Source organism: Homalodisca vitripennis, chromosome 5 (assembly GCF_021130785.1).
Source record: "Homalodisca vitripennis isolate AUS2020 chromosome 5, UT_GWSS_2.1, whole genome shotgun sequence".
Taxonomy (NCBI): domain Eukaryota; kingdom Metazoa; phylum Arthropoda; class Insecta; order Hemiptera; family Cicadellidae; genus Homalodisca; species Homalodisca vitripennis.
Window position 1 is genome coordinate 18,636,038 of NC_060211.1, and position 72,089 is coordinate 18,708,126.

Genomic DNA, 72,089 nt, shown 5'->3' on the forward strand with positions numbered 1-72,089 from the left:
TTATATAACTTAAAACATACTGACTGCCACATAAGGTCCTACGGTTCGTCGTAGTAACAGATTGGTATTTCACTCTGTATAGAGTCACTATGAAGGTGTTAAACAGATTCTATCCCGCTGATCTATAGATCACTAATTAAGATCAATGTGTTGTCTTAGGAGAGTGGTATTGTCAATTATAAAAAGAATCGGTCTATCCAACATTATAGAATTTATCAGTTTTGGAGAAAAATTGAGTGGTAATTTGTTGTTATAAAGGCGAAAGTTTTATATTTTATAAAAAGGTAGGATTAAAACAATTTTGAAATAGATTTTTGTACTAATATATTTGAACAATGAAATAAGCTAGTTTCCATGAAAAGAGTACTTAATTTTTTTAAATATTAAATAAATTATTTAATGCAATACAGTGGTTCCCCAATTGTATTATATTGAAGAGAAGACGCCGCTTTGCGTTACTACATGCTGCAAGCCCAGGCTGTACTTCACACAACAACCCAGCACCGGACTTGCGTGACAGGCTCATTTTGGTTAGACATATTTCAATACGTAAAAAGAGAATATACGGGTATAATTAATTTGTTTCTAGTATATCATTTACAGTACATGCCGTCTGTAAGAAGTACTGAGTGGGAATGTGTAACTTGGGAAAAGTAGGACTTGTAATCCTTTGGGCTATAAATAATAATACGATACGTTAAACAGAAAACGTTACGTTATGGATGTGTGTTATGTATAAATATATCCAAGATATTAACTTATACTTGTGGTTGGTTGTCGATCTTTTTTACCAGTATTTTTTGATAATTTTTTAATAATTAGCACTTCTTTTATTAAGTTTTGCTTTAGAGATAATTTGCATACAGTAGTAACAAAACATACTTGTTGTGATTCCTTACAAATGCGTGTTATAGTGCTCCGGTAAGAATTTAAATTTTTGCCTACATTGCAGCTGTTTGCATGGTTAGTAATTATCCACCTGAGAAATAGACATGAATGAAGATCACGAAACGTAGAACTACTGATTTCTTTCTCACTGCATAATGTGCAAAAAAATCCTATTACCTTCACAATCAATCTATTCTAAAAAAAATAAATTTAAATAAAGAATGATCTATAGCGATAGAACCTTCACTGACGAGCTATTTCTAGTTACGTTTAATACTCTTATACATGCAATTGAAAAATGTGTTCTCCAGTAGTACTTACTTCAACAGTATACCTTTCACTTTCAATTTCAAATCACTGCATTTTCCGATCAACATTCGCTACATACATTTATTTTTGTAATTTGTAACACATACGGACACTAGTACATAGAATGTTTGTCCTACATACTCTAGTCGTATAGTTTTTAGTTAGTTTTCTTTAGGCGGTTTACTGTAATGATTTGTTATCAAGAGTCCCAACTACATATTTTTCAAATACACCGCCCACTCTCACTAATCAGCTCCATCAATTTATAAATACACTTTTGTACTGCTCTTAAATAATCCTGAGATAATAAATAGTTATTACCATATTCACAGTATTTTGTACTAATGACAGAACTGAAGTTCATATCTGGTTTATTTTAAGGATGAGGACAAACTACCAAAACAATGATATATATATATATATATATATATATATATATATATATATATATACATTTAATATCTGCAGTTACGTACAATCTCAAACTGCCAAATTATAAATGTTATCATGATTATTTATTAGGACAATTATATTACTTACTACTATTTTCAAAATGTTCAAGTTGCACAACCAACAGAACTAACATTTGAGTCTTTAAAGTAAAAACGATCCAATAACACTTTTTATAAAGGAACAAAGACAAAAATGTTAGATAAATCTGCACGACACAAAAATGAATGAATAAAATTAATACAATTTAATATTTTCAGATCTTTTTACTGCAAATATATTAATTACGTAGAATATAACATTTATGCTATTTGATGTTCATTTCATACTATAATTGACATTTTTTTACTATTCTAGACTTTTACAGGAAAAATATTGATTACCTTAAATTAATTATTTTATGCTCTTTATTGTTCAATTAATACGGTACTTAAACTTGTTAATATGATTTATAATTACAAGTTTATACTGCTTCTTATAAGTGTTTTGATCGATTTCTGCTTGCTCCCCACAGAAGCGACAAACGCTGGAAAAGTAAGGATTATTTCTAGTTACGTTGTGATGCTTGTGTATCTTCCGTCTAGGTTTTGCTCATAAATAACAATTTTAAACTCGGTTTAGATGTAGCATTTCTTAAATTATTATTCATTTCAAATTCATCTAATTTAAAATCTTCCAGTTTCTCTTTGTTTAAATGTTCTAGATAACTGTCTCTCAATGCCTTTCCTTTGATCTTTAAGCACTTGAAATTTAATTTTGCTTCAGTCGCGTATCAAAATAAAACGCTGAAACGGGCACAGTTTACGACAAAAAGTATCGAAAGGAAGGTGGATCTCTTTTAGACTGGACGCACACTAAAGGAGCAAACCAGTAGCAATACCTTGTTGGTGTTTAATACCTTGCGAAAAAGAAATATTTTGTAAAGACAGTTCAAAAAATTACTAGTTATCTGTTAAACCTTCATCGTAAATGAACAAGAGGACTGTAATGTTACGGCAGTTTGTCTAAAAGTTGGATATGTTTCATTATGGTTGAGATGATCTCTTCTAGAGATGTCGTATAGCAACAGATTTTCATTTACCAGTACTTGTGAATTTCTTTCTTTACACAATAGATGTTTTAGAAACACGAATCGCAAAACAATAAAAACATACGGTGTAAGCGACTAAAGTAAGTTTTAGTTAATTTGCCGTTAGGTGTGCCTGGATGGACCTTTTATTTCCGACGGTTTTTGTGACAAATAACGTTTAAGTTAGGCATCCTACACTGCTTTAAGTAACACAAGACGTCCTGTCAGGCGATCACGTGGTATCCATACAACCCCACCTTAAACAGCCTAGCTTAAACATAAGTACGTGTGATATCCCTGCTCGCTTTGAGTGGAGAGGCTGGTGCATAGCTGGTATCCCCATATCTCGTGATATTAATGGGCTATAGAGCTCGCTATCCCTCCTCATGGTTCTCGACAGGAAGCGGGTTCTACTCTTACTCGTAAGCAAGGGCGACGTTTCTTCTTAGACTAAGTGCTTTTGGAGGTTTCTCAACTTCTTGTCCTAAGAGATAAATAAAACAATCAAATACGTGTTTTGTCAAATTTTTAATATGTTAGATATAATATTTAATTTCAAACATTTCAAGAATCATGTAGAATTAAATACAAACTACTAGCTGTATCCCGCTGCTTCGCACGCTTTTCGTAAGCTTTGCCCGTGTATGTGCACTTCTGGTTCAAGTGAATTATATTTCCAGTGCCGATGTCGAGTATAGCCATCATACACTTACATATAATTTATTATAAAGTGATCTAACACTTAAAATTTAAGTTCAATTAGAAATTTTTCTTCAAGACAAATATACATCATAACTTCAATATAGTGTTTGGTTATTTAATATACATAACTGACTCGTAATTGCAGTTTTTAGTGTGCAGGCGCTTTGAAAACTTGTATCTTTTGCAGCACTGCCTGGTGGCGAATTGCATCAATTAACATAGTATATAAACCTTCTCGTTGGAAAAATACATATACATAAGAATTTTTATAATGGTCGGTTAAATATTTTGCGATTCCATAAAGGACAAACACACAAACATTCATTTATATAAATATATATGGATTTTAAATACCTTATGTTTTTACTATCATGTTTATAAATTTTAAATAGTTATTTTGAAACAATTACATGTTGATATTTTACAATTACAGTTACTAGCATCACTTTTTGGCTATGAATATGAAAACAGGAGACACGATAAAGAAACAATGTTGAAATTACAAAGATATTATTTATTGCTTTACTTTTAATGCCCAGGGCGGTGTTGCCTCGTTAGTCTGGTGTTGTCCGATTAAACGAACAGGCACTGGCAGCGATAAGTTAACAAAACCTTGTTCAGTTAAATTTGTATTTAAAATTACTCGTTTTTAATAGCAGTTTAGAAACTTAAACACCTAAGTTGATGGTTTTAAGAACTGCATCGAACGTGATCAACGCAAACTTTTTAACTGTCTGTTTAAGAATAAAGTTATGACGGAAATGTTATTACAGCTTTTTTCATATAAAGTAATTATAAAATTAGATAATTTATAACGTTATATTTTTTTAATCCTATAAAATTTGGCAAAAATCGGATCTCAAGTTTCAGATTTATAAGTTCTCAAAGTTGCAGTTTGGTTAAATTTATAATTTACTTTTTATGTGTAAAAACAACGTTTTTATCACAAGTCTGGTGATGGCTATGATAAAATATCTTGAACCGTTATTTATTTTTACTTCATATAGTAGATATTTTCGCAACACAGTTACTTGTTACTGGTTAGTATAAGTTACATCCTATGTTCTTGGAACTGAATTCTTGGCGGATTAATAACCTAATTGGCACGCGTATTAATTTTTTCTCTCGGGAACTTTGTAGCTGCCGAACCTCGCTACAAAAGGAACACCTCGGTTTTCCGCTTTTTTCCACGAGTTGCAGTTCGCTCTTCGAGCTCACTTCTTGAGTTCAAACCCAATTACTTCATGTTTTATACTTCCAGTCTACTAATCTTCCCCCTTTCCGACTACAGCTGCATCGTCGAGCCATGAATGCTGACGCCCGCGGTTGTGAGTCGAGTTCATCGTAAAGAGAAATTATGTTTAAAGTTTTTGTAATTATTAATTTCAAAGGTACAATCCATCATATAACATTGGAATATTTAGGCCTACCCCATGGTATCATATTTTAGTTCATTCATACTCTATTTGGCAGCAACGTGGTAATACGTTTTTTTATTTTACCAACTAAAAGTGATGCTTTTATGTTTATTTGCCAATATTAAGCATATAAGTAAACTTATAATTTCGAGTATTCATTACTACGACCTCAGCGGTATGCAAACCCATGTGTATTGGCCATTCGGTACAATCTCAATAGATATTTTGAGAATGTTGTTAAAAAGCTCATAATTACTAGGATTTACAAAGAAAACTGATCTGAAAGCGAGCTGGCTATCCACATATCGGCCACATCTGTGATATAGGGGTCAACTTCAACTGTGAAGGATTGCCACTGACAAGACATTTCGGATATCCAAAATTTGAAAAAGTGGTTTTAAATAATAAATAATACACAACTCGCTTGGTCTTAGTTATAAATCTTATGTTTTATGTATGACAAGGGCCGCATACGTCTGAGAACTAAGAAAACCGGTTTTTATAACAGAATTACATAGCTTGTTTAAATTTCACTTATATACAAATACACAATAGCAGATACTCAAGTCTCTGCATTTCATTTCCTGTTGAAAAACAGGGACAACCTGGTGATGTAATTAGTTGTGCTCTAGATGATTTCGCAAAGGAAGTAGGCTTATTTTAGGTACATATTATTTCAGCTTTCATGGTTCAAAGTATTAGATGTAAAGCGAAATTACGAATAAGAGCTACAATATTTTTTTACTTCAGGTTGGATGGCGCCAAGAACCTACTTCTAGTATTCTGACAGAGGATCCTTTGCTGCAAACTCAATTACATCTGCAAATCCCATTCTCCAAACACATTTCCTTCGACTGTGGTTATCATTATGTATTTACTCATTCATATTAAAACTTTTCCATACGAAGTGGTCATCCATCATCCATATGATTTCAATCAGGCCGTTTATATCATACCAGAGCCCCTTTACCAAAGTAATTGGTAGTTTTTATTTTTTCACTCCACGTAGTATTGTTATACTTAAACTGAAACCTATCCCGTCATCTTCTCTTTTTGCCATTAATCTCAATTATACAGTCATCAGTATTTGATTAAAAAGTTTTAATTCTGTAACTTCTCGCATTGAACAGAGATAATACAGATCCATGTGTTTTAAATTGTTTTTGTTTTTAAATACACTTTTAAAAATATATCTCCTAAATTTCTTAATTTTATTATATAATCCTCACCACACTTATATTAAAAATTGCATCTATATGTCATCTTAGCTTCCTTTCATCTCCAAAAAAATCTATCTAATTTTATTATTAACCTTATTTTCAACCGACAATCAGATTTCTTATAACTAGTGACTTGTGAGCTTATTTTGGATTACTACCCATGTTTTTTCTAGTAAAACATCTTAAACTAATTCTTTCAACAACCCTAAGATTACTTTCTTGGTTCTGCTCTGTAACGCAATCTTTCAATTATCCATGAAATCAAAAGCTCTCTTGTATCAATCCTCTAACATGTTCAATTGTCTATTTTTAGTGTGTTTTATGATAACTTTACAAAAATAACTTCGCAACATCTATTAGACTTCAGTTTGTTTATGTTTAACAGTTTTTACATTTTCCTGCAAATTTCACATGAATACTTTTTCTGGTTTGTTTCAACCATTCCCTTTACAATCTTATCCGACTAAATGCTATCCGTATCCATCGATATATCACGCTGTGTAATCGGTAGTACTCGTACCACTTTATAAAACTTCCCCTTTCCAAGGTACATATTAATGTGTTATTAGGCCTGTTTCAGACCACACCCTTTCACTGTGTATAACTGACATTTCCATCTTCTTTTATACCTTCCGTGTCCGCGCCATAGAACTCTTATCTCTTAAGTCCCAATCTTAACACATTTTAATGGTCCTTCACGAGATAGAAGATATATAGAATATTAAACACTTCAATTTAATATTCTATTTATCCATACATTCTCAGTAATTAGTTTTTTTCTTTATAACTGCTTTTTAAGAGTGACAGTTTATCATCTTGCTCAGTAATATCTTTCCAAAATTAAAAATATCCTTTCAGCAGGATATTGACGTGACAACGTCTTAAATTAGGTTGCGGCTCGGAGTCACTCATGAAAAAGTGTAACGCCCGGTAACGTTACGATGCCCGTCCAGTGGGTCCGCCGCAAGGAATCCGCACGGGATAAAGCAGATAACTGTTGGTCCGCCGCACGGGATAAAGCAGATAACTATGTTTATTCGTGAAAATGTGGAGTGCTTAGATTCGTCATTTACAACAACTACAACAATAAAGGTAAATAATTGTACACTGATATTTCATTATCGTAAACTATGATTGATTGATTAATTGTTAGATTGACACAAAAGTTGAGAAACTGAGTTTATAGGTTATGTCATACTATTGACAAATGTTGATAGTGTTAAGTAAATTATTAGTTTAAATCACTCTGCAATCAATCGTAATTCAGTCGATTGAGAAGAAACAGCGCGTATTGCTAGTCAAACATTTAAAATAACAAATTATAACCTCTAACCTGTCATAACAGTGCGACCAAACAAACGAACTAAACCGACCAATCACCACGCGCGGAGTTTGTGTTTAGCAAGAATTTCAAATTCCAATTTTAGTAAATGTTTTATTCAACTTTACCATTTACAATAACAAATTTTAATTAATTTCAAATTATGTACAATGTTTTAGTAAACAAAATATATTTCTATAGTTAAAATTTGTGCAATTCTTATTTTCATTCAATTCCTTGTTCCTATTGTGCAATGTAATAATATTCATATCAATAAAATTTAATATTTAATATTCTACCGAGAAAAAGACGTTGTCACGTAAAATCTTCGCCCGTAAAACCGACTTTACAGGCAACCATCCATTTTTTTATTTTCTAGTTTTTTTGCGATAATCATTTCAGACCACTCTCTAACCTTTGTGTTTGTACAATGTTTTTGCCTGATTTCCAATCACCGTACATATTTCATAGTTGTTTTAACTTTTTTTATCCATTCATAAAATATGGCATTTATTCAACTTTACATTTTATTAGGCCTATTTCTTTTCATAAAATATTTTACAGTATTCTTACCACCGATTGAAACTTTACTTTTCTAAACAATCAGTTACGTTTTCTAATTATTTTTTCTATGTTGAATTATTTTTTCATTTTGTTGTATGTCTGAACCTAATAATTCCTTCCAGTGTTTGCATAATTTATTTTGCTTCTATATATTTCAATGTAGTATTTCTTTCTTTATAGAAAAATTACTAAAACATATATTTGGATTATCCTTTACGATATTAACAGTTTACACTAACGTCAAAAAACTTCGTCTTTCACCATTTCACAATTCTCATTATATTTATATATTTTTACAAAGATATGTCTCTCTACACGCTTTATTTCATTATGTGAAACTCCATCTCGTAAAAATGTCTTCACAGCCTTCTCCCAGTCCATATTCCGCATTTCCTGGTTATATTCCACGTCACTTACACTATTTATTTCATGCAAAATTTTCTCTCAAATCTGTTTCTATATTTTTAGAAACAATTTTCAGAATCACATCACTTTTTATAAGATATTTCCTGGTTCATTCCATCTACGTTTAATCTGGCTCGAAATATATCTTCCAACATATCGCTTTCTTTGAAATCTCTGTATTCCAGCTACAAGAAGTTGAAGAAGTTTGTGCAGGTAATTATTCGTATAACAGTTATTTTAGATTAATGTATTTTAATACTTATTTAATTTAACTATATATATATATATATTATGGAAACTCTGCATCCTTTTCGTAAGTTTTTAAATTAAATATTGTGTTTTTATTTATATGTATGTATAATTTTGTAAAGATTTGTATAGTAATTCATTTTTTCTCGGAGAGCTTTGTGTGATGCTAAAGAAGATTGGAATTATTTGCAAATCTTGTGTTGTATCCCTTTTCCACTGACAGAAGAGCAACTTCATACACAAATAATTATACTGCCATTAGCATTTTCTCCTCCGGGAAAAAAACTTTTCTACAAATTTCTCTTGCTTCCAATCCGGCTACGATTCTCGGAGCCCTTTTCTGAAGAATCATCACTCTTTCGAGATTGTTTATTGAAGAGCCACTCCACAACCAATTCCATATCTAAAACTGCTTTCTAATACTTCATGCCAAGCAATAAACACAGGCAATGGCATACCAATAGGTACACTCTTCCTGACGGCGAAAATATCGCTTGTAAGCCTGTTGCAGAGGGAACGTACATGTTCTTGCTAAGTGAGGCCATTATCAATCACTATAAGTCAAGTCAAGATGTAAGGTTGAACTGTATATCTGTAGATTAGACAACCCTTCAATATCATCTTTACGTCATCCGAGCATTAGCTGCTTAGTTTTATCCTCATTGAATTGAACACGGGGTTGTTATTGTTGCAATACTCAAGAGCATTATTAAGTGCTGTAAAAAATATCGACTTCTAAACTCTCCTCCAGGTATAGCTGAAAAGACAACCGTGTCGTCAGCGTCCATGAAAGAGCTCCCGTAAGGACTGATGTGGGAAGGAAGATCGTTTGTGAAAATTATGAACATCACAGGGCCAATAACTGAGCCTTGGGGAACGTCTCTTCACATTGAACGCTGGCTGGATCATATGTATGTTACTTAAATTTTGACTACGTCCTGTATTTTAACGATCCTAAACCATCATCTATCCTTATCTACCATTATCTATACCTTCAAATAACTGACGAACCACTGTAAATCAGTTTCCTTTATTCCCAAAGACGAGAGCTTCAAAAGAACGAGATCATGGTCCAAGCAATCAAAAGCTTTACTTAGATCTAAAAAGAACCTAGTTACGTTGCTGCCGTCTTAAATCGTGTACGTCAGATGTTTAATCAAGTCAACTAGAGAAGTGCCAGGCTGACAGAATATGTAAATAAGTTATAGACCTCCTCAACATACGTCTTCCCAGGATTTACCGGATAAAACTTGTTTTAATGGGAGAAGATTATTGGACTTTAAGAGTCGCCTGGTTGAGTTAGTCGAAGTAGCGCAGGACACGGACAGCATCAATCTGCACAACTGTGCGGTGTGATCAGAAATCTCAGTGTTTATATTATGGACGTCTGTTTCGTCAGGGCTGAGGTTTGTACACAGCGCACTTAGTTGTAGTTGTTCTTCCCGCTGGGGATGAAGAGCTCGTAGACTGATTTCTTATGGCGACAGCTATCATAGTCGCAGGTAGATGTACCCTCCTGATGTCAAATGGAGATAGTAGTTCATCAAACATAGTCTTGTTTGTTGATGGCTCTAAATCTAATATCTCTCGTTAAAATAATACATGTAGAGGCGCCGCCGGCAGCAGTTGAGCTATGTTTCTTCTTATTGTACAGTGAGTGCTTGTCTGGTAGTAGTTATAAAACTGAAGTTGGGCGATATACTCCAACAAAGTTAAAACTTCTTTTGTTAATTAAAAGTATCCTGACAGAAGCCACCACACGGATAAGGGGAATATCGATTTGATTACTTCCAAGCTTACAGAATTACATTTTGTAGACTTTATGTTTTGAAGGTTGCTACACCATCCTTGATGTTACATTTTCTTCCATAAGCAGCAACCAGTGTGTAATACATGAAACTTGTATTTTTTATGTCTTCTAGTAATTGTCCATGCTCCGTTGTTACAACTATATCAGGTTTTATAGATTGCATAGTAGATCGTTTCAATTGTATTCTTAATCCGATCAATGTTTTTATGAAGAACTGTTATACTTCTGGGTTTCACCGTGACCTGTTTACGAATATTTTTTGGTGCAGTGGTTTTATTTGTGCTTTTTCGTTCGATTCATTGCTAAAAATGTATAAGATACCTCAGGAACAATCAGGGTTTATGGGGATGAAGTTAAAGACGGATATAATTTGAGTTGAGGTTTAACCAAGATTTTACCATCAGCGCGTCATCTACACTTGTAGCAGAGCTGACTTTCTTCATTCAGTTGTCCTTATTTTCAAAAGAAGTTTGTGCTTCCATAATATTCACATAAAAATTAATGTCATTGTTGAAAAAATTCCAATAGTTTCTTCAGGTTTACGTAGTAACTCACAAACTGGAAAACCTCCATCTTGTTGAAGAGCAAACGAAGGGGTAACACAATTAGATAAGGGTTCATAGTCCAAGAGTTCTGTCTGTAGTACTCTGAACCACACTCTAAAAATTTGATCAGTCAATGTTTTTTTTTCTTATGTTATTTTTTGTAGAAAGATATATACTTTCCAGTACTTTCAGTTATTGTAAAACAATAATTACTTCTGAGATCGTCAAGGCTGCAATTACTTTGTATGTTTATTCATATGATGATTTTCTATAATATTCCTGGGAATATTCATCATGTTTGGTGCCATTTTTTAATTTTTAAGAGAAGATATCTCTTTTTCTAAAATTATTATTTTAAGCCCAGACGTGTTTATTTATCTCAATTGTTCTTGGTTATTGTTCTCAGAAGACTTCTGTAACTTCTGTCTTAACAGCACTTCTCTCTATATTTGTTTTTCTAAACCATTGAACTTAGTATTTTGTTCTTGTTTTTCTGGTACAATTATTTACTGTAGATAGAAGGTTTGCTATATTTCCTCTTCTTTACTAAGTAATTTAAAGCCCAAATTAGCTACTTTTATTTTTAATTCTTCATTCTGATTCAGAAGTTTCCCAATCTCTGTTGAAATTTGTAAAAGGTCATCCTGAATCGTGCTGTTAGCGCCATTGTTGTGTAAAACAGTCACTTTGGGTCCTCAAGATAGTTATGTAGTTAGTTATCTATAACCAGAGAAAGATCATTGTCATTATTATGCGTATACATTATTTTTATTTTCGTTATTGTGAACCGATTTGTTATTTTCTTTCTTAATTTTAGTCTAGTTTCCACAATGCCGTATTGGATAATATAGTGCACTTTCCCAATTCCCTGATTCTGCAGGCAGTGGATAAAGGGAATTGTCGTTCGGGAACGTTGGAACCTACGTGTGTCAGCTGGTTGTCAGTTTCAGTTAGTAACTGTCTTCCGTTGTGATTAAAGAAAAGAAGACTTTTTATAGAATAGCATTGTTGATTGGTGGTAATAAATTATGTAAATTAAACAGTTAATAACTTGAATACTATGCTCTAATTGTTTAAACTAATGCATGAATGAATTTATGAAAATCATTTCTTATTGAATATTGTCGAACTCACATAGCAGCCTGAGTCTAGTTCTTGACTATATCTATGAAGTAAAGTCAAACAAACGCATTAACGCAGAGCAGTTTAGTTACGCACAGCTGTTGAAAACGTCATATTGTCGGTCAGTGTCTTACCTACAGTTACAACCGAAATAAAGAAAAGCAATACAATATAATCAGCGTTTATAAATCTAAATTGTCAGATACAATTATCCATCAACATTCAACGTCAATCCAGAATTTGTAACCTACTTTTGTAATGAGAAGGGATGAAGTGTAAAAGCTAAGTTGGAGTTATGGGTATGTATATTTTAAAAAGTATATATTTAAAATACAGGACAATTTTTTTTATACAGCAAGGAATGGTATTATTTAATGGCTTATGCTAGGAATATCTAAAAACATTATTTATGTGTGAATTCAAATTGAAGGAGTGGTAATAAAACCAAAACAAATTTCTTTACACTCAAGAAAGCAGTTTTTAAATAATAATCTTACGTTTTTGCTAAATGTTTAAATTGCAAAGACCTTTAAACTGATGTACTACATGACCTATGTTTGGATTTGAAAGATTTAACATGAGAACTCGGGATCCTCTGTTTTTCCAATTTATTTAAACCAATTATTTAGCTGTCGAATTAGCGGTATATCGGTTTAAAATAAGTCACATGTTTATACTTCACTGCTATAAAATTGAACCGGATGTTCTGTAAAGACCTGTAGTTAAAATTAAGCTTTAAATATATATAATATTTGCTATTGCTAGAGCAATTTACAATTTAAAATACGTATACATCATTTAATAATTACCAATAAAAAATTATGTACAAATTTGCTGGATTTTATTGACTGAAAATCTAAATCCAATGGCATATATTATAAATTACGACAAATTATTTAGCTTTAAAGTATTAAAATATAGAGGAAATGAAAGGAAATTCAAAGTTTTACTTAATTTTGCTTACCAAAGGGTTTCCTCACCTAAAGGAACAAAACTTCTCAAATAGCGATTGAGTCCAAGCTCTCTATAACAAACTTAAGGTAGATTTACTGCTCCGTGTTTGTCAGATTGTTAACTGATGGCATTTGGGTCAAACTCGTCAACACTGGGGCTGCTTGTGAACTAATAGAATTGGAATTTCTTCTAAGAGCTGCTAGGAAGAACTTTTCGTACTAACAAAGTTCCTTAAAATTCCTGAAAGATCATCTATCTCTGAAATAAAAATTTAAGTTATAACTAAATTTGGAATACTTATGGTAGGTTTTAAGCTAAAAATTCCAACTGTTATAAAATAACTAATTAAAAATTACCTAAAACCAAATATATTTTCTTAAACTCTAAGTTAGTATATTCATATATCAACGGTAATTAATAAATGAAATATATTTCAATTTTAAAATTTTTACAGGTACCGTAGGTCATTTAAAAGTAAGAAATTCCTGTATTTTAGCCATATTATCAAAATAATCCTTAATATATTAATAAGTGTTATATCTTGCTTTGCTAATATTTTTAATTTGATTTCAAAAGTTACTCGTGAGATCAATGAAAATGATTATTGCTTTTTGGAGGAATATTCAATTACGGTTCCTTCAACATACCTTTTAAGGAACAAAAGTTATTAAAATCTTTATTTAGAGAAAATGCATATATACAAACTAATTTATAACCCTGCTGATTCCATGATGAGGCATTGTGAACTTTAGCAAAGCCTATAACTCAGGATGCTATAATCTCAAGAACGAACTGAGCTACAAATTTGAAATTGTGTATGTTTTGCCAGTTATCACTAAGGTTTTTGGAAAAATTCTCCTTCCTGTATATCTGTATCTCTATATGTCTTTGTGATTTTTTTCACTTGATACCCCAAGAAGAAACATTTTGCAATGCTCCTCTATGGAATTTGTCTGAGACATTACATAGCCTTACTATGCACAGGTTACTTCTAGAACTACTTCTTTTTAGAATTTAGATTTTTTTTATGCAAATTCTGTTCCCATATATAAGAACAATGTCTCGATGAAGGTGCATGTGTATCCATAAGATTTTAATAAGAGTGTTTTGAAGTCTATAATTCAGAATGCAAGGCAGATTATATTTCTGTCTGTATAAGGGCTTTCATATATACAAATATTTTATATCCGAATGTTTTTCCGCAGGATATCCAGAGAATTAAATCCAGAGATGTTCACTTGAAACTGTGCATTGTACTTTAACAAAGCATGTTACGCTGCACTTCGTTTGGCGTATTGCTACGTTGTCATTATTTGAACCTAAGTTTTAGCCGTTGTAACATGCCTTGATATACATATTTATCCAATGATGAAGGAGGTGGACCTTAATTTTCTCAACAGGATACTTCTTGTACGTTGATCACTTGGTAAAAAAATCATTAGAAAGTTAATAACCAAAAATGCTGAATCGATAAGTGGAATTGTTCTCAGGATTAGTTACTTTTACAAAACTTGTAGTTATTTTTTATATTGGAAAATGAATCGATTGATGTTAAGAGTAGTGTAAATTATTTTGAGGCAATAGTACAACTAATTGATCATTATTAAAAATATTTAAACTACTTCAAACACTTAGAGACAATGTTGTAGGTTCCTAAAATTTCATACATTTAATAAGTGTATGTAGAAACAAATAAATTCCAGGCTTTGTCTTATCTTAATATACATAATGATTTGAAAAAGTTTAATATTTAGAAGATAAGGGTCATACAAAGATGTTTATACTATACTGTTTTTAAAAGTAATTCTAGCCAACCATAGAACAGATTGTGGCACCATTTACCGTAGAACTTAATGGGAAGTCTACATTTCAGATAAAACTTTAATATTCACCACATGATCAAACTAACACCTCCCGCATAATAATGTTATCGCGTGAGTTCAGAACCTACCGAAAAACGTCGTACTATTGAACTTCGCAGCTTATTCTGTTTGTTAATACTTTTTTTAGTTTTCTTTTTAACTATAAGCCCTAGTTGTGATAAAGAGAAAATATATTTTTTATTATTAGCTAAAAAGAGGAGTTTCCCGAGATAATCATCATTACAATTTATTTCAGAGCCATGGCAACAATTAATTCTGAAATAATAGACACATTGAATATATTGCATATAAAGTTATATTTTGCAGAAGGAGATCATGTCGGTTGACAGATTCACCTATTCTAATTCATATTGTCAAATTATCAAGGTTAGCCAAACTATTACAGTACTACACAAAAAGGTAATAAGAGTACGTTACAAAGTATCTGCTTCCTTAAGAATATTTAAGACTTTCAGTTTAAAAAAATTGCATTTTGTTTCCATTCAGTTTATGCGGGATATGCCAATATTTATTAAATATACATTACATTTCCTGCCAGATTATGCACTTTAATTTATTAGTAATGCAATTTAAACGTTACTGTATTATTACCTGAAACTTGCATTCTCGTAAATCGTAATTTTACACTAAACGATAACAATTCAAATAAACATTCCTATAGTTTGTATAAAAAAATTTTTTAGTAGACAAACTCACAAAGATATAATGTTATGTTTTACTTAGTGTCTGATTGGTCGCCCTGTTTGTAGTCAACACGAGTATGTTTGTAATATCTAACGTCAAAGCACTGTTATAACCCAGGCACTTGAATAATATTAGACTTAGATTGATGATATTGGATATGAGAAGACATTGTTTGCATTGACAACATTAAGGGGTTAGTACCTTCCACTCACGCCATGCCTTTGATGTACCTTTTCTCAGAAACTGCTTTAAATTAAAAGATATATTTATGCTTCCATTTTAGCAAGAACTCTCATTACCCACAGCTTTTTCCCCTCCAAAAAGATTTGTTCCATTGAAAATGCTATTTTAAATATCTTAGTAATCTCTTCTTCCTGTTACCATAACTAATAACAGATATAAAATAACTCTAGGTGAGCTTAGTTACTTAATCACTAATAAAAATCCCAAGCTTGAAAAATTCCCGAGTAAAGGTTCTTTATTTATTAATACAATACACTTTCGGACTGTAAGAATTTTTTTTTTTTAAGTAACTATTATAAATTTTTCTATTATAAATAATTTTTTTCTATAAAAACCGTTTTGTGTTTGAGGCACATATCGCACTAAAATAATAATTTTAAATTTACAAAAATAAATGAAATATTGAAACCAATAAACGTATTCCATATGTAAGTAAGAAGTCATATTGGAATTATATTTATTTGAAGTAGTAAAAATTATGGGACAAAAATAATTTTTAATTGATTGCAGAATGCTGTATGTCAAATTTAAAATAAAATATATTTGCAATTGTTTTTTTATTGTAGAGTATAACTATAATAAGAGATAAATAGTCCCGAAAAATAAACTTAAGTATTATTTTGATTTTACTTCTCCTTCTCAATTACTGATATTTTGAACTATATTTGCAGTGATTTTGTACTGTATAACTAGAATAAGAGTTAAGTAATCCCGAAACTTAGTTTTGGGTTTTAATTTTATTTCACTGCCAATTTTCGATCACAAATTTGAAATAATTTTCAACAAATGTTCTCCATATGCTCGCTGACCTCTGTGTTCAAATTCTTCTGTTCTATGCGATTAAAAATTTCACCCACGTGATACCATTTTATACCCAATAAGTAACTACGTTGTGCACTATGTTCAAGTGGTGTAATTGGAACTAAAAAAGAAAATCTGGCCAGTAAGTCAGTAGTAAGCGCTTATATAGGCGCATGATAACATTTAGAATGAAATTGAAGATATTGATGCCGAAATCACAAGCTATCAAAATGCTTGCGTAACTTACCACACATAACGTGTAACTTAGATGGTTTGTGTCAAACGTGTAGAGGTCACATAACTTTCATGTTACGTCGACGTGCATTAGCACCTTTTATTGTAAGAGTTTCTAAAGAGTCATGTCTACTTTAACAAACCTTTAATGTTGGGGGAACGAAAAGAAACAATTTGCAAAGTTGTAGGCCAGCTAGTCTCCGAAAAGATTTTTAAAAACAAAAGTAGAGAACCACCTTGAAAAATTAACTGCTGTAGTGGTCCCAGATGTGGCCATTACCTTATTAATATTTACTTATAAATGAAAAATGTCAATTGTTTGATTAATAAAATAAATTTGAATTAAATGCTTATAGTATTGTTTTCTTTAATGGAAAATGAAAATAAATCACTCTTTACTAAGATTCATTCCGTAACTGCCAAAATACGGAAATTAAATTTTAAAGAGTGTTAAAATAAAACGAATTTTTGACTACAGGCTATTGCAGTTTAAGCCAAAAATAATAGTAGTAATTAAAACTATTTTCATGGACTGACTTTTCAGAATTTCTAGATACTATCCTTTCAACGATCACTTTCAGATAACAAGTTGTCGTTGTAAGAACTTCTATTTATCACTCCAACTCCTCCTCGAGCGTATTTTAATGGTCTTCCTTACTCTAATGGGTAGATATCCTTTATACTGTTGGAGTCCTTACACAAAGCTCAAAGCTTATTCAGAAGTTCTTTGTTGTAGTGTTATTACCACACCATAAATAATTAATAGAAGACTTCATAATTAGCTAATAACCTAGTTTTAATATTATTACGTCTGACCACATAATAAGGGAACAAAATACTGTGTAGTGTTAACCTCACCAGGACACATAATGAGAATATTTATTTACACATTAAATAGTTTTATATTACGCAAAGGAATAAATAAATTCGACATTTTAGTTTTTGTTTCCACAATATAGACCTCCAAATTAATTAAGCATTTATTTCCTCACCAAATTTCAAGTATTCCTACACTTTACATATTTTACAAACCCAAGATATTTGTAAGCACTATCTTTTCAAAAAGCAGCATCTTAATTTACTAAATAACAACTATTCCTGGGATCTTGATAGCTGTAAATTTCCTTATAATCAATGAATAACTTAACTTCAGTAAACAACCAGTATTGAAAACATATGCGGTAATAGTCCTATACCAGATATAGCTGTATACAAGGAAATAGTGCAAGGTGCAGTGCTACCAACGAAATTGCCTCCCCTTAATGTCTATCTTATTATACCATCAGTTTTTGTTTGTCTTTCGTTGCTAACTTATGCCTACACATATTTGTTCATATTCTCTGTTTATTGTATACCATAGTTTATCTTATCACTTTTGTTATTTTTACTGTTTGCTGTTTTGAAACATTGTTATGAATATCCCTGTTATATTATTTTATAGTTTATTATGTTATTTCTGTTATTATGTTATTTCTATTGTTATAGTTTATTTATTGTTGCGTTCTTTCATTATGGTATTGTTACAGTTTTAAAACATTTATATACGTATTTATTCTAGCATATATCATGCCTTGCAATATGTAATATTCTTTTTTCAGTCTTTCACATGTTTTGTTGTGGAGTTTTTTGTTTAGGTTAAGTTATAATAATTTAGTATACTGATCTTGAATGTAAAAATGGAGAGTATGTCCGTTGGAAATAAATAAATAAATAATAGCTGTAAATAGTAATAACCCACAGTTTGACGATTGTTATTTACGGACCAGTTATTGTTCCCAGTAGTGACCGTGGTGTGTTGCAAGTAATTAGTAATGGTACTGTTTAACTGTTCAACTGCAATTAGTTAGTAGATAACATTCCTATGTCCAAAGGTTATATTTATTATTTAATCAAGTGATTGAAATGAGGGCTAAGCAGTGAATATTGGCGGTTAGTATGCACATTTTATTTTAGTGGGTAATGAACATGCATAAGCCATTGTGTTAGCAGTAATACCTGTATATGTTATGAATTCAAATGATTTCTACAAGAAGCGATCAGGGACTCATTGTTTTTACAAATTGTGCAATGTTAGTTTGTAAGTAAACACCACCCATAGGCAAACGAATAACCATTTAAATTTATTTAATCAAGTGATTGCAAAGTTACGATAATCAGGCAGTATTGGCGAAAGTAGAATGTGGAATGTAATTTGGGAGATTATAATACAAAAATAAGCCAATTAGTTACCAATTATACTTCTCATTAACTGAATTGATTGTAAAGCTAATAAATTATATTAATCAATTCAATCAATAATATTGCTAAATTATTATACTGTCGTGTGTAAAGTTCGCAGTTGAGTAGGAACATTTTCTATAGGATATTGACTTAGAACTTTTATTTTGAGAAAAAAGATTACAAGGTCAGGAAATCAGTTAGGATTAGTGAAGTTAGAGAATACAGTATACATATCTTTAGTGAGTTGACTACACGCATAAGGCTATAAGTAAGATATTTATTTAATCAAGTATTTAAATAAATAGCTTGTCACAATAAATTTAATTGTAACATTAGGTAATCAGTTAATTATGGCGTATATAAGTGGCCAACTATAGTCAGTAAGAAGAGAACATACATAGGCCAACGTGTAATATTTATTGTTTATGTTAAATAAAGTGGTTGCAGCACGGTGCAATAAGGTACAATTGGAACAATGTAAGAATTCAGTTAGAGGTAGTAATCCAATAAAAATCGCATGTTTGTGAATGATCGTGAACAGATTTTGAACTATAACTTTTTTAATTTTACTAAGGTCCAAAACATTCTGAGTTCTACTTTTCCAAAACTGAAACTTTGGCTGAAACATCAAAGAAAGGTAATAACAGCTGTTTAGTGTCAGTAAAATCTGAATTACAAAATATACATATTATTGTTCCAAATTGTGCAGTATTCCAAGAAAACCGTCCCGATAATTTTCGTCATTTACATAAATCTTCCTTGCGATTTAGTGAAGTACATTGGTTTTTTATTACTAACTAAAGGCATGTATCAACACAATTAAACACTAATTATTACTATAATCTTCAAACTATTGCGTAATTCAGAAATTCGCCTTCTAATAATGGATACTTCACTAATCATTCTTATATTATAAATAATATTTGAATAAAACTATTGCAAATTGATTATTATGGCAAATTGGTCGAGGTTCACTGCAAGTCATCTACAGAGTTATCTAACTGTAACGTGGCGACTTAGCCAAGACCGGCCTCTGTTCCAGGATTGCAAGGCGCCCGCCTAGAGAGATAAATTAGTTATTATAGATTTGGCTCGCATAGTTTAAGGACCTTTGCACTGAATCTGCATTCGCTTGTAATAATAGAGTTCAAGGAAACTGATTTGTCTGGTTTAGGAACTATTGTATTAATTAAAATATAATTTTGACATTTAAGTGTTAAATTTCAAAATCGGGCAGATGTAATTCTGAAATATTATTTAAAAATACATCCCATTTATGAACATTAATAATAATATTCAATATTTGTATGATTTCAATAAACAAAAATGACTCAATTGAAACCTTTTATACATGTTTTGATACGTAAAACATTATTTTCTAAAGACGTTGAGATGAGTTTTAAAACTTTTTGAGGTTTAGCTTGAGATGAAAATATTTTATGGGTTTATTTATCTGCCTATACCATAGAGAAAAATTTCTTTGAATTTTGTGCAATATTCTATTTAGTCTTCTAAGCTCGGAAATAAATACACTGCAGGCATGCAGTGTTTTTTTATTTCATCAAAACGTGAAATAAAATATTTGCACGAGATTCAGTAAGTTACTTCAGAGTTTTTTATAGCGTTGTATACATTTTTACTGGAAAGATTTTTGTATATATAAATTATATTTACTGCCATAAATAATCAAACTTTGCATATTAAAACCCTATGAAGATAATATACATCCTAACTTCGACTGTGATATACAAAACATATTGAAAAATTTTGATTTGCTCCGTTTAGAATGATTATTATTGCTTTTGAGCTATTACGGAAATAATTAATATCGTTTATTTGAAATTAATACTAAATTTTTATATTTATTAAAACTGTCTAAAAATTAGACATCGTCTTATAAATATATTTGTACTAGACGTATAGCTATAGAATGCAAATTTAATCTATTCAATTTATTACTTTTCTCATGTTTAGGTTTAATACTTGAACATTATAGACTTAAAAATTTACTATTCAAAATAATTCGACAAGGGATCAATTGTTCCTTATAACTAAAAAGCTCTAAAACATGTCTTAATCTGGCTGGAAGTTAGTGGTTTTAAATGATATTTATAGAGTACACTCATTCTGAAGTTTCCAACAGCTTTTTTCTTCAGGTTTTAAGAATTATTGAAAAAAAATAATTGCTTTGTTTAAGTATGAAATATATATTTAAGGGATTGATTAGGCCTTAGATAAGAGAAAAATAAATATAATCAATTTTATGAATAGCTCACCTGTTTTATCTATAGCACTTGAGGAAAACTGTACACAAACTGTGTATTTCAAGAAATGCACAACGTAATCAAATTTAGAATTCTCTAAGAAGTAGAGTAAATCTCTAATCAAATGTATTGTTTTAACATTTTCTTTATATCTTAAAGGTTTTATAAACTCAGTTGTTAAAAAGTATAGTTATACAAAAGACATAGTTATTATTATCCGGAAATTTCCATATAAAATCTATTGGCAGCTGTTTTTAAGACGAGTAGTCTAAGACGTCGGATTTTGGATCTGAATTTAATTAGCGCAGGTTTCAATCCTGTCTGTGAGCAAACCTTGTATTTTATTGACTCAATCCCTTATTTCTTTTTATAATATCCTTGCAGAGGCCAGTGGTAAATGAGGACGAAAAGAATAATGCTTAAAAGAGGATCTAAATTCCTTAAGAAATTTATAAAATTAAAATGAAAACGTTTTGTACTGATTTTTATATGTCATAAATATCAATATGACGGGGGAAACATGTTTGAAAATTATGGTATAGTACGATATAGAATTACTAAATATGTAACGTCTTTGAATGTTGGATACTTTGTTTTTAATTTTAACTTTTAAAACAACTTGAAACTTTGTGCTATTATAAAAGTAATACTTCGGGTGTTAATCATATTTCAAGATACATTATTTTTAATTTTACTTTTTGCAATATCTTGTAACTTTGTGCTAGTATAAAGTAATACTTCGGGTGTTAATCATATTTCAAGATATATTATTTTTAATTTTACTTTTTGCTATATCTTGTAACTTTGTGCTATCATAAAGTAATGCTTCGGGTGTTACTGAGATTTCGAGATGGAGATTTACAATTGTCTTTATATAATGTCAGTCATAAAAAGGTATCATACTATTATCATATTTCAAATTTACAGCCACCTATGATATCAGTTTTTATCTTTTAAATGCACTAGTAAGGATATTTTAAAAGTAATTGTAATAAAACCTATGCATTTTTAGGTAATAATACATACAGGAAAGTAAAAATGAGATAAGTATAGTTCGAAATATTTAGTATACATTAGCCAAATTATAGTATGTAATTATAACTTTTTTGCAAGCGGTATTTGTTTTACTACAGACCAGAAAATAACTTTAAACAACCACATCCATTCAAAATATCGTACAAACTATTGCCAATTAATCAACTTTCAAGTATATAAGTTGGGCGTACAGCACTCCACGTGTCGCATAACAATTCTCAGTAAGTTCATATGAAAAAGTTTCAAGTCTATAGCTACATATTGCACTTTAAAATTGTAATATACTACTTAATAATATTGTACTTAGTTTGTTTAAACATTTCTCTTTTTTCTGGGTTTTCTCTTTGCCATCATGGCATAAAAATATTGTACAAGATTTCACTAACACTCAACCTGATCCAATGCAGTGACATGCACAATCATCGAACTAGTTGTAATTTACATCAAAAAAGAGCTTCATACAAAGTTTCAAGTCATTTCTGAGATGTTATGAAGACAGGCAACACACAATATGCGTAAATACCATTTTTCCAACCCTTTGAGTGCTAACTCTCAGCTAATTGAAACCTAATGTATTATTATAATACACGATTATATAGAAAAGATAGAACCAAAATGTACAAATATAACACTCAGTCTGATCCAACGCAGTGACATGCACAATCCAGCCCTTCGAGTGCTAACTCTCAGCCAATTGAAACCTAATGTATTATTATGATACACGAGTATATAGAAGAAATAGAACCAAAATGTACAAATATAGTAAAAGTTTTGTGCCAATAAACCATAAATAGTAACTGTTTGTATATAACCATGCAACAAACATACCAATATAATTATGATATACATTGATTTGATACAGTTCTAATCCGATACAGTGCAATGAAATATTTTATTAGAAAATAACATTTAAAATAGGCTAAAACATGTTATAACTCATGCATAAAACGAAGGTGAAACCCACCCGCGAGTAATTCCGTCGTTGGAAAATTGAATCCATATCTCTCAGGTTTATCTTGGAAGTGAAACTCGGCTCTGAGGCCATATCCTTCTTTGACAGTTAACAAGTTTTCCAGTGTTCAAATGCAAATATAATGTCTCATATTGGCTATTTTTAGTAATTCAAATCATTGCTCTATATGTATAATGTTTATAGTTATAATTAATTGGGTAAATGTTATTAAAGTTAAAGCTCATTGAAAATGGCAATGTTACGATACTTACTAAACCTAATTATGAAATAACTGGGCAATATTATTTAAGACTAATAATTTCATCAAGTTATAAAGAATTCCTTAGGGTGACACTTAAATTATAACGAAATAAATATCTACACATCGTAGGTCAGCTCTCATTGAATATTGATTATTTATCAGACTTAATGTAAAAATAAATACAACATTTTAAGTTGTAATATATACTTAAAAATTTTGAAATTTATTATATACACAGACCGTAATAAGATAATTAGAATATGTACGTCTCTTGCTGTCACTCCAAAGTATGAACATATTCTTCTTTTGTATGTTTTATAACAAGAAAGCGTCGAGTCAGAAATGGGGGGGGGGGGGAATTTTTCCAACTTTTGAGGAAGTTGGATAACTGTTTCAAAAACACCCAACTAATAGCTACAGTATCTATTGCTACTGACTCCAAATTGAGTGACAAGTGCAGTTGGTTTATGTATAAATGAATTATAAGTGATTATATCTTTACAGACAGTCCACCAACATTAGCGTGGTTGGGATCTGGTGTTGAAATCGACAAAACCAGTTTTCTTACAAAATGGGACGCAGATCAGAAACAAGATAAAGTGACTGGGCTCGTGTAATTACAATAATAATTTTTATTTTGTGGAGGTAATTTACAATAGAGAACATGATGAACAGGAATTTTAATCCTAGCAGTTCACCATGAACTTATCGACTGAATTTTTAACACAAAGATATGTTTCAGAAGAGCTTTGATTTTTTTTATAATTTATTATTGATCATCACGAAATTCTCTCTCCCAAAAATCGTGGTTTAATAAGGAAGAACAAGTCGACAATCGATGTTAACTCAGCTACTTCCAGAAGAACGCAGTCTACCATTACAGCGGCTGGAAGTTCTTGCTCTTGTAGCTGTTAAAGGCAAAACTTTATGACTTTTGATTTCAAACTGCGTCAAATTGATTCTAGAGAAAAGCTCAACGAACATGAGCATGAGTTTAACTGAATTATTGACTTCACTTTTAGATCGTGTTTTTTGGATATCGTGCATAGAGTCATATTGTCAGCATATTGAATAATTTTAGAATTAGTATTGCCCAATTCAACCCGGTGAATAAAATTAGAAAAAGACTGGCCCTATTATTGATCCTTGAAGGACAACGTAAGGTAATCCTCCTGAAGATATAGCACCTGCAGTATGAACACACTGTTCTGTCTTTCAAATAGTGTATTGAATTGTGCTCACCATGCAAAAACGATGTATCACCTGTGGGGGAGTGGTATTCATGGTCATTCGCATGAATTGATCACACATAGACAAAGTTATAGAGAGATAAAGGAAATTATTTAGTATATGTTCTCGTCCCTCCAGGCAATTGAAAAGATTATGAGTTTGATCCGTTACAACATCGATTATCTAATTTTCGTTAACCTGAATTTTTTAAAGTTTAAATTCGTGATGTTCCAGATATTTGTAAAATTTTTTAAACAAAGAGTGACGAAAATTTAGTTTAAATTGGGAGGATGAAAATCACGCAAAAATTGTCTTTTTAGAAAACTTGAATTAGTTAGTAAATCTTGAATTCCGACGGAAAAATGCCGTGTGCATAGGAGAAAATAATCAATCTCGTGATTCGTATCAAAATATGCTTCAACCACACAAACTTAGTTTTGATGTAACTAGTTTTTTTAAGTCTTAGGTTCTATAAGGTACGTGCCACCTAAAACTCAATCACAGGAAATATTACCATGGACGAGACAAGTCTACTTAATAGCTTTTTGCGTGGCAAGTACAATTTTCTATTTCATCCAGATTCAAAAATCTCGTTTGAATTCACTCGCCAATTTAAAAAGGTACCGTGCCTTCTATGAGAGTTATAAAAATATAAGAAAAAAGATGTCCTAATAATATTATAAATGTGAATGTGAATTTATTTATTTATATTATTTATTTATTGTTACTGTTTTTATGCGTATACTGTTTAACCGATTGTACGAAATTTTACATGGATATACTTATGGCCCTGGTATTAATATGGGTCTATTAATATTTTTAAATCCCCTTTAGGGCTAAGCTCTAGTGGTCTCAAGAATGATAAAAACTCCTATCTCTTTCTATGATTAAAAAAATAAAAAACAGAATAAATTCAGAATATAAAAATAAATTTGATGAAGGTAATTATTTTAACTAAATCTAGAAACTTTTCTTTGTCTAAATACGTGCGATTCGTAGATTGGTTTTTTAATAAGGAAAGGATGCTCGAGTAGACAGGGAGATCTGTATAAGCTTGCAACTATAACAATTCTAAATTTAATTTCCTATTATTAAACTCCATTCTAAGCTAAAGGGAAATATCCTATGTCAGGCTGTTGTTTCAGGTCACAGGTGGCCTTAGCACCACCTAATGAATAAATAAATATTCAATTCAAATCACGTTTATTACTTTATTTAAGTCACACGATAAAGAAGGTTTAAAGAATTATCTACTTTACTTCTGTTATGTTAGTTTTTATAATTCAGTCATGAATCAACGTTATTAAAGGCAAATAATAGTATGATTCGGAAAAAACCAGCACTGCTTTTATCATAAAAATTCCAAATAAGTAATTACAAGTTATTTAAATTTTTTTCGTAATTACTTATTTATTACTAATATTTTATTTTAAAATCTAAAAGATTAGCCCCATTTACCTTTTTAAATTAAAAATTAACTACACAACAGTACTATATCACAGAAATTGCCAATCACCTTTTACTTTAGCTTACTTTAACTATTAAGTAATAAACATTACTGTAACGTAAAAAAATGACATAACCTACTAAATTAAATGAGTTTTGTTTTAGAATATCACCTTCTACAATTTTTTTTTTTACTGTTTAGTAAAAACTCCCTACTAAATAGAATTAGAATGCCTAAGTACAATTTCGTTATGTTATAAAATTTCTGGGTTATAATATTTAAAAGTAAAAGTACACAAACTTAGATATGTCAGATCGCAGTACCAACCGTATAACAATTGACCACTCGCTATTGGCAATTTTTATAGCAGAAATATTATTGCAGCAAATTAGGAAAGAACGATGCTATATTATTGTTAAACTCATCTGAGTTTCTTACGTTCATGTGAGGTTACTTTACAAAGAAATAAATAGAATAATTTATTTGGAGGGAGATGTGAAGATTAATACTATCAATGGAACAAAATGTGATTCAGTTTAGTTTCTCCTTGAGTAGAAAAAAAAGTATTTTTTTATGGTATCCTGGTATCCATGTCCATGTCATGTAATTTGCCAATTCAAATTTCACCAAGACGATACTTGAGGTAAATATTTTATTCCTCACGCTACAAAGTAAAACCAGTAGTCTTCTGTAGTAGTTTAATATTCTCCAATACAACCAACGCGATCCATATCATTCTTACCAAACTACTAATTCAATGTCGACTGCAACTGCAGCTTATTTATATTCTTACCTAATTCGTGACGAAGAATGTAAATGCAAAATCGGTTACTAACTTCACTAACGAGACCATTATAATCCGTGGGAATGTACTCAAATCTGTCCTTCATTATGGTAACTGAGCTGTTACTGTGGATTAGGCACTTTTTAAAATATTTGTCTCACTACACCATTTTAGACCTCAGGACAAATTTTGCCTTGTCAAATCACATATTTGCTCCTAAAGAAATTACATTTGTTTCAACCCGCCTCTTCTCTTTAGTCAAGGCTACCTTTGGAATAGACCTGGAAAGAAAATCAAAACTTATATTGATAACATAATTGGAGAAACCATTATATGACCCTGGTGTTGTCTGTTTCTCTCATCAATGACACTGAAATATTATGTGATTCTAACCCTCTCAATTATTTGTCAGAGTCCATCAGGACCTTGCATCTCTTGCTCCAGGCTCCGTCTTGAACATACTGTAGATAACATAACTTTAATAAACGTTGTTTAACATGTTCAATGGAACATGTATATTGCAAAGAAAATAATAAGTAAACATAGATTATCAGTCTAAAAGATTTTTTCTACTTCCCGAAGAGTAAATTCTAAAACTGGTCCAGCTGTTTTTTTTCTCTCAAAACATGCATCCACCGACAATCAAGTCAATATTCATCAGCTACGTAAAAGGGTAGCTGATATTTTGCTTACTTGTTTACATATTTCAATAGCAAATATATAAATGGACAAATATTCACGAAAACAATATTCTACCCTGAAAAACTATGAACTTGATAAAAACTATGTACAAGTAAAAAATATTAAATCTGTCTAGGCTTTATTTGAAATAAATATTATTAAAGTAAACTAACAAAATACCTATGATTTAATGAATATGTTGATTATAAGAAAGTATTACACCAGGAGGAATGAAATAATGGCCTAAAATCTTTTAAAATGATAACAAGCCACAATCTGTTATCTCCGAGAAGGCACTGACTTATGAGCGTTGACTATATAGGAATATGTTTCAAACCCCTTTCGACCACTCATCCTTAATTATACATCTTTATCATTCCACACTCCACTGTCGAATATTATTATTATCACACAACCGCTGGAACGATACATTTACCAGTACATGACACTAATATATATATATATATATGTGTATGTATGTATACATATCATAGTGGTTTCTCATAATGCATTACATTGTTATTGCTTTAGAAAATCTTTGAATATAAGAAATCAACTGTAACAGTATATAATAATCACCACTCTAGATATCTCATACTACTCATAATTATCAGCAGATATCAGAATATCAGAACAAAGGATCATTGTATCTGAGGAGCACCATGGAACTATATTGATTTCTGTTTCAAGAAGGGATGGTAATTGTTCAAAAATATTCTATGACTTTGGTGTGGAATGATTTGATTTCCAAGTTCTCAGTTTTAAACAAAAAGATTTAAGGTACAAATAAGACAGTACTGTTGAGTATAAATTTATAATTGAAAAAGTGTATAGAAAAACTGATATTATATTAAAATTTCTAATATTTTGAAAGAGTTTTTGTAAATAAACACTTAATTTTAGAATGCTATACCTTAGAAAATAAAATAATCAGTGAAGACATGTTTTCCATGTTAGTAATATTATATTTAAATATTTAGGAGACAAAATCAATTGATGATTTGCTTGTTTAAGAACATATTTTGTGAGAAATACAAAAAGGTAAACCATTTCATTTCTGAGTTAAAAACTATTTTATATTAAATTAAACTTTTAATTCTTACAGTCGGCTGACAATGATAATTAGGCTAAATTTAAATAGATATTAAATTTTTAGTGTTGTAATTTCAATGGAATGGTATCGTAATAAGTGAGATCATTTAAATGTAATAACCAGTTTCGAAATAAAATATTTATTGGAATAATAAAACAGATTAATATATTACAATAAATATACTATAATACTAAATTAAATGTACATGTAAAATATTAGCAATGAAAAATGTCTAATTTTAATATATTATGCACTGAATAATTTTATTTATTCTTGTCGATTTACCTATCTGCAAATAAGTTTTACTTTTTGCTATTGAATTAAATATATATTCCAGGATAACCCCAAACATTCCCATACTACAATCTTTATAATATATCTACTTTACATGGGATCACATGGTTTAGGTATTATCATGTTGGTTCCTGAATGATTTTCTTTCTTAATTGGATCGTTGTTCTTATAGATCGATTTGCCAATGTTACGTTTTCGGTTTTTGACTTTTTTAGATGAAATTACTAATTTTCTGTACACGCAAAACCGGTTGTTCAGTGCTGGCCATTTCGCAAGATTTTCGATGTGGAGAAGGGTAAAGTGGAAATGGTTTGAATGACGTGCCTTATTCTGAGCCTAGAGTTCCTGAGCATAAGGAAACTAAAGCCATGAAAAATAGAAACCCAGAGGAATGAATTTAATCTAGGAGATTTCTACCAATAAACCTTAGTTTTACATTTTAGTATGACCCTATAATTTGGTGGTAATTTCAGGTCTAGTTGCTTGGATACCTCTCATGTTGTATTGTTATGTGAATTGTTTACAGAGATATATATTTTTTTTCATCCCAGTTATTATTTAAATATAAAGAAGGCGTATCGAAAATATCACAAACATTATATTTTCAATAAATAAATACAACGTACACATCTCTTCATACAATTTTTATTTTTACTTTATAAAATTCGACAAGTCTAAAAACACGGTCCTTAATGAACCATAAATTGTTAATACATTACCAGAGAATTCGTCTGTATGTATAGGAATAGCGAGTAGACAATGGCTCAAACCATGTATTAGAATGACATGGCACGCAACCTAAACCCACTTCTTACCTAAGCAGTCATCCTTAATATTCTTTACTGTGAACATCTATGAATAACGAGCAGACAATGGCTCAAACCATGTATTGAATGACATGGCACGCAACCTAACCCACTTCTTACCTAAGCAGTCATCCTTAATATTCTTTACTGTAAACATCTATGAATAACGAGCAGACAATGGCTCAAACCATGTATTAGATGACATGGCACGCAACCTAACCCACTTCTTACCTAAGCAGTCATCCTTAATATTCTTTACTGTAAACATCTATGAATAACGAGCAGACAATGGCTCAAACCATGTATTAGATGACCATGGCACGCAACCTAACCCACTTCTTACCTAAGCAGTCATCCTTAATATTCTTTACTGTAAACATCTATGAATAACGAGCAGACAATGGCTCAAACCATGTATTAGATGACATGGCACGCAACCTAACCCACTTCTTACCTAAGCAGTCATCCTTAATATTCTTTACTGTGAATATCTATGAATAGCGAGCAGACAATGGCTCAAAAACCATGTATTAGATGACAATGCCACGCAACCTAACCCACTTCTTACCTAAGCTGTCATCCTTAATATTCTTTACTGTGAACATCTATGAATAACGAGCATATAATGGCTCAAACCATGTATTAGATGACATGCACGCAACCTAACACCACTTCATTACCTAAGCAGTCATTCCTTAATATTCTTTACTGTGAATATCTATAAATAGCGAGCAGACAATGGCTCAAACCATGTATGAGATGACATGCACGCAACCTAACCCACTTCTTACCTAAGCAGTCATCCTTAATATTCTTTACTGTGAATATCTATGAATACGAGCAGACATGGCTCAAACCAATGTATTAGATGACATGCACGCAACCTAACCCACTTCTTACCTAAGCAGTCATCCTTAATATTCTTTACTGTGAACATCTATTAATAACGAGCAGACAATGGCTCAAACCATTGTATTAGATGACATGCACGCAACCTAACCCACTTCTTACCTAAGCAGTCCATCCTTAATATTCTTTACTGTGAATATCTATGAATAGCGAGCAGACAATGGCTCAAAACCATGTATTAGATGACATGGCACGAAAACCTAACCCACCTCTTACCTAAGCAGTCATCCTTAATATTCTTTACTGTGAACATCTATGAATAACGAGCAGACAATGGCTCAAACCATGTATTAGATGACATAACACGCAACTAACCCACTTCTTACCTAAGCAGTCATCCTTAATATTCTTTACTGTGAACATCTATGAATTAGCGAAGCAGACAATGGCTCAAACCATGTATTAGATGACATGGCACGCAACCTAACCCACTTCTTACCTAAGCAGTCATCCTTAATATTCTTTACTGTGAACATTTATGAATAGCGAGCAGGACAATGGCTCCAAACCATGTATTAGATGACATGCACGCAACCTAAACCCACTTCTTACCTAAGCAGTCATCCTTAATATTCTTTACTGTGAATATCTATGAATAGCGAGCAGACAATGGCTCAAACCATGTATTAGATGACATGCACGCAACCTAACCCACTTCTTACCTAAGCAGTCAACCTTAATATTCTTTACTGTGAACATCTATTAATAGCGAGCAGACAATGGCTCAAACCATGTATTAGATGACATGCACGCAACCTAACCCACTTCTTACCTAAGCAGTCATCCTTAATATTCTTTACTGTGAATATCTATGAATAGCGAGCATACAATGGCTCAAACCATGTATTAGATGACATGGCACGCGGCCTAACCCACTTCTTACCAAAGTAGTCATCCTTAATATTCTTTACTGTGAACATCTATGAATAACGAGGAACAATGGCTCAAACCATGTATTAGATGACATGGCACGCGGCCTAACCCACTTCCCTACCTAAGCAGTCATCCTTAATATTCTTTACTGTAAATATCTATGAAATAGCGAGTACACAATGGCTCTCACCATATACTAGTTGAAATGCCTGACCACCTAACCCAGTTAATATCTAATCCGTGTCGGTCCCATATATTTTGTATTGTGTAGTATGAACAGTGAGGGGATAATGAGTTTAGTACAATTGACTGCCGCTGACCTCAGGACAGGCATGAAACAATGTTTATCACAGCTTTTATATTTCTTTTATGGTGTCAATTACACCAAAAGAGTTAATGATGGCTGGATAATAAATGACATTTTGTTTGAGAAGTTAAGGTGTGGAAAACTTACCATTGGTACTAATACATTTTAAATTAAGAAAATAAAATTTGTATTAATAATTTTAGAAATAATGAAGTATCAATAACCTAGTTAGGATGCAATAATTATTTTTAATTTTATTTATTGCATAGGCAAAACAATTTAAGTTGTACTGAAATTCAATATTCTCCTGTGTAATAAAGATACTTAGAACCTTCTCATGAAACGCAACTACCTTCCCTATAACTTTGAGTAAGTTACTTTTAATAAAAAAGCTTATTTGAATTTTAAATGTTAATGTCAAGTTACTAAAACTTCTTTAAGTAACTGAATAATTTTCATTTAAAAGTGGAAAATACCCTAATACAACAAAAACCTTGATTTCATAAAGACCCTAGATTCATTTTTGCTTCATATAAAATTCTCACATGCCTAATTCATGCATCAGAATCGGTATAGATTCTGTCGATTATTATTTAACCCGATCGTGCTCGCTGCAGTTTGCCGCAATTTTCAAAATTCTTTCAAATATTATGAACTTAAATATTATAAACTTGAGAACTCATATTATCTCTTCACTCATTTTGTCTTTAAAATAAAACAAATATTGTTGACCCTCGCACCCAATTTCCCAATATTGCATAATACAAACATTATACAGGGTGTAAATTAAGTCCTAATATGCCTAGATATATTACAAATGGCTTGATATATTGATTTAAAATCTTCACTATACATATTAAAAAACTATTTTAGGCCTTATTAAAGATAAAAATATTTTCTCAATTTTTTGAAGGGAAATTGGAGGGGGTTCATATTAAATTCTTTAAATTGCAAGCCCTATATTGTGATATGTCATTTTAAAGGTAAAATAAAAAGGTACATTGTGAAATTAACAAAACATCTTTACGATGAAGCTACAAATTGTTATTGGCAAACAAAACCTTACATCTAAGGGTGTAAATTAAGTCGTAATACATCTGTATATAATCTAAACGGAGTGAGATATTAGTATACAACCTTCACTAAGCTTATTAAATTGGTATTTTTAAGTTTCTGGAGTGTAAAAACATTTCATTGCCCATTTCAAATGGGGGAAGAAGGGGGTAACTTTAAAATTTCATAGAGCAACCCCTATCTTGTGACATGTCATTTGAAAAGTCTATTTAATGTAAACACAATGATATGAACAAAATATCTCTGCAACGATCCAAGCAACAATTAAGGGCAAATAATCCTTTACATTGTAAAGCCATCTAGAAAAAGACTCTTACTAAAATCTGCACACAAAAACATTAGATATTACGCAAAGGGTTATGCTGGCATGCTCAAAGTATTACTAAAAGATATTATGCATGCATTTTATTCAAATGCTCAAGACATTTGCATTGTGCATACATATTATTATTTTGTTGCGTTATTTGCCCATAACTTTAGCTAAAAAAGGATTATAGGTGTTTTCTTATTTCCATTGTATTTCTAGTAAGTAGACCTATAATATGACATGTCCCAAGATAGGGGTTGTAGTATTAATATTTAAAATGACCCCTTTCTATCCCCCTTTTAACAGGAGAAGGGGATGAGTTTTTTTTACCCTCAAAAAAATCCAGATAAGTAGTTTAATAAGTATGGTGAAGGTTGCAAGTCGATATCTCAATCTGTTAGGAATATATCCATCGTATCGGGACTTAATTTACACCGTATGCATAAAGACAAGCACTCATTTATAATAAATTAAATTCTATTTGGCAAGTTGTTCTTTTATTACACCTATTTTTTGAGTACTCCACTTTTTTTATTTACCCGCTTAGAAAAGTGTATGTGACTATTTTCTCAAGCAAGAACCTTTGCATAGGTTAAATATTACAGAACGTTGTGCGTTAGGTTTAAATATAACATGTTTATATTGACACGATTTAATTTTGAAAAAAATAAATGAAAATTGATCAGGTATTATATTTATTTATTTATATATTGTAATAAAAAATACGGGAATACAGCCCCTTTGATTTAGAAATGCATAGTAACAAGCATAAATTAGTATTTAATACCCAAATTCGATATGTACTATTGTGTAAAATGTATAGGTTCATGTGAATCCCTGCAAGTTTGTTTGAAAATAAATCATTCATGCTTCGTAGTTCTCATGGCCTTGGCTTAAAAGACATTATATATACGAGTATATACAGCAATCCGATTCGGTAACAACCGGTAGATCCATTCAGACCCAAGCTAGTTGTATGGAAGACGGAATTGTCTGATTGTCGACTTTATTCACAGCTGGCGCCATCCGTGGGTGACAATAGCTGAGGCATGTCTACTTGCTTTTATTAGTACAATCGTGTGCAGTTCTGCAAAACGTTACATTTTTATGTAACTCTTTGTTATACGAGATTACTCGTATAAAGACTATTTACAACAGTAATATGAAATCTAAAATAAAAAATATACAGCGTATAAAATAACGGAAATTGGTTCTTTACACTAAATAGACTGAGTTTGTTCGCCTGTTTTGGTCATATATCTTATAAGGTTTTATAATAGCGGATGTGGGAAACATTGAGACACAGAGGAATTCGGAGTGAACTCATTGATTACTATAAATTATAATTGAGCTGTAAAATACTTTGAGCAGATACAATACTTACACACAACCTAGAGAATGTCAGTCAGTAGCCTTTGGCTGCCAACATAGTAACCCTTGAAATTTTTGAAAAATCATTTTAGCTTATGTGCGATATATACCAAAACTGAAGCTGAAATATACTTTTATTCGTTATATGTGAAGGTAGCAAAATAGAGAATCCTAGCAGGAAATTTTTGACCAGGATATATTATGGTGTAGAATAGTGCGGCTATGCAATTGGTTAGTACATTGATTAGAGGTGATGACTGCTTCAATTAGAACCGAACAATTACTATATAAAGTGAGACAATTATTGTCGGAGCACTATAGGGAATGAGTACCAATACTCCCATTTAGTCACACTGCACCACTTGAACATAACAGAGATTTAAGCCATGTAATACGGTATCGTGTATAATCGATCTTTGTATGACTATCGGTATACAAAATATGTCAGAAAACTATGGGAAATGAGTACCAATACTCCTATTTAGTAACGCTGCACCACATGAACATAACAGAGATTTATGCAATGAAATACGGTGTCGTGTATAATCGATCCTTGTATGACTGTCGGTATACAAAATATGTCAGAGAACTATGGGAAATGAGTACCAATACTCCCATTTATTGACGCCGCACCACATGAATATAACAGAGATTTAAGCCATGGTATAGTACGGTGTCGTGTATAATCGATCGTTGTATGACTATCGGTATACAAAATATGTCAGATAACTATGGGGAATTCTACCAATACTCCCATTTAGTGACACTGCACCACTTGAATAAATTAGAGATTTAAGCCATGGTATAATACGTTATCGTGTATAATCGATCTTTGTATGACTATCGGTATACAAAGTAATTTAAGTGGTGAACAACATTATACCAGCTATCACAATACTGGTATTTTATCCGTTAATAACTTGAATATTAAATAGAGAAATTTTACAAAGTTGTGTGAACATTAATTAGTAATCACAATAAAATAAATACTTGACCGTTATCTACACTAGATCATTTTGATGTACAGTATATTTATGTAAAAGTATAAAACACAATTTCAACATTTTTATTACATTAACAGTTTTACTAGTGGTTGAAAAAATATATCCGCTTCAATTTTATTTGATTGAAAGGTTTCGGACGGCCGCTTAGCAGTTACTCTCTGAAACCAATTTTGAGGAAGCCAGAGTAAACATTTATACCTCAAAGGTCAAATGCATTCATGTAATGCTACTTTCTCTTTGTTAATCCTCCTCCTTTATTGTGCTTCACAATATTAATACTTACAGTTGATCCACATACATCATATTAGTTGGACTAATATTATTAATTTACACAGAAACATGGGTAGACCTTAGCTGTCATAAAAGAGTGAATTCAATTGGAAAACCTAACAATATAGAAAATAAAATACACGGTATTGGTATTATTTGGTTTAAAGTAATATTTTAAGTTGAATTACGTTATCATGTAATCATGCAGCAGTCTCTTTATTATTTTAGACAGTAACTGGTATTTTTAACTTTACCAAAACTTAAGGTACATTTTGATAAAAAAATTTATAAAAAATTCTCTCTATAATTTAATACTAAGTTACTTACTTACAAAACTCACCAAAAAATTTAAAAAAGATCTTCCCAATAATTTTTGTTTCTGCTCAGGACAGTTCAAAACAAAAATAGAAAAAGTCTTAAAGAAATATAAAAGAAGGTAGGAATAAGCCGTAGCACATGACCCGTAACAGGATTCATTAAAGTTGGATGAAATATTTCAAGTTAATATAGCTATTTTTATTCTTTATTAAAAAGGAAGGAGATCCCCTTTAAACCTTATAATGCCCGTCCTCGTTCCCCACTAGTCTGCGCGAGGATATTACCGTACAAAGAGGGGGGTAGACGATGTAAGGTTGAAGGTAATTATAAAATGCCCTTCCGTAACAGACATAATTTAAACATGCGCTCTCTCTAACTCAGATCCTAGCCCAGATGTTTTCCACCACTCGGCCATCGCCTCTAACTAATTAGAATATATGTGTTACTATTTAAAAAATCAAAATATCATAGGATTGTACTCAAATTATTTATAAATGTATTTACACTACAATATCACGATTTAATTGTGGTTACCCGCATAATAAATTAAAAAGGATGTCCTCTAATACTAATGCACATCACATTGAGTCACTTTCTCCTTCAACGATTTCGAGAAAATCTCATGTAAAAGTTTATGTCTAAAAGTAGTCACGTTGTTCTATATTAATAAACGCACGGACACAGAAAGAGACGTGATTATGCAGATTAAAGTTGGTGTATACAGTTAGCAATTATTGGTTTAGCTAACGCTCAGCCATAAAAAGTTCATTTGGTTTAATATTAGAAAAAAAGTGTTTAGAGGGATTACGTTAGATATGAAATTAACACGTGAGGAAAGGGAACGACTAGTAAGTAATGAGTAATCATTGATCACATGAAGCTGTCACGTATTGTTTAAACTAAGCCACCACTCAACACCATAACCGAGTTGATATCGGCTTTCCATCAATCACTTATTCAATGTGATAAATCATGCCTTTAGGGCCTAATGTATCCGTGTTGAAATATCATCTACACAAAATTCAGTTGTGTTTCTTTAAAAAAAATTTCGCAAAGGAAACATATTTGAGACGAAAACTTACCAAAAAATAAATATACATTTGAAAGAGTTGGGTACATTAACATGGTCTTTTTTAACCACAGAATGATATCACAATTACTAAGACCCCAATGAATCGTTATATGTTTAACTTTCTTTCACTTTAAAGAGTATTTTTATATTATTATATTATTTATTGTTATGAATAACTGATCAAAATAACCTTCAACCTGAAATTCGGACGACAGATCAGAAAATGAAACAGGTTTTAACATTATTTGGTTATGTTTATAGTTTCAATTAAAGGGTGGTTTAGAAAATGGAATACATTGACATAGTAGATACAGTATTTTGATAAATGAGATGGAGGTAATCAATTCCAATAAATCAGGAAACATTGCTCTATCTGGTATTGTGTCAGTCGTAGACAGATTACGATAACACAAAAGGTTGCTTGTGTGGAAAGAGAGATCTCGTATAAGCTTACTGCAATAACAATTTAAATTTAATTTTTTATTATTACACTCCGAAGTAAGCTTGAGCAAATCTCTTGTGTCAGGGTGTTGTTTTAGGTCAAAGGTGAGTGTAGCAAAAACTCATGAATAAATAAATTTTCAATTTAAAACATGTTATTACTGTAGGTAAGTCTCATGAGAAAGAAAGCTGCTTTATCATATCTGTTATATTTGATTTAATATAATTTCAACAAATAAATCTATGTTTATAAAGATAAATAACAGTATGTTTACGAAAAACACCAATACTGGTTTTGTAATAAAATACCCAATGAAATCAAGAGACATAACTTCCATTTGTTTTTTTAAAGTTTTATTTAATGTAGGAAACATTTGGGTGTAGGAAACATTTAATTTTAACAAATAAATTAAAATGCCCTATTTTTTCTCAACTGTATAAAAATAAATAAATCTTCATGTTCCTACACTGCTGGTACAATTCACTTGTACGTTGGAACAGAAGTTTCCAGTTGGCTGGTATTTTAAACTACTAACATAAGTTATGAAGATGACTATAACTTTAAACTTGCATATCTCCCTTAAGTTCTCTGTCTCTTTTTTGTTCTATATCACATTATAAAAGTATTTGTTTAATAAAAATCCATGTCTAATTATTATAGATTCTAACTATAATCTCCTCTTTTCGAATAAACGCTTTGGGTTATTAAAATAAACATTATAATATTAATTGTTCCGTGAATTATTCATTGTCAACTGAACAAGCTTGTTATTATTTTATTAAAAAATGCACCAGTGCTATTGTTGTAATATATTGTTTGCTGAATCCTTTTATACTATATTTACAACATGAATCCAATACAAAAAAACCAAATATTTCGAAATTAAATAAAGACCAAAAAGCTTAATAAGATTATGCCTCATTGCATTACTAACCATATGACAGTTAATTACCAGGCAAAGGAGATCGTTATGGCAGGAAAAATACAGCAGATAGTCAATAAAAACGTCTCCCTTTTTATATTTTATTTCGGATGAATGTCATACAAATATAATTTTATTCCAGATGAGGTTTTCTCAAAATAAATAAATAAAGTAGTCAGTTGCGAGGGTAGATGAAAATAAAAATAATATCAATGCAAACAAAATATTATTCAGTTTAGTTTATTCAAGTGTAACAAAAACAAGAATGTATATGTGAAAGCAGTGAACGATTTGACTATGGTACGGAGAATTTTATAACCTCTAACCACTGTGTATTTTGCCGTAGGATGTGTACTCACATCTACTCTTATATATGGTACCAGTACAGTGACTGTAGATTAAGGCCTCCTAAAAATACTCGTAACAAATTTCACCGGTAATCTCATGATATCCAGGATAAGATGCATAAAATATTTTTCAAGGAAATAAATAAGTTTCAACTCGCCTCTATCTCTTCGTCAAGATTGCCATTTGAGATAGATCTGACAGAAACGTCAAACCTAATCTTCATAACGTATCAGGAGAATCTATATTGATCCTTATGTTTCTGTTACCCTCCGCAATTTGAGGGAAGCATCATCCATCTCACCTTGCAGACCTGCGTCCAAGCAACGTTTTGAATATAGATAAAGTATCTGTAATAACAAAGTGTTTCATATGTTACACCCGGAAAATGGTCAGAAAATATGAAATAAATATTACTAGTAAATGTTCCTACCTCTAAAAGAGGAAAATTTACAACTGGTCAACGCGTTTTTTCTCAAAATACATCATCCAGACAAACACGTCAATAAAAAGTTACATGGTGAAAGGTGAGCTAGTATTAGTTAATGTATTTACATACTTTACTGACAGTTATAAACTACACCAAAAATCTGGAAGCACGATTTTATTCTAAATTAAAAAACGTAAAAACAACAGTATTACATATATCCTGGAAAACACTGGAATTTCGATATTAGCTTTTTAAAGCAGAATCAATAAGTTGAATATTACAAAAGTAGTACACGTAGGGTAGTGAAGTATCACCCTAAAATATTTGAAGATAATAACAAGTTGCTATCTTTTTTCTATGAAAGACACTGAATTATAGCCTTGATTGTCCAGGAACATTTATTTTTAAACCCCCTTTCGACGCCCTCTTCACCCACAATCTCTTTCTCATTACTCATTTCACTGTCGACTAATGATATCCATTACGACGGTTATCACTAGACGATCCATCTACCTTTACAACCATCTTGTGATATGCCTGTCTCGTTGTGTATTCCGAAAAAGACCTTTGGAGATACTAAATATTCACTAATAATTTACTTAATATGACTATTAAAATTATTACATTTAATTTTAATACAGTATGCTGCTTTTTAATTTGCTACCAGTAATGACTGCAACGTATATTTGGTAGAGTATCGGTCCGTAAGTTGTAAAAAGATAATGGTTACACCTATCAATCCCAAGCACTAAATTTTTAAAACATTTAATATCACTTCATAAACTTTAAAAATATGGAATATGGAAACTATTACCAGTCAAGAAATTTCGTATCTATAACCTTGGCTATCAAAAACTACCGATGATGATCAGCAGATATCAGAAAGAGGATCAATGTATCTGAGAAGTACCACAGAACCAACTCAAGTAGTATTGGAATTGATAATGTCTTCGGATCATATTTGGCTTGATATTGGCTAAAGATGACTGAGAAAAACCATTGTCATTTCTCCCAGACTCACTGCTTCGACTAAGCCTCTCATAAATATGTCCTCCTTGAAAGGATAATAGTAGAAGGATTTTCCTATCTTATATTTTACAAAATTTATAACACTACGTTTCGATTGTTGTAACTACCCTCTTTTACAGGTTTTAAAATTCCTAATGCATAAAAAACTTACAGCAGTAGACTAGCACCCAACTGTTTATATAAATCATAACAGAGAACATGAATTATACTACGAAGAGGGTGGATTTTCAACCCTCGAAACGTAGTGGTATACTTTTAGTAAAATAAAAAATAATGTCCGAAATTCTACTATCCTTTCTCGAAACATCCATCTTCAATGTCTAACTTCAAACAAACTACGTTCCTAAAAACGTAACTTGTTTCTGTTATCGTGTATGGTTCACTTCTGGATGGTGTGACTAGGAGTGGCACACTATAACAGCAAATGTTGGGATATGGTGAATCGATACGTCTAGTCTACTGTGGGGGATCACGGGCTAGCCTGAACATGAGGGAATGTTGTCCCCTGTACGCTTTGACTAGGGAGTTTGGAAGAGAGTTGGATCCTTCTCTTCTTCCAAGTTGACATTACTGACATATAGCCCACTATCCTTCGTCACGGTATCTATGAACGCGGCCCTTATCTACAATATTGTCCAACCTGAATATCCTGTCACTCTAGCGTAAAGGTTTTTTTACAACAAAGAGCAATAAGCATTTTATCCTCTGGTCCTGAAAATGATTGTTGACTTGATATCAGTAAGAATTAGAATTCATAAAACGTAACCAAATTTAAAGGAGTATAGAAAAACAAACCCTCTTAGACCTAAATATGAGGATATACCTGAACCATTTACTCTATTTATTGTAATCTCTTCATCCTGACCAGTTTTAAATTGCACTAGTTAGACTGTGCATTTTAGCTCCTAACGAACTACGGAGAGGTAATCGAAATTAGTCTTGAATACGTTTGGAGATGATTGGTAAATTTTGGGAATCTTGTAGACGGACATTGCTAGAGTGTTTTTTTTCTCCTACTTACAACAGAAAATAATAAAAGGACTCGGTTAATGGTTTTTTTTGTATGGTAAAGATTGGCACATCTATGAAAAGTCGAGAAGAGAAACTCCACTGCTTAGTATAACAACTCCGAACAGACTACTAGTTTTTTTAGTATCGAAATAAACTAAAGTAATTTTTTTCAATGGTTTATTGTAGCGGGCACAACGGTTATCGAAAGAGGTATTATATATATACCGGATCTAGCAACTTCGAGAGTGGCTATCGTATGGATGGGGACCAGTGAGTGATCCTGATGGTGGTCGTTCAGAAGTCACTTTTAAGCCGTTGGTCCTCAGGTTAAGTGTTAGAGAGGACTTAATGCCCTAAATTCGCCTAGTAAAACAAGATATCTTTAATTTACTGTACTTTTAATTTTGATTTCAGAACGTGCGGAGCAATATCAAGACTAATGAATTACTGTTGCCTGTTTATTATAAATTAACTAATAACCGTAATACTAGTTTTATCCGGTCGTACACTCGTATCTGAAAATCAGTTAATATAGCTTTATATAAAATTTAATAGTCAGCAATTAGACACATGAAATTTCAATCTGTCACTGCTGATATGAACCGTGTTGAATAATATAACAAGAGAGTAATAAACCTTGCTAGTTGAATTATGTCACTTATTCGAGTGTTTACAGTGTAGCATGGAGTAAAAAATATTCAATTAGTACATGACATGTTTAAATAAAAGTTACACTTTCATACCCTTTTGAATGTGTTAATTAAAGAAGATACAGTAGCTTACACAAGTACAGCGTCACACTTTATATAATTAATTTTAGAATGTAATACTCTAGATTAATTTTTATTCACCTGACTCAATACATCTAATTATCCTATAAATAATTGTACAAGCTATAATATTGGGAATTTGATAGACTACAGGATGTCGAATATCTACCGACGTATACGTTGCAAAAGAAAACTACGTTTAATTGATTTGGATCCATCCTTTCCTTAAAATGTAGAAAGTATTAAGATCTAAAATACGATAACAGCATAGATCTGAAGATTAAAGCTTGTTGAAACATCACCAAAAAATTTACGTGACAAACATGCCTATAATTGTAATCCAGAGTTGTAAGACTGAACCTAACAAATAAAACTTCACGGTACGTGTGCGTACCAAAGGTAAGGCAAGAGACTGGGGACAATCAATATTGACACCTTTTTCCTATCTTAGTCAAAGAGGACAGGAATTTAATGGTCGGAAGAGGGTGAGGTAAAAGGCAGGCATTGTCGGCTATACGATTTCTTTCTGCATCTGAAAGTTATTGTTTATGTTCGAATGGTATTGACTGAGAATTAAATGATAGGTGATTCGTAATGTATCATACTACAGGCTACACGATGTTTCGTATACAAAATAATTTTCGTAACATATACTATTTTTAATTCACTGTAAGTGGAAAATTTTTTTGTTTTTTTATATTAACAATATTGAAGTTTATGAGACACTGAACTCGTCTGTTGACTCTGCCCTAGTTTGAATATGCTGGCGTTATATTTAAATATATAGAAAATAAATCGATTGATTGTATCTTGTTTATTAAAATATATTTTATGGGAATTGACAAAACACATGGGGTTGGAGATCTCTGAGGTGATAGTAATGAATACTCGGTATTGTAGATTTTACTTCAGGTTACAATTTACCTTGTATTTGGGTAGAGTTGCTGGTGTTCCTCACGCAAGTTGTCTCGAGCCTATTCTGTTCTAAGATTTTTTCCACTACCATGGGTGCAATCTTACGAAATAGCCGGCTATTCGTAAGGAAACGATGCTCAACTGCGTTTTTCATATGAAGTCAGATGAGATGATGCAGCTGTATCAATTATGAGCGGTGACTTAAGCATTGTCCATGGTTGGTCAAAGAGGCGTGGGATTAATCTGAACCAGAAAAATTTGTGATGTCAGCTCCTTCCAAAGTGGTTTCCTAAGTAGGGTAGTGCTTAGCAGTGTGAATCCAGAAAGCTATTATGCCTTGTGGTCAATGGTGGCATCAAATTATCTGGTTATGTATGCGCTGTTTGTCAGTGAGTACTATTCGATTGAGAATGTTTCCTACAAGCACAGAGACGTGCTTCTTAGGGAGACCTATGCTTCACCTTGCCCAGGCTCTCGTGCTCTCTCAGATCTGCTATTTCCTCCCTGTCCACGTCAATATTGTGCCTAAAAGAGATTTGGAAAACTACAGAGTCCAAAATATGTGCGTCAGGAATGTATGTAGAATAAGAAAGTTTGAAATTGTCTCGGTGGTGCGACGATTGATGGGCTTGTTCACTATATGTATGTATAGTTGTTTTATATAATTTTTAATTTAAATAATATGAATTCTGATGTTCATTGGCTGGAATACGTAAAACACTTTCTATTCTAATAAACTTAATACTAAAATTAAATCAAACTTTTGGACCTTATTTGAATCAAACATAGCGAATTTATATTACTGTTAATGTCTTATCCTAAACATTTCTGTAACAGAAAAATCTTAAAGAAATATCTCAATTCAACAAAGGCCCTTATTGTAGACCGAACGTGTTTAATTACTGATAATCCCTTCATTAACCTCGTAAAATTTAACAAAACAATCTTTCAAAAAATATTTTTTATCAATTTAAAGATTTTATGCCCACACTAAAGGAGCGTCGAAGTTTGATCGATAAGTACTTTTATACATAACATAAACATATTAGTTTACAAAATGTAAAATCCACATAAAGCTACAAATATATATATATATATATGCTGTTTCCTCTGGACGTTTTATTAGTTAATACACAAAAATAAACAAAACTATTAATAAACGTGCATTACATTACAGAGCTTTTGATTTTTTTCAGAATATCTGTTCTCAGCTAGAACGCAACGTTTTAGAGACAAGAAGCAGCGCAAAGTCCTTAATTAAAACTTGGAAACCGAGCACATCTTGCCGCCGTCTGAGAAAATCAGATTGCTACGAACTAAACAGTTTTAAGATTGTTTTCTCGCATTTTACTTAATTTGATTTTCATAAACTTACAGTACAGCACGTTTGGATTAAATGAAGAGTAGTTTTACTGTAATTGGAAATGTATTTAAATCTAGAACATTGTAAAATTGCGTTAGCGTTATTGCATACCTGCAGGTGATGCCTTATACTGTTACATACACAAATCTAAATAATATCTGAAATTAGTATAATTTTTATTGTAATACCCAGAATTGGTGATCGTTAAATTTGAATTAAGACAGACCTGGATGTACAGGTGTGAAGTGGATTAATCCAAGTTTCTCTCTACTTATTTTAGATAATTTTAACATTATTATACTACTTATTGCCTTTTTTGTGTAATTTATCTACATTAAATTTTTCCAGCTTTCATTTCCCACACAGGTAATATTCCTTTCCAATTGTTGACATTATATTTTTTATTAATTAAAAGTACTCAGGTATTTCATGCTCTGGTCTTGTATCTTTTCTGTTAGAGGTTCAATTATTTGTAATTTGTTAATGAAAATTGTGTTAGTAATGTTAATTCATTCCCTTATGTTACTTTAAGATTTTTCCGTGTTATTAGTATATTGTATTGTAAACATAGTAGTATTAGTGTATTGTAAACAACTATGTTATAGTGCAGACTGGTGAAATCGTTTCTCCCACACACAGGCTGATGCCCATGTGGGGATAATTTCCTAGAAAAATATTGTTCATTGTTTTATTTACTCAATTATGGAAATAAATGCAATAAATCAATTAATAGAGAAACCTAGCGTATTTAAATAAACTAACAAAGTATTACTCAAAATTGCATATTTTACCCATGGCCTTATCTTGGAGGACACGAAATGGACCGATGCGGTGGGAAGCTGTGGTTAAGTCACAAATGTTGAAGAATATGTAATTTGAAAATTTGGGTTATGAAGATTTTTGGTGACTGCGGTGAGCTTGAGCAATTTTCTAAACGTTCTAAATTATAGGTTATAATACTATGGAACAGCTAAGGGAGATACACAAACCGATTATTTTGGACAGGAATATTGTTAAGCGAAAACAATAAATGAAGAAAATTGTGTTTGAAGCAATTACCTATCATCCCTACTAGTGATAGGTAGAAAAATGGGTAGATGGGCGAACAAGTTATGATATGCAGAGTCTGAAAATCCCACTCACACCACTGAAGTGATTAACATACATATTCAGAAGTGGGTCGGTCGTGCCCATCCTGCAACAGGAATATGAGGGCTTGGGATGTTCTTTAGATTTAGACTATCGAGGAATTTAAACAATTTCTCCTTGGTGGATTGTAGGTTGATTTCACCGGGCCAACGTTATATTCAGTAATATAGCATTACTTTTAGATAGCGATTGGTTTTCGCTAAAAACTGAAAATTCTCATAAAGTAGTACATTTAATATACTGTATGTTAGTAAATGTCTTTGGTCAAAATTAGCTATTTATGTGTTTTATTGTACTCGTTTCGTGGAATAAATCCACAGTTAACAATTGATAAATTAACTTTTAGTTCTCATTTAACGACAGTGTTTTATTGTTGTTATGCAATTTTTTAGTTCTGTAGATTAAAATGTATTTGTTAACTCGAACACAACTTATTAAATGTTTACTCTGCTATAATTAAATCCATTTGATTTTTTTAATATTACTTTATTGAAGCAGTTTCAAAAAAATAATAAAATCAACTGTTAACTAAAGCGTTGTCCTAAGCATCCTTAAATGTATAATTATGAAAAGTGCTCAGAAAATCAATGATATCATGTACTATAAGAGATACAAAACCACTTATACCACTCTGTACATAAGCCGTTGTGCTTGATATTTTGTACTGAGAACATCTATGAACAGCGATTAGACAGTGACTGAAACGTAGTAGATGAAATATTTGACCACCTAGCTCAGCTGGTATCGAAGCCGTTGTCCTAGATATTCTGTACTACTAACATATATGAATGAATAGAGAGAAGACAATGGCTGAAACCATGTTCTAGATGAAATAGCTGACCACCTACATCAGCTATAACCGAGGCCGATGTATTATATATTCTGTAATGTGACTATCAATAAATTTCGAGCAGACAATGAGTGAAAAAGTGTATTAGATGAAATGCCTGACCACATACCTCAGCTTTTACCTGTGTTGTTGACCTAGATATTCTTACTGTGAACAACTATAAATATTGCGCAATCAATAGATGAAACCATGTACTCGATGAAAAGGCTGAACACATACATCAGCTGTTAACTATTCTGTTGTTCTAGATATAGTGTATTGTAAACAACTATGAATAGCGAGCATACCATGACTGAAACAATGTACTAGATGAAATAGCTGACCACCTACATCAGCTATTATTATATGTCGTTGTCCTAGATATTCTGAACTGTAAACAACTATGAATAGCGAGTAGACAATGACACAAACCATGTACTAGATAAAATGGCTGACCACCTACATCAGCTTATTACCTATGTCGTTGTCCTAGATATTCTGAACTGTAAACAACTATGAATAGTGGAGCAATCAAAATATGTAACCATGTTCTAGATGAAATGGCTGATTACCTATCTTTTTTTACAATAGGAAAAAGCACTATTCACCGTCAGGGACAATGTTCGCCCTGGTGTGTGGGACTCTCAACCACTAAAAACCTACCGGTCCAGGCATTGCAAATCTCGGTCCTAGATACGCATCTCTGCAAATACTATCAATAGCGAGTGCCATCGTTCGCCCAATGGTCATTAGTTCATTCTAAAATCCACCGGCATGAGCTATTCTGGTGCTATTATATATCTGCTCTCTTCTTTTTTGCCTTAGCACCCTCTTGCAGAACGCAGCGACAGCGCTCCACGATTCGGGACAATGGGCAACATCTCTTCTATAAAGAGTCTCCGGCGAAACACGCCCGATATTACCTATGATTACCTATCTTAGCTGTTACCTATTCTGTTGGCCTAGATATTCTGAACTGTAAACAACTATGAATAGGGAGTAGACAATAGCAGAATCTGCGTATTACATTTCATGGCTGACCACCTACATCAGCTATTATTATATGTCGTTGTCCTATATATTCTGAACTGTAAACAACTATGAATAGCGAGTAGACAATGACACAAACCATGTACTAGATAAAATAGCTGACCACCTACATCAGCTTTTACGTATGTTGTTGTCCTAGATATTACTGTAAACAACTATGAATATTGAGCAATCAATTGATGAAACCACGTACTAGACGAAATGGCTGATTAACCATCCTAGCTGTTACCTATTCTGTTGTCCTAGATATTGTGTATTGTAAACAACTATGAATAGGAAGCAGGCAATAGCAGAATCTGCGTATTACTTTTCATGGTCGACCACCTACATCAGCTATTATCTATATGTCGTTGTCCTATATATTCTGAACATGGAACATCTATGAATATCCATCAGACAATGACTGAAACCATGTACTAGATGAAATAGCTGACCACCTACATCAGCTATTACCTATGTCGTTGTAATAGATATTCTGAACTGGAACATCTATGAATATCGAGTAGACAATGACTGAAACCATGTACTAGATGAAATAGCTGACCACCTACATCAGCTAATACCTATGTCGTTGTCCTAGATATTCTGAACTGTAAACAACTATGAATATCCAGTAGACAATGACTGAAACCATGTACTAGATGAAATAGCTGACCACCTACATCAGCTATTACCTATACCGTTGTCCTAGATATTCTGAACTGTAAATAACTATGAATATCGAGTAGACAATGACTGAAACCATGTACTAGATGAAATAGCTGACCACCTACATCAGCTATTATCTACACCGTTGTCCTAGATATTCTTAACTGTAACAACTATGAATATCGAGCAGACAATGACTGAAACCATGTACTAGATGAAATAGCTGACCACCTACATCAGCTATTATCTACACCGTTGTCCTAGATATTCTGAACTGTAAACAACTATGAATATCAAGCAAACAATGACTGAAACCATGTACTAGATGAAATAGCTGACCACCTACATCAGCTATTATCTATGTCGTTGTCCTAGATATTCTGAACTGTAAACAACTATGAATATCAAGCAGACAATGACTGAAACCATGTACTAGATGAAATAGCTGACCACCTACATCAGCTGTAACCTAAGCTTTTGTACTAGATATCCGGTACTCTGTACAACTATGAATAGTGAAGGGATAATGGATAGAGTATAATGGATATCACTGACCTCAGGAAATGCGTAAAGCAATATCCTATATTTATTGCAGCTCCTGAATGCCTGTTCTAGAGACAATGACACAATACCAGCACACTCTAGATGATGACTATGTTATAAATAATTTTAAATATATATAACAAAGCAGCGTTATTGTGCGAGCTAACTTGCTCATAACCGAAAAATGGTACTGAGAAATAGTAAAATGAAATTATCAAAATAAAATATGTATTATTCTTCTGAGAAAATATTACGTGTTAATGGTTTAATTAGTATCCATTATAATTTAACATTTTAAAAAATTGCATAAGTAAAATTATATAAAGGGTTCCTTAAAATTATATATATTCTCTTTGATATAAAGAAAAGTAGAAACTTAAATTACAATAACTATCTCAAGTAAAACTTGGACTAAGTTACTTTGAATATATCAGCTTATTTGAATTGTAAATGTAGATCATTCTTTTTAAACTTCCTTAAGTAACTTAAATACTTTTTAGTTAATGTGGAAAAATATCTCAAGGTTACACCAAAGCCTTCATTTTATGAAGATTCAAGATTATATTATTGCTCACAAAGGTAATTATTTACATATGTGCATTTTTTTAACGCGCGAGAATACGCTCGCGGCAGTGCGGCGTGTTTTATGACATTCTTAGGTTTCATTATAATGAGAAATATGAGCAGTTTGGAACGGAAATTATGTTTTAATTTATTTGAAGTGAGTCTTTTACTCTCTTTGTTTCCAAAATAAGTAAAATTTTTCTTTCCTTAGCACCCGATTTCACAATATTCTCTGATAAAAACATCAACATTTATAAATATCATCTCAAATATGATAAATTAAATTTATATTTTCCATTTTGTGCTTTTATTAGACATATTTTCTTTTTGATACAAATCTTTAGGCAAAACAATTGTTTTATTTACGTGCTTAAAATTGGATATGAAGCATTTTTGTTCGCGTGCGACCTCCTGCGTAGCTTAAATTTTACACCAAACGTACGGTAATTGTAACATACTTTAATTGGCACAGTTGTATTTTCATAAATTTTAAAGTAGTCAATTTAGAGACATTGTTAGTATCAATAGTTGGAGGAAATTTTTAAAGTAGATGGAAAGAAAAATTAAAAATTAAAAAAATATGCATTAGAAAATTGTACCTCGTCTTAAGCGTTTAGTATTACTATATGTGCATTTTTAAATGATCTCTATTATAATTTGCATTTAAAATAATAAATCACTATCTAAAAAGTACTTTTTACAAAACTCTTGTTGCGTAACCAACTTTAACAACTTTCTAATATTTCCAAGGTTAGTAGTTTTGTAACTCAACTGTGTTTAAAATGATCATGTTTGAATCCTAAACATGTTTATGTTTCCAGGAAAGGAAAAATATTAAAATTTAACAAAAAAGAATCAAATACTGAAGACTAATCGTAAATTAATGAGATTATATGATTATAATTGTTAAATGTGTAGACTAGTCATTTCTATCAACGTAGGAACTCCAATTCAACACGTATAACAACTCAAAGATCATTGCTTATTTAACGATCATAGTGGCGTCTTTCATCATTAAACAACTGATTGTGTACAACGACCAATATATGATAAGTGATCTTTACTTTTTAAAACACAGTTTCATAATCAAGTGAGTAACAAAAAATGATATGATAGTGTGGCTAACATTAACTCATGTAAGCGATATTATTACGCAATTTTCACTGACGCAGCCAGCAATGGTTGCAAAAGATATCAACACAATTTTTAATTTCTGTTATATTATGCATCCCCCTTATAGTATCACCTGATTGTAGTGAACATACTTTAAGTAATCCAAGTGACATTCACACTATCATAGTATTATTTGTTTCAGCAGGATACTTGTGTCATGACATTCGTTTTTTACTTCAACTAAGACTATATTTGGTTCAAATAAGTATATTGTTACTCACCTTTATTGCACACACTGTGAAATTTTTCATTGTTATGTATTTGATATGTTAAAAATGTTATGGACGCTGAAGGAATCTTTGCTAAGTCAATGGTGAGTTATTGGTTGCGCCGTTCATTCGCTGCGCTCAAAAAAAAACGGTTTTATTAACGATGATCGTACTATCACAGTGTCATAGCCCTTTTATTAGTTACCTATATTGGAACGTGTTGTACATAATATCAGCTTGAAAATTATTCTGATACTTATCAGACAACTGATATATGCAATAATCTATGCTTTAATGGCCAGATCTATGCAGTTTAAAAATCACCAACACTATGGTTTCGTTTGACGAAAATTTCAGAACAAACAGGAGTAAATTTTGGGTAGGACACAGAAAATCTGTTAATACCTCATTGGCTCAAAGTGAGGTTTGCAAACACATTTCAAAAAGGTTAAAGGTACAACATTAAAGGGTTGACAGTAAATGGGTTTAATTTATAGATAAGTTAACTATTTACTGTCATATTAATATTTGACAGTTGTACTGTAATTGGATAAGGGTTAGAAATATAGTTTAACAGCGTAGAACTACGCCACACCACGTGTTGCGTAACGGCTACTCTAAGGAAATATAAATATTCCAAGTTTATTGCTCTTTTCATAAGAATACAAGTGTCACTATGTCACAAGTCATATGCTTGTGTTCAGTTAATTTACAAATTTAATTTCTCTGCGCTTTTATTATTCTCGATGCTAACCAAGTAAAAGTATTGTCTCACGATTCCGTTTCCGAAAACTTATTTTATTATATTATCAACGTATATATTTGTAAAGCTTAGATGCTCTACAAAAACCTTTTGATGTTTAGATTTCACTCAATTTTATGCCCGTTTATAAAGTAGGAATATAAAAATCTTCCAGTTTAATTAGAAAAATTGCAAGAAAATAAGATTGCTCTATGGATTTATTTAAGTTACTTGTGTTGCTTAATAAAGTTACAAATAAAACCTATATTTAATAATATTTGATTTTTTAAGAACACGTGCGTAGTTTATCGAGGCAGAATGTTGGCAAAAGTTCAAAGTTACGGAATATGTTTCAGTAGTGAGTCGACAAAACATAAATAAAGCAGATTACTCAGAAAACTCACATAAAACTTTATTTACTATACTTGATTACTAACAACTTAGGGAGAGGTAGTTTGTTCTGGTGTCAAGTCTAATGTATGTCATGTGTTGTAAACTTTCAGATTTAAAACTGCTCTGTCAGAGAATACTTATATGTATGGTTTTGTTTGTCCGAGAGTGTTTCAACACAGTTTATATGTACTGATGTCAGAAGTCAATACTTAAGTATAATTTTCAGTATGAAGGTTACGTAAAACTTAATTTATCATATTTTGTAATAAAATAAAATAAAACTATTTACAATACTGAGCTTTAATATCATAAAGTATTATAATTAAATCATAACCACAACCAAAACATAATTGAAGTATTTAAAAAACGTTTTATGTCTTTACAGTTATTTTAATATTTATGTGTCAAGATTGCAAAGCCATAAAGTTTTTAAAAGTCTTAAATAAAAAGTCTCAGACATTAAAAGGTATAAACCATTATAAAATTAATATAGAATACCTATGTAAATTGCTTCTGCGCTGTTTAGTTTATATTTCAATATATCAACCACATACAATTTAAATTTACGATAATATACACGATTAAATATTAGGAATTATTTAAAAATTATATATAATTTATTTACGTAATTATATACAAAAATACGGCCCTTTTTATTGTTCTCGAAGCACCTATTACCAAAGTTGTCTGCTAAGCGTTTTTCAGGAAAATGAGCCTCAGAGCTCAAAAACCACCCCCGTTCTAAAGTTCATAAACTGCATGCTATAAAACGCGGCTTGTGGAAATGACAACTCACCTATAAAAGCTAAACATGTTTTAAATTAGATCTTACACATTTGATCTTATGTGTATCTCCAATTAATTCATTGGCAGGCTTGGTACAATATTTCGTTTCAAGAGCACAGACGACATTAAATTCCAAGTGTACTGGTTTCTATGATACTCATAAAACTTTGATAATAAAAGGTGGTCTTAATACATTGTCTTTATTTGTACAATTTTTAAAGCATAAAACATCGAAAGCGAGAAATCATTATAAAATTATACTCTTTATAATGTCATGTGTAGCTTTTAAATTCACTGTTACATTAGGGATCCTAATTTATTTTCTTATTACCATTCTTAGTCTCCAGTCCAATGCTTTTTCAAATATAATTGAAATAAAAAGAAATAATTAATTATTATTAACTGATTTTTAGTGAAATAATTACCTCAAAACGAGGTTTACAAATACTGTATGCACACACAATACATTTAGAAAGCACAGCATACGTTTATCTAATGTGGAGTACTCTAATAAGAAAACACCCATATTTGAAAGACTTTAATGTTCTACACTGCTGAAATGAATTAGAAGCGAGTATATGAAAGAACAAGAATGATGTAATAAGGTGTGAAGCCCACAATACATATTACTTTCTATCATGATTTTTGAATAATTTACTGGACTTCGAGGATTGGCAATGATGGACGGATTACCTCATAACTATTGCAACTCCTGTGTGTAAGACATACGTAATTAATAGTATAACAAAATTCTTAGAATCAATGTACAGATAGTTGCTGGAAAGGAAGTCTTGTATTACAATTCGAGACAAACATCCTCCGGATGTAAGTGGATACGCACATCCGCCCAGACACCGATGATGAACAAACAGGAAATGCTTGTTTAAGCAGCGGAAATGCTTATTTCTAAAAAACCGTGCGACGATGTAAGGGACAGCCATATTGGTACTCACCAATTATGATGGAGAGATTTGGCAAAGGCGTGGTCATGGAGAGCTGGCAGGAGAACAACATCAAAACTCGGGAACAAGTAGGAGAGGAGGAAGTCGAGGACGGGATTCGAAAAGCGAAGTTCGGGAGTGCCAGTGCTTGTGTTCGTGTGCGGGAAAAATCTTTTAGGCGTAATAAGTAATGAATAATTTAATATTAAACATGTGTTCAAAGTATTAAGGTATTAAAATTTGTGCTCAATATGTCGGTTGACGTTATCCATTGTTAATATAAAATTTTAAACAATAAAATGCTCTTTATGAGATGCTCTTATAATGCTCTAATGAGATGCTATTACAAATAAAATATGTGTTGGTTCATTTGCGGGTGTTGAATTGCCAATCTAACATATTATTATATCCTCTCACAGCAGCCCTTGCTCATAATATATTATATATTTTACATCCTTAATCTAAACCAACCTTACAAACCTTACAGGTGATTATTTTATACATTCAGTAAACTTATCTGGTGGTGTTTGTAAAAAGTTTTCTGAGCGTATACCCGGTACAAACTCAATTTCCGCGTATGTTGACGTTCAGCTTCCTTATATATACTTAGTAATTTCGTCACCAAAGTCAAAGTCAAAGTCTTTATTGCAACAAAAACAAGTTGGTAACTCATACAGTTGACGTCAAGTGGCCACAAGGCATTACACAACAAATAATAGTTAATACTACTTATGTCTTTACAGATACATCTTCACTTAGAGTTAAAATAGAGTTCAAGTAATAAAATCAATTCCTCACATAAAATTAAAACTAAAAATTAACAAATGGAAGTATAAATAAAGCGGAGTACAACAATTGAAGTTAGTCAATATTTGAAGGACAAAACTAATTAAGACTTAAAATTCCATTTAAGGTAATGCACAACGATAATAAAAAGTAAAAGCATGCATGTAAAAGATCCTTTATATACAAAGAATTCAAAATAGTTAATTAATATGTCAAATAAGGCAAGGTCATCAATTAATAAAAGTAAAAATTCCATTATATACAAAACATTCAAAATTGTTAAAACAGTGATATCACAGATAAGGCAAGGTCATCAATTAAAGCTAATGTCAATGGTTGAAAGATCTAAAAACTCATTTACACTGTAAAAAGGATACCTCAGTAGCCAGCTGTACAGTTTTGTTTTAAAACATTTTAAATCAATATCACAAGCATTTCTAGGAAGTTTGTTGAACATATTTAAGCCTACGTAAGAATAAGAGTTTTGTGTCTTGCTAAGCCTAACATGAGGTAAATCTCTGTATCTGGTGTTTTAGTTGTGAATGTCATTCCTAAACAAGGAAGAATCAATCCTCATCTTAACTCTAACTAGACAATGAAATATGTACAAATTAAAAACTTTGGGAATTTCTTCACTTATAAGCAATGGTATACAGTGAGCTCTATAATTAGAGTAAGTAATTATTCTGATTGCTTTTTTTGGAGTAACAGAATGTTTTTTGTACTGGTAATACAACCCCAGAGCAGTATATCATAAGAGATTATACAATGAAAAAAGGAAAAATAGGCCATTCTCAAATATATTTTTGGGATATACTTTTTCAAATTACGCAAAAGATATATTACTCTAGAAAGCCTGCTACACACCCTGAATGTGAGGAACCCATGAGAGTTTTGAATCAATATTGATTCCTAATAGCTTGACATTATCGCTAAAGCCATTATCTTGTGAACCAAGTTCTAGAGAGCTAAGAGTGAAAAGAAAAGATTGCGTTTTATTACCATTTAACAAAAGGCCATTACTATAAAACCAGTTTTCACATTCCTTAAGACTGTTGTCAATTTGGTTAAAAAGAGTACTTACATTAGAATTACCACAAAACAATGTTGTATCGGCAGCATACATAATTGACTTACATATAGAAATGTTTTTTTGAGAGGTCGTTTATCATTACTAGAAAGAGTAAAGGGCCAAGGACCGAGCCCTGTGGTACTCCACTCTCTACACCTGACACCTCAGAAAGTTTATTTCCACCTCTAGAAAGCTTAAGTGATATCTTCACTAAATAGCATAATTCCAAAAAAAGCATTTTCATTATATTGCTTTGAGCATTAAAGCTCTGTAGTGTTACGGTTTATAAATAAAATCTGTTTCAAAATAGCTGTACTGACTAATATTTTCTTGTTGCTGTGAAGTAACCTTTTGTGACACTTTGTCTTTTTAACTACTTCAGTAGCTTAAGCCCTGTTGGCTGAGGGTTTAAGAAAGCTATCACTCAAGTGACTGGTGAAATTTTATTTCTGTCTGTCTTCTGCCCGTGTTGCTGTTTGCCTGGGTGTCAGTCAGCACGATACCTCCATATCAAATTGTCCTGTTTGCTTGAAAGTTTGATAAAAGCGTAATTTTATATAAATATCATGGAGTTCCATTATGGTTGCTGATTATGGTTGCTTATTCTCCATGGAGTTCCATTATGGTTGCTAATATTATCTATGGAATTACGCTGAGCGATAGTAAAAATTTTACTAAGGTTTTTTATTGGTGGTTATAATATCACTAAAAATTTATAAAAATCTACAACTCTTCAATAAATAATTAGCCTCAATATAAACCTGATATTGCGAATTTGTCGTACTGCAATAATACTCGTAAGATTCCACAAAATGTAACAAAAATCTAACTTTTGTAATGTTTATAAATGTTGTAAATATAACACCCTGCGCAGGTGGTTATGATGATGATAATGATGATATATATCATATTTAAAACAATTATTAATCACAATGACCAAAATTAATACCACAAATTATTCAAGTTGACAAAATTAATAACTTGGACACAGAATGGATCGATGTGAAAAGCCGGACGAAACCAAAACGTGAAGGCAATTTGTAAATACAGATGTTCATGACAGTATCGATATTTTAAAGTTTTTATGTTTGTCCCTTTACTCAGTTCACACATGTCATTTTATTCATGAAAACAAAAAACCGACAAATAGACGATAAATTAAGTAATATACTATTAAACTTATAAAATTCTTACTTAGTTTGATCCGCTAATTCTAAAGAAAAAGGCTGGATAGAGTAATTTATAGATACCCTGTATGGCTGTGGAACAATGCTTGAAGTATGGATTAATAAGGTTTTACCTTTTAGTATAGTTTCGGTCGATTTTAACTGGCCAACGTATTAACTAATATAACTAATCATTTAGGTTTATTTTTGTTTTCTCAGAAAAGGCCTTTTTTGTGTCCAGCCAATTGTTAAAAGAACATTCTTGTAGCTTTGTTAGTATGAAATATTGTGTCTGATCTGAAGTTACATTCACATGCTAAGATTTTACACGTTTACTAACTAGTCAAGAATGTCATATTTACTTAGATGAAAATTATAAACAATTAATACACTCTCAGTTGAAAAGCCAATGTGTTACTCTGACTTATCCTACCAATTGTATTCCAACACTTAAGTGTTTTCATACATTTTTTTATGTACAGTTACCGTCAAAACATTTTCATAAATTTGACTTTTTCAAAATCATTTCTTTAATTATGCAATGCAATCTTTTTGTTAGATACAATACTATATATCTCTTAGTGAAATTTAGGAGTTCCAGTTCTGTTGGTTTCAAACAGTATTTGACTTCAGACCAATTTTATTTAAAGTATAAGCAACCACAAGGTAACAACTTAGAGAGTTAAATCTAACGCACTGTATTTATGGAATGCAAAAAGAATATTTATGTTTTTATACTATTTTTGAAGATGCATCAGTCGTATTCGTTACACACACAAAATAACATTAAGTGTATTAAGGGGGGTTCGGTAGGCCCTATCCTTACAATGCTATATTCCTATATTTTATGTACCTTCTTCTCAGGAACAACTGGTTCGATTACAGTAAAATTTTTATGTGTTATTTTTTAGGTCCTTATCATGTAATAGAGCGCAAAACATTTTGGTTTTTTAAGGAAATTTCATTAAAAAAGAATTGGAATTTGATTTTTTTACAATGTTACGCGCTTAAAATGTGTATATTGGTGGCATGTACAAGTGGTTTTTTTTTCATAATGATCCATCTAATACTTCCTGAGATAAAGGTACATAAGTAAGAAAAAAAAAATTCCGGGAAATCAATGTTAAAGTTAAAATATACATTTGGTCTTACTTGGTAATATGTAACTGAAGTTAATGGCATCCTGCTCCATAACTGGGATCATCAGGATCCTCCAAATCTTCCCATTCATCTTCCAACTTCCTTTTAGCACTTTCACGGGATTGTCTGCTTCTTTTTGCAACTTCCGAGATCATGCGCTGAGCCTTTTTTAGCCGGGATATATCTTTATTTTTCATAGCATCACAAAAAATTCTGCCCAACAATCAATCCCAGTTTCTTAAATACCATACACCTTGCTATGTTTCCTTTATTAAAAGTATTGATGGCATCATATACACCTAAGTGAAGTGTGTGAATGCTTACAAACACGGTTTTCGGTAGGCGAGTCCAAATTATTTGGTTCACAGACTCATTGGGATTCTGTGATTTTACCATGTAAGCACTTTTTTAGAAGGTCAGGAGCACTAAGATCTTTGAAAATAGGTTTTTAGCCTCTCCATTATGGCAAGTGGTAGGTGAAAATATTTTTCATGATCATAATTTTTCATTTTGGACCAATGATTTTTGATATTTACACCAACTATCACTTCCTTTCGGGCAAAGTCCATGTTGAGGATTAGAGTTACTTGATAGTAAATGGTAGTATTCTGCCCATATAGCTTGCTTCATGTCATTCAAATTACCTATATTTCTGCGTATGGCTAATCCGTAGTATTTCTGAATTGATAATATAGCAGCATCTGTTAGTCGGTTGCGACCGCCTAAGGTTTTTCCATCAATTTGTTTTGCCTTAACCTTCTTTTAGTTTTAATGTCCTTAGGCGTGTGCCCATACGCTTTTGGACATGTCCAATGCACTCTAATTTTGTAACTGGACAGTCATTACCATAAGGCATGCTTTCTAATACACTAGCAAACCCTTTAGAGTCGTTGTCTCCAAGATATTCAATATAGCGAACATCATAAGTTGGAACGGACCGTTGAAATATTTTTACAGGCTCCTACCACTTCCATACCCCCACTTACTCCTTGGTAATTAGCACTGCAATTATCATCATGATGGCCAGTAAACTTGCCTCTACAACGACAGTACTTAGACAGTATGACGGCATCTACAACTTTACCAGTATCAACAATTGTAGCAGTTACAACGCCATTTTGAGATGTATGTCCACGCTTTTTCCAAGTGCCGTCGATGGCAAACACACAAATCCCTATTTCCATCATTTATTTTCACTGCTTCTTCTACAGCCTCTTTCATAAATGAAAAACATATATCCTCAGCTGCAGACCCTAGAACTCTAATGTATTCACTAAACTTTGTAGGAGGTTTAGGCAAGTTTAGCACGCCGCAAAGAGTTTCACAAGCGACCTGGCCCCTTCCAATAGTACGCATAACCGTACACTAACCTAACATTTAGGTCATACATTTTATTGTGTGATGGGTTATCAGGTAAAGTACAACAATTTTCATATGAAGCTAATGTCTTTGTACTAAAACCTGAACATGTAAAATCACCTGAAAAGAAAAGTCCAACACGCCTACCGACTTTGAAATCAATTGCTTCATGGCAATGTTTACAAACTGCTATATTAGAAATTATTTTCAACAAACTATTCAAATCAACTATTTCATAGGCTAGACTAGGCTCACCATCAACAATAGATTGGTAGTTATTGGAAATATTTCCTAGTTTTGCTTTTGAAGCACTAACTAATTCATCTAGACTAGTCATATCTTCCAAAACATCAGCATTAGGACTATGCCTAATTTCAGTTTCTACTGTCTTCTTACAAAATACTCGTTTCCTTTTCTTGAAAACACTAGTACTCCTAGGCATTTTGAATAATATATTCTTCTAAAACACTAGGACACAACACTTTAGAAAAATAATTGTAATGTGTATTTACTTTTGAGTTTTCGCAATAAAGAATAAACTCATGAATGTAAACAAACAATTTTTTCTTACTTCTCTTGTCTGCTGTTTATTGGCACAATACTTCAGGTTAGCCAACCATTGAAAGAAAAAACAACTGTTTCTGGATGCTAGTTATTATAACAAAATAAATAATAGTATTGTCGTTACCATAGATACAATTCTGGTAAAAATTGCAGCTGTGCAGACAATATGTTGTATATTTTTTTTAAATACTTCCCATTGTCAGAATTAAATAATGTCAAAATGTTCAGAAAACCACACAGAAAAATAAATTGAAATAAAAAAAATGTATAATTTTTTAATTTTTAACCTACCGAACCCCCTTAAATCATAGTACAAATAAAATTATATACAAGACTGTGCTTATCAAAAGTGTATTATTAACTTAATGTTTAATACAAATTTAACAGTGCAATTTCAAAATTCAATAAACATCAGTGAACGGATATTGTATGATATAATGTACTAGAAGAGATGGTAAACCACCTATACCACACTTGTTGTTTATACCGTTGTCCTAGATATTCTGTACTAGAACATCTATGAATAGCCAGTTCACAATGGCTCAAACCATGTAATATATGAGATGGCTGACCACCTATCTCATGTGTTGCCTAAGCCGTTGTCCTAGATATTCTGTACTGTGAACATCTATGAATAGCCAGTTCACAATGGCTCAAACCATGTAAATATATGAGATGGCTGACCACCTATCTCATGTGTTGCCTAAGCCGTTGTCCGACATATTATGTATTGATATAATGAGGTGATAGTGTGTTGAGTACAATTACTGACCTCAGGAAAGGTGTGAATCAAGGCGGATTATTTATCGTAGCTCTTGAATTCCTGTTCGGTAGTTAATTACACTAAGTCTGAAAATCCTACCGGAATATAATTAATGTCATAAATAATTTCATTAACTGATAATGATCAGTTGCTTTGTGCAAGCTAAGGTGTGAAAACCCGAAATACTGTAAATATTGAAATATTAATTTGAGAAATAATTTCGTGTAAATTACCTAGATAATATCCAAAAATAATGTTTAATGTGGTGAATTGCACAGGTCAATGTAAATTTGCAGTGACCTAAAATTAAGTGCGTATTGATTTATAAAGAAACGCGGAAACTTAAAAAAATGCCTCAGTACCTGAAGATGAATTCCCAGAATTCGAAATAGTAAAGTAAAGTAGTCTTATTTTACCAGGCGAAGTTAGGACTAAGAAGCCCTCTCAAAACACTTAACCTGGGGACCAACGGCTTAAAGGTGATTTCCGAACCACCACTAATGGCCGGGCAGGATATTTATCTTGCAAGGACATGATCGCTCAGCGGTCACCCATCCAAGCAGCAGCCACGCTCGACGTTGCTTGATCCGGTTATCTTGCGATAACCGTTGTACCAGCTTACACTACGCCATTGTCTACTTGGCCATTGGAAATGTACATTGTACGAAAATAAAAAGTTTTAAAAAGTGTTAAAAGGTTTATAATTATATACATATTTATCAATCACTTTTCGAGGCTATATCTGTAATAAAAATAACCAAATTTATCCTATAAATTTTGATTAAGAACTTTTCATTTAAAAGGGTATTTAAATTGTAAATGTTGATCATTCTTTTAAACTTCTTAGAGTAATTGATAGACATTACATTTAATGTTGCAAGTATTGTAATAGATAATCAAAACCTTAATTTCATAAATATTTTAAATTACTTAATGGCTCACGATGTTTGTTCCTCACAATTCTACAAGTATATATTCTACCGGTATTAATTTTACAAATTGGTTGTTTACTCTTAGCGGTAGTTTGCTGCTATTTTTGACATTCTGGACAAATATTATAATTAAAATTTATCCAACGTCAGACCTCATCTTAATACTTAATTTCAGGGCTTTTATTTAATTTTTTCAAAATATTTAATATTTTTGTCCCTTTTAATCAATTCGGCAACATTCCTTGTCACAATGATTTTAATTAAAAAATAAACTTAATAAAATTAATCAGTTGTAATAAATGAAAGTTATATAGCGAATGTGTCTTTTTATTAGATACATTTTATTTTCGATAACAACAAATATTTTACTTACACGCTTATTTGTAAAAAATGTTATTGAAAGAATTTTTCGTTTCAGATGTCCTAAAGTAGTATATTTTTAGTCACAGCGAATATAATCACAGAACGTTTTGAGAATATTTAATATTGAATTAAAACAGTTATGAAAAGTAAACATGAACAAATTCCTGTTTACGTGAATTCTAGCAAATAGAATAGAGGTGTTGTCTTGTTAAATAATCTATATTTATAATCTGTTATAAAAATAATAAATCCAAGTAGTTCAAATACTTATAACATAACTCTTGTTACGAAATTAAAAATTAACAATACTGTTATATTTCCAGCATCAATAGATTTTAGTATATTTAGCTTTATTTAAAAGGAGCATGTTTGATTCCACAACATGCTTCTACCCCCAGAAAAACTGACCAATGCAAATATTAATGCAAATTTTTTTCAGAGATAAGTTATGTTTAAAATTTATTATAGAATAACTACTTAAAGATTAGTTATATTTACAGTTACCCAACATTGCGGATCGTATTGTTTTGGCGCGCGGGCACCAGCGGGCACGAATTAATTTACGGTCAGCGGCCGAACGAACAGCAATGGTGCGCCACATCGTATCGCTCACTATTGTATACTCACTTCATGTCTACGTTGAACTGGATTACGGTTTAAAAAATATCTCCATCTATATTTTTAAAAACAAAATAATTAAATACAATATATTGTTTATGAACTATTGTAATAAATATCTCTAATAAATATCGATCAAGTTCAGACAATATTCGTAAGTTTTCCATTTCGTTTAGCGCATATTATGAAACGCAAATTATACCATACTATTATAATAACAGCTGAGGAAAACAACCAATCAGAAGCGCTAAATAAAAAGCAGAGAGTAAACTCATATGAATGATTTTTCAACTTCGACATACAACTGCGATATGTAGGATATTTAGAAAGATTTTGAAAATTCTGAATGTAGACCGTTGTTAAACACTCTTAGTTGACAAGTGAAGACGATCGCCCAATCTATCAGACATAAATAGAACTATTTGGAGGGAAACTTAAAAGCAGACCGCTTTTTGCGACCTGAGCTCGTCATCGTGCCATTAGGCCCGGCCGCTGCGTGGTGACGAGCCCAGCTCGTCAGTGATCCGCAATGGGTTAACAGCGTTAAAAATTAACCATCAAAGGAATTCTAGTGGTAATACTTTACCTATTAATGAATCAATGGTCATTGTTAATTTAACGATAATGATTTGCAACATGATTGTGTGAAATAACCAGTATATGATAAGTGATTATAATGGTGACGTAGTAATGGTGTCATTAAATCAGATAAGAAACATTATTTAAACATTTTGCGCAGACGCATACTTAAAGTAGCAAAACTTTACCTTTTGTCACAGTTTGCATTTTCCTTATAGCTATTGTAATTTGACGTAAACGAACTAAAAATACCCTTAAAGAGAGTGAAATTTCTTAATTGTCTCATCATTTTGAATTCAAGAACAAGACCAAGCTTTAACCGCTGAAGTACAAGTATATTACACATTTATTATAAGGTATATCAAATTTGGAATGAATTTCAGTGTATTCCTGAACAACCTGGAAATTTATGTTAAAGTCTTCCGTAAGGCCTTAACGGGTTCTGTTTAATGTGTTAAATAAACAGGTTAGGGAGTAAAAATTATTAAATAATTTCTTCACTAATATATCACATAGTACCCTTAAAGAATTATTCATATTGTTCTAAAAAACTAAATTAGAGAAGCCCTAAAACACAACTAACCTAATATTAATAATAAAATATTCATGCTTTCTAGTTGCCATGGTCTAGGGTTCAAATAAAATCTTTGAAAACTATAAAAGGCCATTTCTGCTATAGATTGTGCAAGCTGATTCAGCAACAACAGGTAGAACTATTTACATTCATGTTAGTTGAATGTGAGACGGATTTGTCTGATTGTCGACTTTATTCACAGCTGGCGCCATCCGTGGGTGACAATAGCTGAGGCATGTCTACCTGCTTTTGGTAGCTCATCCATATGCAGTTCTGCAATTGCGTGTTTTTAATTCTTGGCCTTGTTATGTTTCATTACAATAGTAGCATAAATTATAAAAGTGAATAATATGCATCATATGATAAAACGGAAAATCGTTTTAAGAATAAACATTCTCTTACGTTTCACTGTTTCATAATAATTTGATCGTATTATTTCTTATATATTTTTCCAAACTTTATTTTGAGAGATATTAATAAAAACTTTGGAGTTCGAAGTTAACGTCATACTTCCATGGGATATGACTTAAAACACAACTTTGATAAGTTCTCCTTTCAGTAACTGCCAAAAACGATTCGATATGGCAACCCTTAAAATTTGTGAAAAATACATTAAGCCTGTTGTTTTAAAGGTACCAGAACTGAAAATGGTGAAATTATAAATAATTTTAAAAACCGTCCATATTATTTACAGTCCAATTAAGAAACACAAACAGGGAATATTATGGTGTAAAATAGTATGGCTAAGGAATTGGTTGGTACACAAATAAGTGACGGAAAGACATAAATTGAGGCAGTTATTTAAATAGAACTACCCATAGTTCTATTTCCCAGATTGAGTACCAAGACTACCGTTCATTGACGCTGCACCATATTGGAGATTTCAGCCTTTCATGACGGCGATTGATCCTTTCATAAGTGTGTTGAGTGTTATCGATGTTTGTATGACCATTGGTACACGAAACAGTGTAAGGATTAAAATGGTTTGTATTACTTATCATAATACTTATATTTTATCCTTGAATTAATTGAATCATAAATAAAGTTTATTTGTAAATTTCTGTCAACATTAAACATTAATAACAAAATATAAGTACTTTAATTGTTTACACGTTAAATATTTTTAATTAATGAGCAGGTATGTAACAGTAAATACATAAAAATCTATTACTCAGTTGTTATCAGTTTTCAATGTGTATTTGCTACAATTTTATGTAACTGAAAGGTTTTCAGTTACATAAGCTTAACGGCTACTCTGTGAAACCAATTTCGAGGAAGCCACAGTAAACCTTTATTACTTCATAGGTTGAATGTATTTATATATTTCTTCTGTACCATCTAATAAGCTTCTTACTAACAATTAGTCGTGCATTATAATATTTATACTCATACCTGTTACCTCATTAATACTCTTAAGAATAAGAGGGACAAAATAATAATATGGAAAAACATATACATATTTTAGTTATACAGCACGAGTAAATTCAATTGGTTAAAACAACAATACTAAAATAGAAATGCATTAATGATAATAGTTTAAGTAATTTTTAAGACAATCTAAATCATCATGTAATCGTGCATCTGGTTATTGATTGCGTATTTGAGGCAACGTGGCATTTATAAGTGTACCAAAACATTAGTACTACTTTGATCACTAATGTATAAATATTCAATTTATACATGCTATATTAAATAATAATTTTACTACTTAAACAACTCATTAAACATTGAGAAAATATATCCCCACTAATGTATTTTTATGCTCGTAAGCGTTAAAAATAAAAATAAATTACATCTTATAAAAATATTAAAAATAGGAATACGCCACACCAAGTGTCGTGGAACAGGCTTCGCTGATGTTGCATGAACAATATAGCTAAATTCTTATTTCACACCATCCCCTTGTATATATGACTCTGCAGTACTAATGGGCTACTGACCTAAGGAATTATATTATCAAATAGAACGAGAATTTATTTATCTTGCAATATCTTGCTCTCATCGTGGTTACCAAATAGACCAATGTAAACACATTTCTTCTAATGCTCATCGATAGTCACCATCATAAAACGTGTTATAACTTTAGGCAAAATTCCAAGTCTATGGGTTAGTTTGTTAATGAGATATTGCGCGGTCAAGTAGAGATACATATATAAAATTTCCCAGCCTTAACTGTCATTGCCTTTGCTAACACATGGCAACATGGTCAAAAAACAATTAATTTTATTTTACATTAGAAGGAAAAATTGAGGGGGATTTGTCTAGATAATTCTCATATTAATATAAAGAGATAATTAATTAAGTAATGAGAAATCATTGATCACATAAAAGTATTGTATAAAACAAAGCCACCACTCAACACCATAATCTAGTTCATGTCGGCTATCCATCAATCACTCAGTCAATGTGATAAGCTGTACTTTTTAAACCACATGTATCGGGTTAAAAAATCAGAAACTCTATTATTGGTTTGGAATTAACATTTTGTCAAAGAAACTGAAAACACATGTTGACTTTACTTATAGAATGATTTTTCGTCTTTATGAAACTTCTCGGATGTTTTATTCCGTCCTTCTTATAAAGTTTTTAAAATTACAATTTTACACTTATAATTTTACGTCACATTCATAAAAACATTTACAGACAAAAATTGTAGAGAAATATATTGTTTTGATAAAATTTTACTATTATGTTACAAAAAGATTGGAGCCAGTTCAAAGTATTAAAAAACTCATTTGAAATTAAAAAGTCAAATTGAACTCGACCTTAAATTTAGCTCAAAATTAGTTTTACATGAGAACTTTATCTCTTTTGTTAAATTTTCGTGTGCTAACCAAAATACATAACATAAAAAAGCTGCAACGCCCTATGCAAATAATAATGTGAACTAATTAAAACATGTTATTCCTCATAATCATAGATAATTATATTGGAAAAGAGAAAGTGCTATTCATAATTTTAATATTTTAAACTGTTCCGATAGTATACTATAAAAAACTATATACTTTTGTCATAAAATATACTGTTAACAGTTCTAGTTAAACATCGTTTTATGACAGCATATCTATAGGTTTAATAAATTTTATCAATATTTTTTTCTATTCATAGTCTTGAAAGCATAAAAAATTTAACAGAATTAAAAATATATATTTTAAACCTTATGTGAATATATGTTGAGCACAGTGTAAGAAAATAACCAGATATAAAAAAATTTAAATATTTAGTGGAAATATCCTTTATAAACAATACAAATATATACAGTACATTCCATAAAATATTATGAATGTATTGCTTGGTCAGTTTTGTAACGCAGATATCAAATATAGAGTTACAATTTAACATTTACTATATATTTAAGGCCTGTTATAAAACCCATTTTGGTTGTATTTTGAAAGAAGTAGGCTTCTCAGACCTTTATTGGCGCCGGATACAGGTATATAACTTCAGGACCAGAAGTGCTCATAAAAAATAAGTGAAAATCATAGGGAACTTCCTGCTAAACCATGGGTAACTGCTAGTATGTTTTTAAATACACTATCATAACTTTTAAGGATATTATTTTATTATGATTTGTATAAGATAAAATACCTCAATACGTTTAAAACCATGAAGCTCACTACAAAACATAGCCTTAAATGTAGGAATTTAATGAAGCATAAATTATCAGTAAGCAACAAGTTTGGAATGTAGAATGTCAGACCGCTCATCCCATAGCTCTCAGTTACAAAGGTTACCGCTCATAAATTGCTTCCACTGACCTGCACTAAATTTAATTCACACTTTCATCCCTCACGTTATAAATGCTTCAGAGCACACTGGGTTTGCTTGCGTTAAATGTAAAATTTTTATACTGCAGTATTCTCTATCTGCGTCGTCCTACACATGGATTTGAAACTATCACGTAAATAATCAAACAATCATGATAGTTCCTGGATTATTTAATTCAAATATTTTTTATTTTACTTTTTTTATGCAGAGTTCTTTATTATCTTTCAAACCATTAAGATGTAGAGTTTAAAATGTGTAGTAGACATTTAATTTCTGTGTTGTCCAAACTATGGATGGATATAGCCGTAGTTAATGGTAAAAATATTACCACTTTAAATTAGTATGTAACAATCAGTTATAGTGAATAGTCACCACATATTTTAATATTTGTAAAATAATTAAACATTTCGTCTTATATTTCATGTGTAAAGCTCAAATCCTAATATCAGCCGAAGAAATATAAGTAAACTTATAAGGTTAATAAAGATTCATAACACATAGGTACTATGTACTGGCCAAAAGATGAGTGTACACAAATACACAAAAATTCTAAAATTTATTTTTGGCTGCATTAATTTTGCTAAGCAGATCATTTTATCGGATTGAAATCTTTAATATGTTTTTAATTATTGATATTTAACATTATTTCACATATGTCCGCAATAAAACAAAACATTTAGTGGGCGGTCATTTATGAGTTGCATGTAAAGCATGCATGAAATGTGTCTGTATAAGATATTCATATCCAATACGTTCTTGATCGTTTGAATTTTGTGTGCTTAAGTTTTGAGACGAATATTGCTGTTGATTCAATCAGCATCAACGAGTCCTTGGTATTTACCACTATTCTAGCACCTTCTCTGAACACGTGCTTTAACTACTTTGAAAGTAAGTGGTACACAGGTTACTCTGCGGTAAATTGTGATTTTCATGTAGATGTATAAAGTGAAGTATAAAGCCGAATTGTACTAATTCACGTACTTTTTAATCCCTTATAAATTATTAATTATGTTATGTTAATTATAGATTATGTGCAGCTTTACGAACTCAGTTGGATACTTTATTGTTTCCGATTTCTTAACTCACCTTCTTACGACAAAATTGAGAATATTCCTGGTTTATATAACCAGGAAACTTCTATATATTTATTTGGAGCACCGGAATGTATTTAGAGTCAACAGTACCTTGGACTTAAATGATTATATTTCATAGGTTACTTAGAAAGTTAATATTTGTGGGCTGAGTAATGTTTATTTTATATATGATCATTAGAGTTATGTAAAAGAATTACCTGTATAACCACGTCCTACTCAAACAATCATTTTTCAATGGGACATGGTTACAACCACTCGTATAACTTTATCAGACTATTACTATTATTATTATGAATATACGGCTTATGATGCCTACCGCTCTTGAATTTCATGAATTGCATTTGTGGTGTTATTTACAAGAGTGAAAGTGCTGTATGGTACAGAGCGTCTTATAGTGGGAAGAATTCGAAAGATTCTTTGATGTCCTTTCACTTTGTCATCTGGAGTTCCACACAATTCCTTTGTATTTGGTTTTGATGTCAAGAGAAGTCAGACTAGAACTGGGATAATGCAATTTCTTCTCTCTTATTGAAAAATCTATACTTTTTATATGTATACAGTTAAAATGTTTGTATCTGTCAAAAGTGCCGTGGTTTGTTTCGTACCATACAGTGGCAATTTCCGAAGTGAAATTAAACCTCTAAAAGGAGATCGGCTTCTCCTTAAAAAAAAAAAACCTAAGCTATTTGAGAGAAAAGAATAGGTTGTAATTTACGAGGAATCCAAGGACGCGTAAAAGTCTCGCCTTAATTTGAATTATACGAAGCATATTAAAACGATCTACACTATGTAATACGGAGAGTAGGAAGAATAACAACTAGAGTTTCCTATCTCAAATCACTAAAAATGGCATGTAATTTTGTCATGAGGTCCATCCCTCCATCTACATCCATAAAAAATGAAACAGAGTGTATCCATATTTTAACTCACAATATATTCAAGCATTTTATAAATATAATTAGTAATTTTTGTGCATTACGAAATCAATACTATATAAAGGTATGCAATCTTGTAATATATAGTAATATACTTAAATTAGGCATTGCGTGGTCTAAAAATCAGTTAAAGAGTCACGCACTTCAGAATGAAGTTTTACATTAAAAATATGTAAAAATTTCGTCTTAGAAGTCATGCACATGTAGTTACAGTTTATATTAATCTATCTATATATATTTTTAATAGGCTAAATCCTATTTTCTGTATCCCAGTCTTTCAATCCGTTTAAAACCTGTATTGGTTTAATAAAATGAATTCTTGCATCGAAATTACATGTAGTACATAGAATTACAAAAACGTAAAGCAGCAACATTTAAGCAGGACATGCGATTTAGGGATTACGTGAGATACGTGGCATGCTAGAGAGAGTAACAAGAACGGAAAGATTAGTAAGGATAACATTTTATAAGAGTTGTGGGTTTCTATTATACTATTTTATTTCAGAGGCCATTTAGATTCCTGCAGCAAAACAAAATAATAAACGTCATTTGTATGCCATATTTTCAGTCAAATTGTGATTTAGAATAAGGCAGGATTGGAGAATCCGTTATTTGTAATTAGATTTTATTGGGAGGAGGAGACATTGAAAAAGAGTAATATACAGGATTTTCGGATTCTGTTGAGGTTTTTTAGTACATTATAAAACAATTAAGTAATATATTGACTCTTTCGTATTTAATTTGTACGCAATATTATTTTTATCTCTACTATCTTATAGAAACAGTTATGGACGGTATTCAGTCATTAGGGGTTTAATATATAAAATTTTTGAATAAAAACTCAGTTAATGCTTTCCTTTCTATTATTAATAACTTTAGTTCAATCCAAGGAAAGTTTTGAGAGAATTATTTTAAAAATTATTTTGATTACGTTTTCCCTCTACTCTTTAAGATATCACGACTATCTATGGTATTGTACACAATTTCCTGTTTTCATGTAAATTTGTCTTGTAGAGGCCTTAATATTTAACCAGATAAAAAAGCTACGGATTGGAATACGCCTCGCTCAGTATACACAAATCTATCATGGTATTTTTTTCAGTTAAAAATAATATCTCATAAACCAAAATAGTTGATGTTTATTAAAAGAACCTAGCAATAATTACGCCAATCGCATTAATGGAAACATTCTCGGTCCGCAGAAAAATATGAAAACATTATCAGATAACAGTGGAAATGGGCGCGCACACCAAGGGTGGCCTATAATTTCTGTAATGACTATACATATCATAGCCTATATCTTCTGATACTTTTTTCATGACACTGTTGGTTGCTTCAGTTAACTTTCCGGAATAAATTTTTACTTACGTCTTTGCAGTTATATATTTAAGTGAAATATCCTATTGCTGCCCAAATAAACTAACATTGTGCCAGTTTTTAAGGAGGTAATAGTGAATACAATAAGAGAGAAACGTTAAACATTTTAGTAATTGTAAGCATTAGTTTCTCATAATTGAAAAATGGTTGAGAAATGAGTTTAAAACAGTATATTGCATGCCTTTCAGCAATATAGTGGCTTAATGTGATCGACTCATATTTTTCTCTTAAATATACCTCAAGCAGATTATTTAACGAACTATTATGCATTATAAAGTAATTACTAAACGTGCTTATAATTTTTGCACTTAAAGAAGTAATATTTTGTATCAGCTGTTAGATCTTAGTTTAGAGATTTTGGACGTTAATCAGTTAGAGATTTAGAATACCATGATAGTTTATACCTGAATGTGTCCTAATTTTGAAAAACTCTATTCATTCCTAGTTTATAATGTTACGTGGTGAGTGAATATGATTTTTGAGTTATATACGTAATAATTCAAGATTTTAATTTTTCAACGTGATGTGAACAAAAACTCATGGATGTAAACGTGTTATTTTAATAGATGTGAATCGTTTAATTCGTTATTTATTTAATTAATGTACAGTCTATAGTAAACTATAAGATTCTGTTGGTTACTTTACAATATAAATATTAGAATAATAATTTAGACAAATTATATTTTAAAGGCTTTATATCATATACATTTAATATGAACATGATAAACCCGCATATAATAAGAATCAAAGTTTTCAAAAGTTTTTCACACGTCATGTAATAAATTATTGTAATAACAAACGAAAATTTTACATTATTATTTTATCAATATTTTATGCTTAGAAAAAATGTTAAATTTAATTATTGTCTATAGTAATGCATTAAAATTGTAGCCAATAAGGATTTATCATATCACCAAACATATATAGATTGAAATTGAATTAGTTTATTTATTTTATTTTTTTAATACGGCTTAACGGCTATATTATAAAGTATGCGAAATATGCAATGTTTAAGTATGATACACTGTATCCAGTGTATATTACAATAATATCTTACATTTAAATGTGCTATGTAAATTATATACTGAGTGTAAAACATTTCTGCACGAGCTTGGTCATTCCCAAACGATTCCTTACTTGTAAAGCAATAAAACTTGAGACATCATTACTGCACCTATTTATACACGTTTCGAAGTGACTACCATGCTTTAGACATGTCAAGGGGATGGCTTGAGTTGAGTCAGAAATAAATCTAAAATTAGAACATATGTAAAGTAGTACATCAAATTAAGGTCTCTTAT